The 72089-nt window shown below is 39.6% G+C and overlaps 1 long non-coding RNA gene and 1 pseudogene across 1 annotated transcript; one reads left to right on the top strand and one right to left on the bottom strand.

The window, feature by feature from the left end:
* Positions 1-20599: 20599 nt before the first annotated feature.
* On the bottom strand, positions 20600-43935 carry LOC113938638. The gene is made up of 5 exons (XR_003524932.1): positions 43801-43935; positions 30196-30254; positions 24611-24821; positions 22118-22222; positions 20600-21380 (listed from the first exon to the last, which is right to left on the bottom strand). It is a non-coding gene; the product is annotated as an uncharacterized LOC113938638 (long non-coding RNA).
* A 13805-nt stretch (positions 43936-57740) lies between these two features.
* On the top strand, positions 57741-58294 carry LOC113925830 (annotated as a pseudogene).
* The last annotated feature ends 13795 nt before the right edge of the window (positions 58295-72089 follow it).

Genomic DNA, 72089 nt, shown 5'->3' on the forward strand with positions numbered 1-72089 from the left:
GCACACTTTTCAAATCTAAATATTTGATGGATTCTTAGCATGTGTTTCAAACTTGTGTCTGACACAGTCCTTTCTGAATACTTTTTCCTCCTCTTTCATGAGGGGTAATGGAGAAGGCAACAGATCCTATTTCTATCATATTCTATCTTTCCTTTATATTGTCTTTTTTCCTCCTAAATACAAATGTATACAGCTTTTCCTTCTAAATTGAGCATTTCATTTATTATATTACTTTTCTATCCTCTGGCAGAATCCTGCAAATAAAGGGTAATGATGGTATTTATAGACATCTAGTTTAAAATGGAACCATGCCTGAACATTTCTGCTCAAATTGCCATTAAAATGCCCATGAAGATATCAAAAAAGATGAAAACTGGCAATTGCATCAGACACTAGCTACAAGAGAAGGTGACATGTCAAAGTCCAGGTGGAATGTGCACTAATTGCAATGTTGATTAACATGACTTTATCAACACAGTCCTGGATGGTAGACCATCACATACTCTAGCCTCTGAATCAAGCAGAACAGTTCACCTTGAAGGAGTTGGGGAAAACCATTTTGACATTTCTCCACAGCTGAATCAAAAGATCCAAACTCAATCCAAGAGACTTGCATTAGAAGAATGCCAACTAGCCATTGTAAATTCTACCAACTTGGAATTTTAGGTTTAAATCTGGGATAGAAAATATTCTAGCCCAAGTTTTAGAAAAGGAATTTAGATTATTCCACTCTGTTGGAAACTCCAGGAATAAAAAAGATCTTCCTTTTCAATGTGTATAAACAGAAAAGAAAAATTATCCACTTTGTAGAGACTTAAGTCAAAGGAGTCATTGCTCTGAAGGTTAAGAGAATCATATTTCTGATTCTTATTTTCTTTTAAAAGAGATGAAAATTTTAGAAGATATCTGATTAATGTCCTCCAAAAACTACAGAAAAATATGAACCATGTAGAAGAAAACACACACACACAAAAAAACCAATGAAAAAGAGATTTTAAGTGAGGTGGCTAAAGTATTAATGAAGATTTTAAAATATGATAGCAGAGGGGCACCTGGGTGGCTCAGTTGGTTGGGCAGTGGACTCTTGATTTCTGCTCAGGTCATGATCTCCGCGTCCTGGGATCTAGCCCTGAGTCGGGGCTCCATGCTCAGTGGGGAGTCTGCTTGAGGATTCTCTCTCTCCCTCTCCTGCCCCTCCCCCTGTTTGCATACATGTGCATGCACAAGTGCTCTCTCTCTCTCTCTCTCTCTCTCTCTCATAAAAAAAAATGCATATAATAGCAGAAAAGGACTTAGGGTACATAAAAATATAATACATAGGCTTTGGTTCATAAAGCTTTTTAGATAATTGGGAAGGATTAGATGGGGAATGCCTGTGGGTGGGCCATGATACACATCTGACAGGAAAGCAAGGGCAGAAGGAGGCAGAATAGAGTGGGAGGGCCTCAGATTGTGACACAGATCTGACGGTGTCAGCCAATCCAGTGGATGAGCTCATTCAGGAGTCCCATACTGGGCAGAAATGGCAGGCCCTCATGCTTCTGTTGTGCTCACTCACTGGCTGGAGGCTGCCCTGGAGGAGAAGGATCCTGGCTTGGATGTTTGGCAAATCCCAGAAGTGCTACCTCTGGAGATTCGGCTAGCTGCTCACAGCTGAAGCCCAAGTTCCTTCTTGATGAGAGGTCCAAGCAGCTCACCTCCCTGGCTACATCACCAGGACACAAGTCAGTACACATTACTGTGCTATGCTTTTTGTTAATATTTTGGAAATTTTCATTTAAAATGTTCAAAAGCAATAGCAGGATTAAATATACTTTGGAGGCAAGACAGCGTAGAATCAAGGCTGCAGAAAAATGAAATCAACGAAAGAAGACAAATATGGGAGACTCACCCAGAATATAGAAGAAAACAATGAAACGAAAGGAACCTCTGAGAGAAGACAATTGCTCTAAAGGACAGAAAACCACCAGAGAAAGGATATAAAAAATCAGCCCAGAAATGATCATCATGGATATTTATGGATGGCATATTTCATTGGAAAAATATACAAGCCAAAGAGCAATTGAGCCCCCCAAAAAATGAATGAAAAAAGCACACTCTGAATATAGTGAAACTTGTCTTTTGATGTTGTTTTTACAAAGACAGAGCTCATTTCTTTAAAAGTATCTTCCCTTTCTTACAATTTGCTGTGCAGCAAATTTAGCCCAATCTGGTGAAAAACCGAACCTGATTCACTAAGCTGAACAGTCTTTTAGGTTTAATTCAGTTACTTTGGAACAAATTCTTTTCAGATTCCTCCCCTACCCACCCCTCCACCTGCTACCTCAACAAGGGCTTCCTCTGTTCCCAGGGCTGAGAAGGGCTTTTGGGATCCACTTTGTTTCCTGTGATTCCTTCAAGCTCTGGAGTGATAGCTTTTGTCTGCTTGGTTGCTTTTAACCTCCCGGTACCATGGCTGAAGTTAGGGGCCAAAGAATACACGGGACCCTTGGTTCTCTCTGGCTGCCTTCTGTCAGAGAATGTCCCAAATTCCCCAGTCTGCTGCTAGGACCAATCCCTTCTGCACACCCCCTCACCCATTGCCACAGCAGGCCCCAACGCCTCAGTTCAGTCACACGGCCCCTTGACCCGGCCCAAGGACCTGCGGGAACCCTAGTTTCCACTAATGCTTTACCCAAACTGTGCCACTGACTTCTCAGTGATGCTGAGGTGCCAAGTTTGGACTGACGGCCTATGAAGCAGCGTCCTGCCTGAGTCCCCAGGGATGTCCTTGTCTTTCGCATGCTCCTCACTCAGTCCAGCACACCCCCTGTGGCGGACAACTGTGTGTCTCCCTCCTTGCTGCCTTACTTCCCTTTTTTTCGAACAAGGAGGACTCCTAAGGGCATAATGTTGGGTAATTTACAAAAGAAGCAAAATAAGGCTCTCCTCAGACTTCTCCTTCTCAACACAAATAGAAGCAAACTTTTGATCAAAAAATTAAATATCAAACCAAGCTATCACATGTGCAAAAACAACGTGGACATGTACAGTTGAGGGAAGACTTAGAAAATGAACCTCTCTCAGACAACCAGCAGAAGAAATATACCCGCACATCCAAAAGATGTCTATCAATCAAGAATGACAAAACCATATTATGTAAGAGGTGAATGAATTAAAAGTACACTATAAATTATAAATAGCTATTGTAAATATATACACAATAAAATACAAATATCAGTCTCTCTTCAAGGTAAGATTATTAAATTGTATAATAATGTGATGAAACTATAATCCCAGGTAAACTTTTAAAAGCTTGTGAAGGGTTAGGGAGAAGATGAGCCAAATTGCCTCATAACCTATGAGGAAAGTTTTTATTCCTATCAAAAGAAATTTGGGCAACTTACATTCTCAAGAAAGAAATCAAATTAAGAAGCGAGTGGTTAAGGTTATTGGAACAGTACATTGGAATATCTTAAGTAGATATATTTATATATATTTATAGGGTGGCTTGCACAAGTCTATTCACTAATGTAAGTTGGTGTTGAATTGAGTGAACAGTTTTCAAACTGATTTTGGTGGCTACTTGTTGCTGTGACTACAGAACAGTCTTTTCCAAAGTTTGCAGGAACTGTTTTATTTTGCTTCCCTCTTGGTCTTCATTCAGGTAAAACTGCGTGAGAGATTATCAGTGACCGGTCAGGGCTTCACCACAGATGAAGAGTTCTTCTTAAAGATAAATCTTTGTTTACAGACAGCTGGTTTTTGGTTTGAGAGTTGATAAGTGTGCATTTATTTTGTTTTTGCTTGAATCACTTGTAGAATCATCTGTTAGGACAATGCCCAGAAGCATTTATAAAATTCTATGTAACAGGCATTGAACATAATGAGACAAATGTAGAAGTTTTATATTTAAAGTGGGGGGAAGATCAGTCCCAACAATTCTGTGTCTTTGTGAAATAGCCAAACTGTCTTCTCTTCAGGTGAACTACAATTTTTTTTTTTTTTTAACTTATGGGTGGTATTAATTCAGGCAACAATGGTACAAATTCTTCCCTGGTTGACCAAAAGAAAATCTGTGAATATTTTGTTACCCATGACTACTTTAGTTAAGGAATTTAAACTGGTCTGTTTTATCTTCAGGCTACACTATTTACTATATCATCCAATATGAGGGAACAAATTTTTGATGGCCACCTCGAATTATCTGATTTCTAAGGAAAGAGTCACTATTATTAGGAATCTTTCCAAAAAAAAGGGGGGAGCGGAGGGAAGGTTTCCTATCTGTCTTGGTTTTCTGTGAAGAGATACAGCCTTTTAGTGGTGTTATATAATCACATCTCTGGAATGACTTAACCCAAAGGGTTGACAAAGCATAACCTGCAGGCCAAATCCAGACTACAAGCTAAGAATGGTTTTTACATTTTTAAAAGAGTAAAAAAGAAGAAGAATATATGACAGAGACTGTATATAGCTCAGAATGCTTAAAATACTTACTGTTCTCCCTTTACAGAAAACATTTGCCAACTCCTGGCTTAACAAGAGCCATATTAATGGAAAAACATTTTATCTAAAGCCTACGCTTAAGCAAATCATTGTTATCAGTAAGGGGAATATGGTAGACTAAGTCAGAAGTGCAGTAACTTTAAACTAGTAAAGAAATATAACAAAAATAATAGTAGACAAGAGTATGCAAGATGAGTATGACATATAGAACAATCTTGTTCTGATAGTCTTGGGCAGAAGCTTCCTACTTCATGTGATCATCAGCTTCTTCTGAGGTTGTGTCAGCCGTCAACCTCTGAGGATCATCTACTTCTTGAGACTCTGGAGAACTTCTGTTTAGACTCTGTCATGGTTGTAACTTCCCATATCTGCTAAATTCCTTTCATTTTCAAGAGGATTGATAGTAGTAGAGACAGATTTCTGAGTAAAGAGCAAAGCCTTGCATCAGTTATATACAAGAATAACTCTATTTCATGTTTCACGTTAGATGTGTCCCATCTAAATGGACCATACATTAGAATGTCTAAGTAGGAAATGCAAAAGCCAATAGCATTTTAGCCATGGTGAATGTCATGGTTTCCAACAGAAAGATGCTTGGATTCATTCAGGAAAAAAATCAAGTCTACTATTATTAGTACATATTCAGAACCCATAGAGGAAAGCAACTGCATAAAATCTGTTTGGAAGTATCTAAAGAGTGCTTTAGGCATGGGCCCGGTCCATATTCTACCTCTACAGCTTTTCCAGATTAATTTAGCCACAGATATAACAAACTGGCTATGTCCCCCTCCTGTCGTGCAGTGTGATCCCAGTGTTTAATACTGAGGCATGGAAGATTTTTTTCAAGTGTATATTTGGGATTTTATTTGGTGCTTCTGGTGGCCATTTAGATTTTGCCATATCTTATTCTCATAAATAATACAACATGATCATTTCTAGAGTGTCTTTTCAGAATTTGTTTGGCTTATGGTTATTAACATGTTTATATGATATTTTTAAGGTATTAATATATTATTTCTGAAGTAATTAAATAGCATTTTAAAAGTATTTTATGAGAACTACAGTATAGCATACTACTTTCTATAGTACATTTTTTCTCTTTACTTTTAAAAAACAGCTTTCCTGAGATATAATTCATATAAAACTCATCCATTTTAAGTTATACAATTCAACAGCTTTAAGTACTTTTATTGAATTGTGCAACTATTACCACAATCTGGTTTGAGAACATTTCCGATAAGTCACTTTCCTTTAATCCTTTATTTGACAGACAGAGAGAGAGCACAAGAAGGGGGAGCAGGAGAGGGAGAAGCAGACTCCCTGCTGAGCAAACTCCCCACCTCCCATGTGGGGTTTGATCCCAGAACCCTGGGATCATGACCTGAGCTGAAGGCAGACACCTAACCAACTGAGCCACCCAGGTGCCCCTAATAAGTCACTTTTGACAGCAAATATTTTAGGCAGCATCATGGTATCTATTCATTATTCATTAATAGACTTGTTGTTTTTATTAAAAAGGACCTAAGGAAATTTTTTAAAACTATTTTTCTGCTGCATTTTAAAATAAGGGGATTATTTTAAAATATACCAGCTACTAGTTTTACATTTACTAATTTATTTTAGTAATTTCATATGCCATTAGAGAAGACCAGACAGGTTCAGACATTTGAATAAGTTGGCTTCTGGTAAGGAATTAAATTTTACAAGAGAAACTAGACTACTTCTTAAAAATCAAGCCTAATAGTGTCCTTCTTTTATTATAAATAAAAGACCCATCAAGTCACCATTTGGTGTTGGTGTGTCCAAAAATTGTGTTTCTTCTTGAATTGAAGAAATATGATGGATTCCTCTGTATCGAGTAAGGGTTAAGGTATTTCTGTATTAAGAGTATTATACCAGTAGATAGTGATACAGGAGATGGTAACAATAATTCATAATTAGTTAATCAACTACTATAAATATGTTAGATAGTTCCCAGTAAAAGTAAGAATTTCCTATATGTGACTGCATTAGATTTAAAGGCCTAGTCTAAGTTCTAAAGGTGTTTTCACCAATTTAGTTGATACCTGTATTTGTCCTCAGGCAAGGAACCTAAGCACTGGCTACAGAATTAAGGATAGTTGAGGATACTTCGATGTGTAACATGTTATTGAATAAATTACCTTAGAGCTTGGCTTAATCTTTTTATGTTTGTATGGAAAGAAAGGCTTATATAAGCCAGGAAGAATCGATTTGAATTCTTAAAAACTCATGCAATTGTCCTATGGTGTCTTTTACCCATAGGGATTCAGAGACCGTGACTATTTCTTTCTTAATTTCTTTTTTTTTTAAAGATTTTATTTATTTATTTGAGAGAGAGAGAATGAGAGATAGAGAGCACAAGAGGGAAGAAGTTCAGAGGGAGAAGCAGACTCCCTGCTGAGCAGGAAGCCCGATGCGAGACTCGATCCCAGGACTCCAGGATCATGACCTGAGCCGAAGGCAGTTGCTTAACCAACTGAGCCACCCAGGTGCCCTGGAACCCCAGAATTCTTGAAGAGGTCTATGGTCAATCTTTTCAGTAAGATAGAAATTACAGTGGGAACTTCTACTTGAAATGAGAACCCTAAATGCAATGGAGATAATGGGGTCCCAGGATGGCAGGGGCTAGGTGGTGGCACTTAATCATGACAGACAAGGTGGGCAGAATAGTCTGACTTGCATAGACTTATGGTGTTGACTAGCTGATCAAGGTATTCCCTGAAAAATATATAGTTGACAGCCTACGAATTTCTAACTTGATCTATATAAACAGAAGAGTTCTGGGTTTAGTGCACAAAAATCTAACTTGAATCACCAAAACAGAGTCCTGGCCCCTCAGTCAATTCCCAGACTTAACCCAGCTTACAGACCCAGGTACAAAGCCACCAAGGTAAAAAAATATTGCAGGGCTGGGGCAAGGTTCCCCAGGAGTCTATATATGCTCTAAATCAGTGTCCAATACCTGGTGCTGGTTCTCCCATAACCAGGATCCATGGGTGCAGGAATCAAGGGGTGGAAATGGGATTTGCTCTCCTACTAATCCCATTGATCCACCAGCAAAATTTTTGCTTGCTGGCACCACAACTTCAGGCTCTGGTTGTCTGGAGAGGCCTTAATTCCACAGGGAAGAATGCTTCCACTAGGAGATACAACAATGATTTTATTGAACTGAAAACTGAACCTGCCACCTAGCTATTTTAGGCTATTCATGCCTTTGAATGAATGGGCCAAGAAGGAGGTTACTGTACTGATTTGGATGACTAATCCTGATCAGCAAGGGAAAATTGAGTTGCTACTACACAACAGAGGTAAGGAAGACTATGTCTGGGATATATGAGATTCCTTAGGGTGTCTCTTAGTACTACTAGGTCTTATCATTAAAGTCAATGGAAAACTATGACAACCCAATTCAGGCAGAACTAATAATGACCCAGAGTGTTCAGGAATGAAGGTCTGGGTCACCTCACCATGCAAAGAACTTATGGCCAGCTGAGTTGCTTCCTAAAGGCAAAGGGAATACATAATGGGTAATAGAAGAAGGTAGTTATAAATACCAGCTACAACTGTCTGGTGGCAGAAATAAGAACTATAAGAGTTATGAACATCTCTTCCTTACTTTGTATAAATATATTTGTGCATATATATGTATATATACTAAATATTTTTGTTTTCTTTCCTCTCTTATCCCCTTATCATCTAACGTAAGATGGAATAATAACAGTTAACTTTATGTCACAGTGTTTAAGTTATAGGATATCAAAGAAGAATGAAGTACTTTACATCCTCTTCTGAGTGAAGGGTTACCACATTTTCCGTTGGACAGGGGATAGTTGTGTTGTGTTAGGCAGAAGTATGACTTTGTTATTGTCTTTACTGGGAGAGTAAGTATGGCTTAAAGAGATGTGTATGGATGCCAGTTGACAAGGGATAAAATGTTTTAAATGTCAACTTGGCTAGGTTACAGTCTCCAGTTATCCAATCAAACACCGGTCTGGGTGTTGCGATGAAAGTGTTTTGTAGATGCAATTAAAGTCCATAATCAGTTGACTTTAATAAGGAAAGTTAGCCTAGTAATCTGTAGGGGCATGACTCGCTCAATTGAAAGGTCTTTTTTTTTTTAAAGATTTTATTTATTTATTTCAGAGAGAGAGAGAATGAGAGACAGAAAGCACGAGGGGGAAGGGGGTCAGAGGGAGAAGCAGACTCCCCGCCGAGCAGGGAGCCCGATGTGGGACTCGATCCCGGGACTCCAGGATCATGACCTGAGCCGAAGGCAGTCGCTTAACCTACTGAGCCACCCAGGCGCCCCTCAATTGAAAGGTCTTAAGAGCTGGAGGCTTCCCTGAAGAAGAAGAGATTCTGCCTATGATGGTAACTATAGACCATGCCTAATGGTTCCATCCTGCCTCTCTGAGAGCCTGCTCTCTGGATTGTGGACTTCCTTAGCCCAACACCACATTATGTGAGCCAACATTTCACAACAAATCTCTTAGTGTATATCTCTTATCGGTCTATTTCTCTGGTTAAACTCTGACTGATACACCTATCTTATTCTCAGTATCAAAGCACTAAGCCTAAGGCCCAACATGTAGTAAGGGGGGACTTCAAAAACTACTTTATTTAAATAGCTTTATTTTATATTTAAGTAAAAGAGTTTAACAAAAGTCCCTTTAATTATTTTCTCTTTGTAACCCACTACCTAGGTACAGTGCTTGGTGAATTAATGAGTATTTAATAGATGTTTACCAAAAAACAAATAAATGAGGGAATTAATTAATAAATTATGATTACAGCTGCAGGGGTTTATAAACAGTGCATCATGGTGGAAAATTTTTACAAATCACCACATTTTGTAGATTTGAAACAATTAAACAGATGCTAGCATTTAGTTAACTGCAATTTCACTTTGTTTCTCTGAAAATGATGCTCTTAAGAACTATAACGAAATGACTTGGGGATAAGGATAATTTACTTCTTAATAAACATCTCTGTGAAAGGGTAGCCTATTACATTTTTGAGTATTACACAACCTCCCTATGACTCTTGACTCACAGGGCTAGGAAAGCTTCTGGGAGGCCATCAGTCCAGCCATTTGCTTCCCAAATGCCTCCCTGGTCTCACTCTAATAAATGAAGGAAATCCCGGGGAGAACACACTGCTAAAAATTGGCCCAGACATAAGATGGCACATATTTAATTGTGGTGTAGGATAAATGATGTAGAATCGTTCGTTTACAATAAGGAGAACAAGGCAAGAAAAAAAGGAAGATGCAAGGAGAAGGCAAAGGAGCACAAAGGGGCTTTGGACCTTTAAAAGTAAGTTGGGAGGTGTTGATGATGATGCTGTCAGTGACTATGTACCTACAATATTGGAAAAGAAGAAATAAAAGGGGAAAGGAGAAACCAAAGGAGGTTGAAGTTCTAGTAACTTCTTTCTCAGGAAAACTACTATCATTAGACTAGCTTTAATGCTATGACCAGTACTGAGAGAGAAAATAGATTTGTACAGTGCAATGAGGTGGGGAATCAATCAGGGTAGATGCTACTGAATTTCATCTGCCCAAATCGGGCATAATGTTGAGAAATGATTCAGAAAAATATTTAAAAGATTATTTTGAACTCTGAGGGCTGTGAAATCTCGCTCTAAGGGATACAGAGTTGGAGGCTCCCTATTTTCGGAGCAACTATAAAATGGTCCTAATATTCCCATTTGAGTGGGAGGATGTTGTTCTAGATATCTGCAGTCCAAGGTCCCATATTTCCATCAAAAAGATCTGACACAATGGAGAATTTTTTTTTTTAAATGGCTACAAATTCTTTGATATTTCTACCATTAAGAGATAGGGTTCTATCACCCTTTCCCTGGGCTGCTATGCCATGCTTGAAAGAAGCCCAAGCTACATGGAGGAGCCATGTGTAGGTACTCTGATCAACCATCACAGCTGAACCCAGCCTGAGAGTGACCCCAGAGCCGACTCAGATATGAAAGTGAACATACCCAGGTGATTCCTGCTTCTGGCCCTTCCTGTCCTCAGAACTGAGGCCTCAGACATCATGACACCGTGCAGTAGAGATAAGCCATCCCCTGACCAAAAGAATCAGGGAGCATAATAAAATGGCTGTTTCCTGTCACTAAGTTGGGGTAGTTTGTTACCCAGCATAGGTAACTGAAATCCAGAAAAACAAGCTCTACTCATTTTGCAGATGTACCTATTTCTGTTAGGATGGTAACTCTCCCAGTTTGGGGATATATTTAAATGTTTTGAAAAGATAAAACTATTATTACCTCAGTATATATGTCCAACCTAGAAAAAGTTTAGAAGTAAATAGTTGATGAAATTAAACCAACCAATAGTATTACAATTCTGTATTAAATTGAGCATATTAATCCATTCAAAATTAATTAAATTTTTGCATATTGAGATTCTGACAGATTTACCTTGCAAATTCCATTTTAAAGTAGGTAATTGAATAATTGATCTTAAATGTGTAATCTTAAAGTAAAAAGTACTTAGTTTAAATGTTTCAGGGAATTTAAGCAACTAAATAGTAAATTAGACTCTGTTTAAGGGGATTTAATCTCAATTAACTATTGTTCATTGAATTTTTTAAATCTTAATTTATGTAATACAAAAATAATGACTTTTAAGAAATGAGAAAAACACATGACAGGAAACTTCCTTGCAATCCACTGTAAGTAGGTCAACGTGATTGCCTCATTAGAAGACTCGGGCAGAAAGGCAATGAAGATGCTCAAGTCAGAACCCAAAACATCTCATCTGGGCTTAGCTTGTATGGCCCAACATAAGTCGGGTGACTATATAATTTATCATGCAAAATAGGACTTTTTTTTCAGAATGACAAGGGAATTATTAAAATGTAAACAAGAATAAGAGCATGATACGGGACTTCCTGGTAAACAGGACTTTTATCTAAATCATTCCCCTGCAGCCTTCATGAGTGGCACCTCATCTGGGTGAGCCCTGAAGCCAATGAAGCATAAGCTTCAGGTCCCTCCATTGAATGGGGGGTCCCTCCATTGAATGGGGGGTCCCTCCATTGAATGGTGGGTCCCTGTTGTTCATTGAATTTTAATCGCCTAAAAAGTATAGGTGACTGTTCTCAGTTTAGTATTAAAATCTAAATATTAATTTTATAAACACTGAATATTAATTTAAAATGGGAGCATTCTAAATAAAATAAATAATTCTAAATAATCTTTATATTGACAAAAATATACACCCTTCTCATAGACATTAAAAAATGCACATTGATATGAGGAAACAGCTTACAAAAGTAGAAAGAGAAATAGAAAAAGGACAGAAACCTAATAATTTTTTCCACAGGACAAACACTGGAGTTAGAGCAGCAGGGTAAGATCAGTTTTCTGCCACATGCAAGAAGTCATTTGCAGCTTCTAAGAAATACCATAAATGGCTCACACTGATTTCTTCCAGGAAGATGATGACCCCATTCTAATACTGAACAAACATATCTATTAGTAATTCCACACTGTATAAAACCGAAGTACATTAGGCTGCAGTTTGGGGCAACTTCCTCTTATTTATTTATGAGTACAAACTAAAAACATCTGGTTATCAGCCTTTTCTCAATATAAAAATATTTGAGCCATTATTTATTCATTTGTTTAGGTAAGCCACATAGTCTGTATCCAACACAAATAGAATATTGGATACGTATGTTCTAGTGTTATAGAGATTTTAAAAGAGGTTCTGAGAATAGTTCTAACCAGAATTCTAAGAATTATTCCAAATTCAGATGAATTTCTTGAGAGTGGAGACCAAAATGTGAGGCACAATGGATTAAACAAAACTTTATCCTGTATTTTACTATTTTTTGATGACATGATCTCACCTCCTATACTCTTTCAGTATCATTCTTACTTCCTCACCCCATAATCATTTTTACATTTTTCTGGATTAAAAAAAAAAGTTCTCCAAATTCATCTTAAGTTGTGGAGCCCCAAACTGAACACTACGGAGCAATCACCAAAGTTTTGAACTTCCACATAAAAGTTAAATAAGGAAAACTTCCGGATAGTAAAGGAAGAGACAGAACAAAGTGACATGCAAACAAACCATTCTGAAATTAGAACCAGTTCCAAAACAAAATGTTCAGTGAGGGGGGAAGAATTAGAAAGAACCACGATAGAAATCTTAAGGTGATAGCAAAATTGTAAATAGAATTTTAAGATACGATTACTCTTTTCTAAAAAATTAACCTAATGCTGGAAAGTCTAACAGAGATAAACGTCCCCCAATGCCCGGAGATGAACAGATAGCATGTGAACAACTTTGTCTAAGCTCACTGTGGGCACCCGCAGCCTGGAGTGGGGTGTGACCTAGCTGTGTGCCTCCCCTCGATGCAGCTTACTCAACCTCCCCTTCTCAAGGCCACTGGAGTGCAGACGTCAGTCCTGCCCAGGCTGTCCACGGAAACGTAATCTCAGGCAGCATTTCATTTTCATTTCTTTGGACTAAAAGAGGATGTTTGGTGTATAAGAAGGGATCGCATCTCACACCATCCAGCACGTGACCTCCGTCCAAGCCCAAATTGCCATGACATTTTCCTGCCCAGCTTTCTTCCCATCCTTTTCTCACAATGTGCCCTGTTCCAGAGGGAGCACTCTTGCAGTAACTTACTTCAAATCATATGTAGCAGTTTTTTCTCCTTCCTATCGGTGGAAGTTCTCCATCAAAGAACATAAGCTAAAAGCTTTGATATATATTGCAAATTGACTTCTAGAATAATGGTGTTGGTTTTAAATCTCACCTACATTATATAAGTAAACATTTTTTTCCACACCTTTGCCTTTGAAAAATAAACATGGAAAAGACAGAAATAACAATAGCCACCATGTTAGAATAACACATCAATGTTTTGTTGTTTTCGAAATTGTCTGGGCTGTTATATTATTTCAGTAAAAATTTTAAAATAAATATAGGTATGTGTTTTAAGGGAACATGCTCCTAAGACACTGAGGTTATCTTCAGAAAAGCAGATGGATTAATTCAGAGGAGGAATAATGATGGTGGTGATGGAGGAGTGAGTTATGAGAAATGATTAAAGATAAAGATTATGTCTGGTGTTGCTAAGTAATGGCTGAGGGGGGACCAATAATTGACGACAAAAATCTGACAGGGAGAAATACTGAACAGGCAGACAGAATTATTCAGTCAGGTTTAGGACAGGTTAGCTAGAACTGTAGGAAGGAAAGAAAAATTTACCCTGAGTGGGAGAGAAAACTTTCTGACAGTGAAAATTATTATTTAAGAAAATATTGCAAGAAAAGTGATGAAAGCCATCCCTAGGGATCTTTAAAATAAGGCTGGATGGAAACCAAGAGAATGTATATGACCAGAGAATAGCCACAGGGCTATGATTTGGGGCTAGTTTCCATCTCTGATTTTATAAGAGCCTTGGGGAAAAAAAAATTGGTCAGTCAGTCCATGGTGGAGGATTAAAACATGGCTGAGGCAACGTTTACACAGTTCTGGGTAACATTGTGTTTACACGGTTCTGGGTGTCCTGCTTCCATGCTCGCCACTAAACTAACCTGAGCCAGTGTCTTTGTCTGTAACATGACCTGCTGTGTGTGACTGGGAACTCCTACTCGGGTATGGCTGCTACATATGTGATGGGGATGGGGTGTCAGCAGATTACCTGAGCCAAAATGTGGATGCCAGGAACCAGTTCCTGGATCACAGAATACTACAGCTCATGGAGAATGGATCTAACCACTTCCTTTGAAAATAATGAAGAGCTCTACCTACCGGGTATGTGTCATGGACCAAACACTGTGTTAGATGTTTTACCAATGTAATCTCATTGGATTCTCCCAACAACCTTGGAGTGTAACTGTTGAGAGCCACGTTTAAAAAATGAGCTGAAATGAGGATTTCAATCCAGGTATATGTATTTCTCTACACGCTGCTATCTCAATAGACAAAGAGGGGAGTGACTCCCACAAGACTGGACAGTCCAATTTAGAGCCCAGTCTAGAACTTACAATTCTTATTCTTGGTCTTTGTCCTTTACCAAAATTAGTTCTCATCTCCATTTTCTTGGGTCCCCCCTCCACCCTCTTATCCTCTCCTCATGATAAGGAGCAGAGGAAGAAAGAAAACTATATTTTTGATGTTTTAAACTGGAGATTGGTGGGGAAAATGTGCATATGTAAATTTAGTCTTTTGATTCTTATTTTATATGATTCCAAAATTCATTGTATTATTCAACTGGTTAGTTTGATACTCTACCTTTTTAAATTGTCTGAATCAGAAAAGTAATTTAGTCCTATAATAACAAAGCAATGCTCATTGTGTATATGGTTCAAATACATATTTTTCAGTCTAAAAATCTAAAGTAAGTTGAATAATTAAAATAGGAGTAATATATATCAGTGAGATGCTTCATTTTTTATTTCCTTATATTTATAATATTGCTTCATTATTGTTTGCAAGACAAAAGAAATCTATTAAGAACATAAAAGTTGTAACATAGTATATACACTATGAATTTATTAAGGCCATTATCTACTTTGTTTTAATATTTATCTTAATAGATTGCATTCTTTCTGGTGCATATTCCTCATTCTAATAAAGTTAGTTAATAGACAAACATTGTGAAATGAACGCATTAAGTAATTTTGAGCAATCAGGAGCTAACCAAATAGCAGTAAGAATGAAGATCACCTAGAAACATTCGGCCTATCCTCAACTCACTAGAAACATTTGGGCTTCCTCAACTCACTAGAAATGACTCATCACAAATATTCAAACTTTCCGTCTTTGTACTGTCCTCCTATCTATGAAGTTAATTATATCTGGAAAAGGAAAGCTGTATGCCTTACAGCCTTCAGACATCCATTCCTCCAACCCCGAGAAACATCTTGAATAAAGCAAAATCTAATGAAACAAGTTAGTTTCTAATAGTGCTTAACGTGTTGAAAGAGGAAATGGAGTGACATTGGGGAGGATGGAGGTTGGAGAAAATAGTGTTTCGAATCCTCTTTATGCTGCTCTGTTGCTTGGTTTACCCCTGGAGACAAGGGGAAATGGCCATCTGGATGATGTGCCCACAAAAGGCTGCTCTGCTGGGGAAAAAGCCTTTTATTATACAAAGAGGTATTTCTTCTCTGCCACACAGTGGCTGAGGTTCACAGGACTCAACCGTCCCCACCTGCAAGGGCCGCTGGAAGAAACTGTAGAAACAGTAGAACCCTATTCAGAAGAGCTGAATATGACACAAACCTGAATACTTTAAATAATTTAGGAGCACACTGTTGCTTTTCTGACAGCCTTTTACAAATTTTAATTGTGTGCCTAGAGATTGTCACATACAGCCACAACCTACATAGGAAAAGCATTTGGAGGCCAGGATACCTGCAGTCCCTTCCCTAAGGCTCTGGGTCTGCTGGGCAGAGAAAGCCTAACTGAGAAATCCTTTCTAAAAATTGACTCTGAAATGTTGAATTCTGGACCTGGTGGCTTCCTCTCCTATGTTTGTGTATATTCTCATTTTTCTCATTATTTTGCAAAATAATTGACTCTATATCTAAGGTCTCCATAAACACACTCCTTATATTTTCTACTTCCACAGCATATCTTCTGATATTGAAGTCTCCTAACAATTATGGAAATTATACCCTTTTAATAAAATACTTATTGGGCACAGTTTTGTTTCAACAAAGCAATCAGAATAAATAAAATTTAAGTTATATCTTGAAGCACTTTGGTCATCCATGAAACAGAGTCTAGATCAGTAATTTTTTAGAAATTATTGTCAAATTTAAGAAATGGAAAGCAAAAACAAATGTGAAATAATGTAAAATAGCCAAAATACAGGTCTCACTTTGTTCATCTAATTCAGCCCTTAACTGTTCCTGTACATTTTTCAGAGTTTCAAATCCTTTGTGTGTTTGACAGCATCTTACCGGTAATGGTTCACTTTAAACTTGAATTGTCAGAATAACATGTAATGTAAAATTGTGCCCGACCACCACCCACATGCAAATCCATTATTCCAGTAGTCTTGTGAGATCATAATTCCTTATGTTAAATAATTTCCCCGTCTTTTCATGGTAAAAATAATCAATAAGCTAGCAATGAATTCAAACCTGCATTCCTGGGTGTTTGATCCTTAATTAGCTTCTAAGTTGGTTAAGAGTTGCAGTAGAACCAACACTTCCTATATTATAGAACTGGCGATACTACTATTAACTGGGAAGGAAACCAAAGCCCACAGAGAAATTACTTGGCCAGAGAATTAGCTAGGAAAGGTTCTGGAGGTGCATTTTCTTCATTTTTTTGTGTAGTGATTTTTTCTTTAGAGAGAGAGTGTGTGCGGGGGAGGGAGAGGGCAGAGGAGAGAGAGAGATTCTTAAGCAGGCTTCATGCCCAGCACTGAGCCCAGACTCACAATCTGATCTCAACCACCCTGAGACCATAGACCTGAGCCAAAATCAAGAGTCAGAAGCTTAACCGATTGAGCCACCCAGGCGCCCCTGTGTAGTGATTTTTTTTTAAATGACCCACTGCTGTTTCCAGGATTCGAATAGATCATAGAACCAAAACTTAGTTCATTTTAAGTATGTTTTCACCTTTTCCCCAAAGCCTGTTAATTAATTTGAACTAGTGCGGATTTTTCTAGCATTCCCTTGTTGCTAGCCACCTCGAGAGGAAATCATCAAATGCTAAGCAGTGGGAGAAAACGGAGAAGGAGCCCTCAAAAACCGACAGCAAAGGTCTCCAGACTCTAGATGTTCCGGGATGGACTGCATTCACCATGCATGTAGTAGTAAACAAAGTGATTACCCTATAAATGATTCAAAGGGTTGCTTCTAAGTTTTTAAGAGAGAAAGAAAGAAAGAAAGAGAGAGAGAAAGAAAAAAGAAAAGGAAAAAAAGAAAAATACTATGACATAACCATATCTTATTGATTCAAATTTTCATCTTGGTAAAAACAAGACGATTTGATCACACACACAGAGGTGAGCCTGTTTGGCCTGTTGGCCCAGATCTTGGCTGTGGGGGCGGGGAGGAGGGTCAAAGTGGACCCACGCAAATGAACCCTCCCTTGGGAATAGCTTTTTGTGAGTGCAAGTTGTGTCTGCCTAATTTTGTGAAACAATGAATTCCCTCTAAATATTGTTTGTGGGGAAGTGCCGAACGGTGAAAATATCAGATACTTCTGATATGGCTCAGTTTTCTTTAGCCAATGTTATGATCGGCAAAAAGCATGAGAAATGCCCCGCAAGCAGCTCAACAGAAGTGACCACTGTGAAGTGCTGCCTACATGGGAGTAACCTGTTCTGGAGGAATCTAATGGAAGGTGGAGGAATCTAATGGGAAACAGGAACCATTTGCTCACTCACTGCTAGCCTGATGAAGATTAAAATGAGTGTCAAGCAACCAGTAGAACGAAACATGAATGTGTTCTGTAAAATGTTTATTAACCTTTCTAAACAAGACATCATACTATAACAGAAATATTTTGCTGAGAGATTTTTTTTTTTAAGTCACAAATCTGGTAGTAAAAAAAAATCACAAAAGCTGAACCAAAACACACCAGCAGCTTGAGAAGCATTGGATGTACTGGGTGGCATCGTCATTCACTGTCATTCTTGTTCAGAGATGCAGGGACAGAAAAAATACAGACATTGAAGGTTCAAGTTGGAATCTGACCAAAAAATGCAGTAGCCCCCAAATACCCAATTTAGAGCTGATGTGAGCTCATATGATGACATCCTACACACACAAAATGGTATTCCATGTCTTTGTTCCAAAATCAATAGAGCTATGGCTGAGCTGTTTTACCAATAGTGAGCCATCCACTCGCTCTTTTGACATAAGACAACACTGTCCTCTTGAGAAAAAGTCCAAAGGGCTTGGTGCACAGAGAGCTTGGAAAATTAACATTCATTTATTAGTGTTATCACAAGGTCACTTCAGCCCAGGGGCATGCTTTGGAATGCCGAGTTTTTAGTAGATGGCCTATCTTTTTGCATGCGTGTTTTAAAATTTCTGTGTAATCTCTCCTTTCAGCATTGTATCAATCTTTCAAAAAATAAAAATAAAAAGCACTCTTCCTGATTAAAAATTACTCAGTCCATGTTGGAGCTACTGTCCATATTATGACCACGAGTCATCCTCCTTCTGGGTTTCAGAGCTGCTGGGATCCGGAGAGCTGCACATCCTCCTACCTGCCGCACCCGTGGGGAGATACAGGGCAAGTGCATAAAGATAAAGCTCTGCTGAGAGACCTATGTTTTCAAATTACCACAAGAAACCTTCTCTAAGCAATCTGTTATTTAGGAATGACAGGACACAAAAGGGAGTAATGATATATGGTTGCCCAATTTGCATATGATCAGGTGACACTCCACGCCAGAGAGGACTAGAACAGAATGATTTGAATTTAGGCCAAGCTCTGATGACTAAATTTCATGCTGGATGTAGGTCTCTGAACATGCATCTTCCAGTGTAAGTTACTTTAACCTTCTGGGCCCTGCTCAATTTCCCCGTACAATCTTTTTCCTTAAGGAAAGGGTTAGACCCACTTGACTTTCTGAAGCATTAGTCCGCGCCCGCAACCGGAGTCCGGGGGAAGACACTGCTACCAAAAGACAGAAATGACCCGTCCTGCCACCCCTCCTTGTGGCCGTGTGGATGAACATGTCAATTACAGAAACGTCATCCCAAGAGCCCAAGGCCAGGAAGGAGAATACACAAACGTCCCCTGGGACAGGGCAGCGCGCTCCCACCCGCTCGCACCTCTGGGCCCTGCACTCCACAAGAGCTGTTATTGATGAGAATGCAAAGCCTGCTCACCAGGGAGCCAGCCCGAGGGGAGAAGGGGTAGGTAGAGCACAGTGCCTATAAAAGAGCTGTTTGCTACCTACTTTTCTTCTCAGCTCCTAACACAGACTCTACCTAGTAGGTGTCGGTTCAGGGTAGATATTTCCTGAATAAATTGAGTCCTCTGCTCCTGGGAGACCACATATCACTGTGATACATAACAAGTCAGCTACCCGTATGTGAAAAGACAGTCCCTAGGCAAAGTTCTTGCTATTCCTGATTACTCAAAATGTGAGCCCTTTCTCGTAGTTTCTCTGGTTTTGTGTACACAGATTCGGGAGGATGAAGCCCTCTGGTTGTGTTTGTAAATCTCTAGAGCAGGACATTAGCATTCGGAAGCACTTATGAGAGGAGCAAAGCCCTTATGAGAACCCAGGACTCCACAATAAGATATTTCTCAGCTGTCAAACAAATAATTTACAACATGGATGATGGAGTCAGGGGCAGGGGCAGGATTTGGATTTTAAATAAAGCAAGTATGCAGAACTAGATTATAGTTTCGAGCAGGAAAATCAATGGGATGTTGGAAATTTGAGATCTCCTCACAGGCTTAATAATATAAAACACCAGGATCAGATAACAGATATTGGGTTCTTGGGAAACCACAAGGTTGAGTAAGTCGACTTTTGCTTGAAATGTACATTTCCTGGAGCTTGGGAGGAAGAACAACAGTGGAACTCTGCCAAGGGAGGAGGCGGGAGAGGGAGGGGGGGAGTCCTTTCATTCAGATCCATCATCTTTGACCCAAAATCAGTGCCCTTACCTCTCAAAAGACAGTATTGTATTTTTCTCCCACTACAGGTAACTTTTACTCATTCCCCTCTAGTTTCATGAGCAGTTGGAGCGTTCAAAAATGTTTCATTTGCGGAGGCGGGTCCAAAACAGAAATTTGTCTGGACTTGCTGACCCCTACAAATCCCATACAATTTGTTCAGGACAAAATAATACATCTGTATTTCATTGACCTTAAGTCCACGGCTTCAAGTTCACAGAAAACTATATTTGAGAAACATGCAGAGAAAAGGAAACAGATACCAAATCCATCATCAAGGCAGCCTGCTGTTAAAATACATGGTACCAACGACATCGAGACTTCTGAGACTTCGTTTCTTTCCTTCCTTCCTTCCTTCCTTCCTTCCTTCCTTCCTTCCTTCCTTCCTTCCTTCCTTCCTTCCTTCCTCCTTCCTTCCTTCCTCCTTCCTTCCTTCCTCCTTCCTTCCTTCCTTCCTTCCTTCCTTCCTCTTTTCAAGCATGTGTTTATTCAACACACATTTATTGGACACCTAATACCCTTTACATATCCGTTGCCAGCTGATCTTTTCAGGCCAGGCACACATTTGCATTTTATTTTCATATCCAAAAATCTGCCTAAAGTTGAGCGAACTTGGGCCAAAGACACAGGGACCCACTCTCAGCGCTTGGGTGTCCCAGCACCTGCCAGCCGCGCGTCCCCGGAATTGAGGACATCGTGTTTTCAATTTTCTTCAATAAAGCAATGAATCTGGCAATTTGCTGGCCTGCTTCAGCTAAACAGAAAGGACAATTTGAGAAAGATCATAGTTCAGGCCCAGTCAGACGGAAACGATTGAAAACAGAGAGCTGGCCGCTATGTTTCCCCAATGCAGCCTGCTGCCGCAGTTTGACTGACAAACTGACTTTTTTGAGGTGCTCATGCCCATTTCAGTCAGAGTTTATTGAAGGTGATTTTGATCTTCTCCATGAGGCCACAGCAGTGGCCATGCCATCTGTCACCTTGATTGCATCGTGGATTCTCTGGAGAGAGCGCCGTGGCTCCTGATCATTTACAGATTGCGCTGCTTTCCCCTCCATAAGGACCACATGCACAGAGCCAGATGGTGAACATGCACGCTTATTATAAGTCTTTATCTCCGTGCAGGAAGGAGAGGAACCATTAGGTCTCCCTCAGGAGCTCTGCTCCTCTCTACCATCATGCTGCTCCTCAGCAAATACAGTCTTCTTCAGCTGTCATCAGCCTACCTCTGAAAATTAAAAAAATAAACAATAATTCCATCAGCCAAGGCCAGGAAAACCAAGACCAGAAGGCAAAGCAATCCCCCCTTGCCTTGCCTTCCTTTCTTTTCTCTAACCTCCCACTGGCCTGACTGTCAGCACAAGGTAAAAACAAGTTTGTTTGCAAATGCATCATTCATGTGTTGATTTTTTTTTTTTTAAGAGGTCAGGAGGGCCTGCCACTTGGAAATCAAGAGACATGATCCTATTTTCTGTTATTGGGCTCATGGCTTCCACTGCACTGGCTTCTTTTGGTTCCATTTAAGGAGTCGGGGTTCATTTGACAAATTTTAAAATTCTACGTGGTTTTTCTACAATAATCCCAGTAAGGGGACCACCTGTGAGCCAAACGTAGGGGATTGTCGGTGCTGGTGACCGAGCAAGAATGGAAAACCCCAAGTACAGTGGAACTCTAGAAAAAGTCCTTTTAGTAACCTCTCCACGGGGAAAGAGATAGAACGTGGGAGGCTGGGGGCGCGTCTGGAGAGCGGAGCGAGCTCAGCTCAGAGATCCAAGTGACAGCTGGTCAAAATGTGTGTCTTCTCTCAAACCACCACTGTCACTGACTGTTAGGGATTCCAAGAGGGTCCAAAAGAACCCGAAGTGGAACTGAAACACGTGCAAAAATAAATACTGACAAAGTAAGTACACATTAGTTGTAAACGAAGTGATCCTCAACTTTTTCATTTTTATAGGTATAACTTACATATAGTAAAGCACAGACTTCTTAAAGGTAGATTTTGGTTTTTGCATATAAATACTCCACCGAGGTCCGGATGTAGGACATGTCCAGAACTCCAGCAGCAGCAGGCTTGTGATAAATAAATAAATAAAATAAATGTTCATAGGCAGATTCAGTAAGAAGCCCACATCCTCTGTCTGCACTGCTTTTTCCATAAAAAATACACTCAAGCTGAGAAGTCTCTTCTCGTGTGCTCGCTCTCTCCCGCTCAACCCCCACTCTCTCTTTCTCCCTCCCTTTCTCTCCCTCTCTCTCTCTCTCTCACACACACACACACACACACATAGAGAAGAGTGAAGGAAAGAGAGTGGGGCTTAGCCTTTGCCACTGGGAGACCCCAGCTCTGTGGGAAAGCCTCCACCAGTGAGCAGCTGTATGCAGAAACCAGGGAAAGGTTTCCAGTGACCCATAACCTTGAAGTCTCACCTACATGGGTCATTCATTTCAAATAGCTGCCATGTTAACCCAATGGTTGCAATTACTGAAATCCAATATCTTTGCTCAGACACTAAATCTAAGTGATCCCAGAGCCCACTAAGACAGTCACATAATCTCGTTTGTTTAGGTTAAAATGGCATAGGATTTCTCCGTGAAATGCTAAGTTGAGACCATCTCCTACACATTTCTCAAGGACCTGTCTCTTCCAGAAGTATCAGCCTTTGGTGGGAATTCAGGATAAACTACAACAGAGTAAGTGTAAAAAAAAAAAAAATGACTGAGAAATCCCACTGGAGAGTGAAAGCGTGCACACACGCATACACACACACACACACACACACACACACACACACACCCCAAGCTGCTTACACATCCACGTCTCCTCAAAAAGTAATTGAATCCAAATCACTTCCTAAACCAAGTCCAAAAGTTATTTCACATGTTTAGGTGACGAATCAGGGACCCTCCAGTATATATTTGAATAGAAGATAATTATCAAACAAACCAATTTCATTTTTGTAAGCCCATCATTTATAAACCCATCAACTTCCATGATGGTACTGCTTTATTTACATTTTCTGTGAAATAAAACAACTGCTCTTAACATCATAAAGTCACTACCAAATATTTTTAGAGGAAGAAATTTAGTGTGGTTTTAATCCAATGCAAATGTTTTTTCAGAGGAGAGGTTTATGATACACTCCTATTCTTAAACCAGCTTTTTTTTTCCACTTTGGGGCATTAGGAAATGTGTGCCCATAATGCTCTCTGAGAATGAGGGTGTGTGCAGGAAATGTGTGGATTTGATAGGCTTGTGTGCTCACTATACTTGAGATAGTTTGCAAACGGTAGTTAAAAACATGAACAAGAAAAAACTAGTCATGCCTATCTAAAATAATTCCTGGTCCCTGAACATAGCCTCAAATATCTAAGCACATGGATTTTTTTAAAATATCATCATTGTCCCCAGTGTTTATCATTTTTCTACCCAGCATAGATAGGAATAAGTGTGGAATTAGCTCTACCTAGTTAAACAGATGATCTTGATCTTTGTAACATCACACTGTTCTGTACTTTTGGCATATGTTAAGAGAAAAAAGAAAAAGAAGAAACTAGCAGGAGGGGAAGAATGAGGGGGAGTAAGTCAGAGGGGGAGACGAACCATGAGAGATGATGGACTCTGAAAAACAAACTGAGGGTTCTAGAGGGGAGGGGGGTGGGGGGATGGGTTAGCCTGGTGATGGGTATTAAAGAGGGCACGTTCTGCACGGAGCACTGGGTGTTATGCACAAACAATGAATCATGGAACACTACATCAAAAACTAATGATGTAATATATGGTGATTAACATAACAATAAAAAGTTAAAAAAAGCCATTTATAGAGATGCACATTGAAAACCAAATCACCAAGTACAGTTCACCCTCTCCAAAAGGAAGTAAGATAATCAGAAATAATATGGTATATTTGATTAAAAGTAAAAATGTGGTTTCATAAAGTGAAAAAAAGATGACTAAGGCCCAGGAAAAGGAAAGGGAAACTGGGTTTGATTACTTAGTGTTAACAAAATGTGCTAAGAGAGAGGAAGACGTCCTGGCCCCCACGTGGAGAGAAGATACTCCTGCAAATCTGAAATATGGACTGTTCTATTTTGTGTTCTGGTTATGTCACTTCTAGTAAGGCTAGGATCAGAAGCTCAGTACACTGCCCGCTGGCTATGGCCTCGTGTTCAGGTGCAGGGAGAGGCCAAGAGGCCATGGAATCAGGCTGGGGTTGAATTGCAGCCTTTTTACTTGGCCTTGCACTTGGACAGGTTGCTCCCTTTCTCCCAGTTGCATATTCTCTCTCTGCCAATGAGAAAAACAATTCCAGTCTCTCAGGTGAGGATTCACTGAGATGAATGAGAAAACCTCTCGCATGTTATCTGGCTTGTACTGAGCCCTGAAAGCACACTACGACTGAAATGAAGCTAGCACAAATGTCACCATTTCTCGTAAAAGATGGGGCTGCAAACACATACCCGGTGCAATAATGAAGATTATTAGGTGTCAGCGTAGAAGTCATATTTTGTAAAGCAGCCAGAACTGTAAATGCATATCTGATGGCAGGGAAGTGGGCAGGGTGTGATGAAGAATAGACGTCCTACATCCAGCTCTAGGCTCCACCTGCCATTTGGTTACCCTGTGACCTTGTGCACCTCACTGAAGTTCTCCGTGTTCTGCTTTCTTCACCTGAAAAAGGGGGTGACAATGAGGAACCTACCTCAGGGTTAGAGGAGCTCATGGAGGTAACGTGCCTGGCAAATCAGAACCATTATAAAAGTTAGCCAGCGCTCCGAGAGCTCCGAAGGCTGTGAAATAGTAGCTCATGATTTCATCCGTTGCTAACTTTTGGCTGTGGTGCAGCCGTAAAACCTTATTGCAGCTCAAAAGCCCAGGAAACTGACCAAAATTCATTGTTCAATTTTATTGGTTGCTTTTGGTTTCCAGTGTTCGCTAAGTTGGAACTCTTGTTTATTTTATTTCATTGCTACAAACCATACCTATAAACTTTCTAAGCTGTTTTGCATCTCACACGCACATGGACACACAGACACACATATTCTTTGGACAGGGTGGGGGTAGCCCACCGCCAAAGTACAACAGAAGAGTGGCATTATTTTGGACTCACAAGATTTGGGTCTTGGTCCTCATTCTATTACTTCACCTTGGATAAAGCACTTAATCTCTCTCTATCTATAAAATAGGTCTTGGAATGCCTTTTTACTTCATGGGGTTGCTGTAATCTGTGAAAGGACTTTGAAACATCTGAAGCACCATACAAGCTTAAATATCAGGCATTGGTATTCTGTATGAAAGACAGCATCACCACCAAACATTAATGAGTAGTATACAGATTAATGAAGATTTTGTAATAATTGTATAACTGTCAGAAATAAGATTCTAGTTGAGAAGCAAAAGCATCAAAATCTACTGCCTTCTGAACCACAAGGCTGATACGGAGGTCCATCTAAATTCTGCTCCCAGGGGCCTCAGGGCTTCCCGGATCAAGTGATTTTGATTAATAGAGTGGACAAATAGGGCTCACATTTTAATTTTGCTTCTTCCCATCTTTGAGAATATTTCCAATATTACATTGTCTATCCCCCAAATAGCATAATACCCAAATGAAAGTAAATCCAACAAAATCTGCTTAACTCAGGCTGCTTTAAAATAAGAGTTCCTACAATGGGACAGTTGGTCCCAATCCTGGTTTAATATGTCTGCAGTACAAAGGGTCTTTGCTGCCTCCTGTTACTGCAGAAAAAGGAGCTTATTAAAATAAATGTAGAATAGAATTTAAGCTCCTAATAGGAATGGAAAAACAATAATTATTATTGTAGATTAGTATTAATAATAAACAATAGACCTGTTTTTCAGGATAGTTCTTATTCTTGCACTGTAATTTAATTCAGTAATATTCAGATTTCAAGGGTTACTTCATATGAATGGAAAAAAAATGGAAATAATTATTTTTCCTTAAAAAGTTCCAGAGATTCTTTTAAAGAATGATATGACAATAAAAAGGCAGTTCTAAAAATAATTTCAAACAACCCATAATGAATAAAGTAATTCAAATCAAAATAGCGTTAGAAAACATACAGGCACATAACCTTTTCTTTTTTTCTTTCTGTCATTCTGTAAGCCTCAGAAGCTAATTGATTATGATTTAAAAAATAAGTATTTTTAAATAATAATATCATAATGTGTAAAATAAAAATCAGTGTGTGCGTATGTCTATGTGTTTGTGTGTACATGAGTGTATGTGTGTGTGCATGAGCGTGTATCTGCTCAAGCCAGGTTCAACTAGCAGGCAGTGATCACGAGTCTCATCTTGTGAATGGCATTAGATATCTTGTTCAAAATCTCTGATTAATCTGATTAAGCTAGTGAGTGAATAATCCTTTAATCCTCTCAAGAATACAGTTTATGTCTGCTGAGTGTCAAATTTAAGACTAGTAAGCTGTAAATACTAAAATTTAAGTGAAAGAAAGGCAAGAAAGGCAGCCACCCAAAGTCAAACTGTGTCGCCTCTTTTCTGGATTCTGTCTTTTGTGGGTGACCTTCTCAGCTGAAATGAGAATGAGAAACATTAGGAAAAATAATAAATCATCCTGCAGCAGTGGTTCTGCAGCAGGGAGCGTATCAGTCACCGAGGACCAATCTCCTAGCATGTGCTTCCCTTTTCCCAACCAGTTTAATTATAAATTAATGGATACTGCCTTTCGCTTCTCATTTCATTCTGAAGCAGAAATGTTTAAAAACCAGATATTTATTTTATAGTTGGAAAACTATCTCAGAAGCTGACAATGGCTAAATATTTGTGGAATCACACAATTAAAAAAAAAAAACCAGGAAAAGGAACATCCTTTCATTAAAATCCCAGAGGATGACACTTTAGAAACTGTTACTGCATTTAGAATCACAGGGAGTTTTAGGTCAAATGAATTGAGGCGCCTTAATGCTGCTTTATCATCACGCACCAAATTTTAAAAAGAACAATAAGGTAAGACAGTGGGGTGAGGTGGTTAGAGGGGGATGGTGGTGATTCTTTTGCTGCCCAAGAAAAATAAAAAGTAAACAAAAAAAATTATTTTGAACCAATTGGCTTATCTGCTTCCTTGTTAAGGGCATTTGACCACCTACTTTTTTTTTTTCCTTAAATATGGTTGAATACTCTTCTCCATTTCTGGGGCTCCTGGGGGGCTCAGTCAGTTAAGTGTCTGCCTTCAGCTCAAGTCATGATCCCAGGGTCCTGGGATGGAGCCCAGTGCTCAGCATGGAGTTTGCTTCTCCCTCTGCCCCGCCCAGCCCCTCCGCGCGCGCGCGCGCGCGTGTGTGTGTGTGTGTGTGTGTGTGTGTGTGTGTGTGTGTGTGTGTGTGTGGTGTGTGTGTCTCAAATAAATAAATAAAATCTTTTTAAAAAATACTCTTCTCCATTTCTGTACAAAACAACACCAAGATTTTGCTGCTTAAGATCTCTCTGTAGAAGCTATAGAGAATGCACAGGGTACAGTTTCCAACCCGTGCCCCCACCCACTCTTATTTATGTGTTTGTATGTGTAATATGTTATCAGTAATATTGATACACACATCAATACATAATGCAATATATTGACTGCCTACTTTTAACTGGAATACAGACATATCATCCCAATCAGAAGTTTATTATGTCTGTAGCCTGAAATGTGCTGTCAATTCGTTTCCCTGAAACATTTTTTGGGTCAGCTGTTTATGAAAATCATCCCCTGCCCCTAAAAACCTTAATTAATATCTGCTAGAAGGGCAAAGGGCAAGACTGCTACATGCAATTAATTTGCCCTCAACTACTTTTTTCATTTACTAATTTAACAAGAGTCAAAGGGATCTGATCTAATTAAAGTATTGGCTCACCCTTAAAAGCAGAAAGTCCATATTATTCCTTCATTCCTCATGATGTGAGGGAATGAGGCAAAGGAAGACTCCCTCCCAGCCTGTGTAGCTCCAGAATCAGAGCCGCAGTCTGGGAAGTGAGGTTGAGCCAAGATAAGCTCATTCTGCTCTTTGCTGTTTGGGCTCTGGTGTAGCCTCTACTGCTTGTCAACTTTTCCAATGAAGACTGGAAAACCTGGAGAAACTGGGTGCTCAGTAACCAGACAATGGAGGGAAGCAGGTGGAGGAACCTTCTCCTGACTTTATGTTTGCCTGCATGGAGGTGCTGTACGTCTAGGTTTGCCCCAAACATATGGGGGTGAGACAAGCGGCGAGAAGCATCTGGCCCAGCACAACTAGCCACACCCTCAGCCAACTGTATCTCTCACCCCAGAATCTGCCAACCTCTGTGAGTAAAGCTTTCAGTGCTGCTAACTTCAGCATCTTTCTGTAATGTCAAACATCTGGTACCATCTAGTAGTTTTGGTCCTTTGTCTTTATTAAGGGAGGTAAATGTCTCATATCTCTGGCCCATGTGTTTAGCTCTAACTTTCTTCCTGAATACTCAGTGGTAATGACTTCTGTAATTTGACTTGCTACATTATTTGTGATCCCCATGGATATTTAGACTCTTATTAGCTTTAACCAATCTACCTTTGACTGTGAAATTTTCCCCAGCACCCTAAGCTGGTTACGAGCTAATGCCTGATTTTGAAGAGCACAACCGATGCTCAGGCTTTGAGGACCATACACCCCATTACAGCTTCTAGACTGAGACAGACCCAAAGTCGGAAGGCGAGGTTTAGAATTTTCTGCAAACTCTCTTGTAAGGGGTTAAAGAATGGACTGGAAGACTGAGAAGAGTTTTCAGCCACCTCTGTCAATGAATTGTGCAGTTGAGGAGTGAGTGCATGAAGATGAATCCCATACTGGTAACAAATCATAGAATGACCTTGTGCTTTTGTTCAGATAGTAAAGGCTTTCTTAAAACTCCAAAGAATAGTGTTTACTAACTATGTAAAATCATTTCTGAAATTATTTTATAATGAACCTAATTATGCATAAATATCTAAGAGAATATGTGTATTAATTGTGCTATATGTATTTTTTTCATTTTCTACAGATCCTCTAATTTACTGTCTTTAGATCCTGTTCTCACCTTCTCATAATCACTGTTACTCATATTACAGAATAACAGACATATTCTTTTGCCTTTACATGGCATGCAAATTAATATAGCCCTCTCTTTTGCTGTTCATTTAATCATTTATTCACTCAACAAATGTTTACTGAAAGTTTGTTAAGTGCATGGACATAAGGAAGCTATTTAAAATGATGAATGGGAAGTGGGATTGAAGATGGCAGTGAGAAGATTCTGAACTCCCTTCCTCCCATGGACACATCAAATCTACAGCTACATACTGATCATTTCCCTCTGAAAACTAGTTGAACTGCTTCTCCACAACAAAGGATAAAAGGACTACATTGACCTGAGTAGGAGAGGTAGAGACAAAGTCTCACCAAAAATCCCACCCCTCTGCCTCCATACAGAGTAAAGAGGGATCTCACAAGTCTGGCACTTATCCCAGAGAGATGAGGGTTTGCTCCCACGAATCTGGCACCAGAACCTAGGGATCGACACCAGAGAAATAAGCCCCCAGAATGTCTGGCTTAGAAAATCAATGGGGCTGATGTCCAAGACACCCAAAGTGCTCTAAGAAACTGAGATTCTCTTATTAAAATGCTCGTGGGCAGTCTCACTAGCCCTAGGATCTGGTGAAAAAGCACTGACTTGAAAAATGCCTCAACTGTATGTAAAGGAGACTCATTTGTGGGTCTGCAGCAATCTGCTGCAGGGGCAGGGGACAGTTGGAGCGCTCTCCAGAGATGGAAGCACTGGCGGATGCCATTTGTGTCCTCTCCACCTACCCTACTAGTGCTGGTGGTGTACTCATGCCCAGCACCCTCCCAGAGCCTCGCTGAGTCAGGAAGGGTGAGTGGTTGTGACAGTGTCTTGATGCCTTGCCAAGGCCAGAGAGCGGAGGCAGTTGCAGTGATGCCCTGCTCCCGGCCTAGGGCAAGTGAACACCAGTGATCATAGCATTCTCCCAGTCCCTTACCAAAGTCAGTGAGCATGGGCAGTTGCAACACTTACCCTGCATCCTGGCTGGGGCTGGCAAACAGGATCCGTCATGGCATTCTTCAGGCTCTGTCCTGAGGCAAGCATACACCCACAGTCAAGGCACTCTCCTGCAGCATTGCTGAAGCCCCCAGGCCAGCCAGTCAAGACATTTTCCCATGGCCTTTTCTGAAACTAGCGAGTGTGTCCCACCCCTGCACTTTTCAGCTGCCCTACTAAAGCCAGCAGGTCCACATAAACCACACAGGAGATGTTATTGTTTGCCTGGCCCAGGTGGCCAAGGGGGCTGGAGTTTCTGAGCTCCAAGAGATTTTAACAATCAGAAAGATAGTCTTGGCAGGCCACCACTCCCAGGGCACTGCATAGACAGCAGACTGAAACACAACCTCAATCTTCCTGTGAAAAGACCTATTTATTTATCCTGTACCTTCAGCCTAAGAGGCAGGATTCAGTTTTCCCACACATCTAGAAGCTATGGAGGCACTCCTAGGGAATGTGAATAAAGTGACACCATCTTGGCACACTCCCTTGGCCAATTCCTCCCAGAAAGGAGCTTACACACACATCTGGAGCCCCAGTTTTTGCAACAGTCACCCAGGGGTAGCCTCCAGATCTCCTGGTCAGGAGGCCAACAGGGTTTACAATTTGATCCCCAGGACTGTATATATTTGCATATTTTAAAAGCTGCTGCCTAAGGGTCTGGCTTCTCATCAGCCTGAAACTAGGTGCTAAATGGGATTCCTCCCCTTGGAACACTGACAGGTCTTGGCACACCCTCAGCAACAGGAACATATCAAGAACAAACCAGGCTGTTGATTAAGAGGTAAAATGTGACATCAAAAACAAAATATGAGGGGGGAGTAAAAATGTAGATTTTTGGAATGTGTTCAAATTTAAGTTGCTATCAACCTAAATAGACTGTTATATACATAGGATGTTATATGTGAACTTCACAGTTACCACAAATCGAAAACTTACAGTAAATACACAAAAGAAAATGAGAAGGAAATGTAAATATAACACTGGAGAAACTCATCATACCACAAGGGATGAAAGAAAAAGAAGACAGGAACAGAAAGGAACTACAAAAACAGCCAGAAAATAATTTCTAAAATGTCAGTAAGTACATACCTATCACTACTTTAAATGTAAATGGACTAAATTCTCCAGTCAAAGGCTATGGCTGAATGCATAAAAAAAAAGACTCACCTGTAAACTGCCTACAACAGACTCACTTCAGATCCAAAGACACACACAGGTGGAAAGTGAAAGGATGGAAAAATATACTCCATGCAAAGGAAATGAAAACTAATGTAACTATACTTATATCAGACAAAATAAACTTTAAAACAAAGACTATAATACAAGACAAAGAATGGCATTACTTAATGATAAAGGCATCAATCTAGCAAGAAGGTACAATATTTATAAATATATATGCACCCAGCATAGGAGCATCAAAATATATAAAGCAAATATTAACAGACCTAAATGGGGAAAGAAGAAAACTGGAAAAAAACACAAAAACCTGAGGATTAAACAACATGCTATTGCACAGTCACCGGGTCAACAAAGAAATTAAAGGAGAAATTTAAAAATATTTAGAAACAAGTGAAAATAGAAATATGACATACCAAAACCTATGGGATATAGCAAAAGTGGTTCTAAGAGGGAAGTTCATAGCAGTAAAAGCTTAGCTCAAGAAATAAGAGAAATCTAAAATAATCTAAATTTACACCTAAAGGCATTAGAAAAAGAAGAATAAGTGAAGCCCAAAGTTGGTAGAAGGAAGGAAATGATAAAAAATCAGAATGGAAATAAAGAGACTAAAAAGACAATAAGAAAAGATCAATGAAACGAAAAGCTGGTTCTTTGAAAAGGTAAACTAAACTGACAAACCTTTAGATAGACTCACCAAGAAAAAAAGACAGAGGGCTCAAATAAACAAAATCAAAATGAAAGAGGAGAAATTACAATCGATATCGCAAAAATACAAAGAATCATAAGCAAACAATTATATGCCAACAAATTGGACAATCTAAAAGAAATGGACAAATTCCTAAAAACATAATCTTCTTACACCGAGTGAGGAAGAACTAAAAAAAAATTGAATAGGCTGATTACTAGTAAGAATATTGAACTGGTAATCAAAAGCCTCTCGACAAACAAAAGTCCAGGATCAGACTAGTGAATTCTACCAAACATTCAAAGATTTAAAACCTACCCTTTTCAAAATCTGCCAAAAAAATGGACGAGGAGGGAAAACTTCCAAACTCATTTTATGAGACCAGCATTACCCTGATACCAAAACCAGACAAAAACACCACAAAAATTATAGGCCAATATCCCTGATGAACCCAGATGCAAAAATCCTTAACAAAATATTAGCAAACTGAATTCAACAATACATTAAAATGATTATATGGCATGATCAAGTGGAACTTAATTCAGGGATCCAAGGATGGTTCGGCATTTGCAAATCAATCAGCATGATACAGCACATTAACAAAAGGAAAGATTAAAATCATATGATCATCTCAATAGATGCAGAAAAAAAAAACATTTGACAAAATTCAGTATCTATTTATGATTAAAAACTCTTGGGGCACCTGGGTGGCTCAGTTCATAAGCATCTGCCTTCAGCTCAGGTCATGATCCCAGGGTCCTGGGATGGAGCCCTGCAACAGGCTCCCTGCTCCACGGGAAGCCTTCTTCTCCCTCCCCCACTCCCCCTGCTTGTGTTCCCTTTCTCACTGTGTCTCTTTCTGTCAAATAAATAAATAAAATCTTAAAAAAAAAATACTCTCAACAAAGTGGGTATAGAGAAAATGTACCTCAACATAATAAAGCCCATTTATGACAAACCCACAGCTAATATCATACTCAACGGTGAAAAGCTTAAAGCTTTTCCTCTAAGATCAGGAACAAAACAAGGATGTCCACTCTCCCCACTTTTATTAAACATAGTATTGGAAGTGACTTTATTGCCTCTAGTCCTGTAGCAACCAGCATGTAGTCAAACGTTTTCAAAAGGAACAGAAAACTAGATTTTATCACCTAGTTTTGATTCCCAATTTTATGTTTTACCATACACTTTGACAAAATAGCATTAAAAATTTCAAGAAATTCATTAGATTGATTAAAATTGCAAAACTGAATAATGCCATTGTTCTTGGGCATATGGATGTATCAAAACCTTCATATGCCTGCTGGCTTAAGTGTAGACTGGTACAAACCTTCTGGAAACAACTTGGTAGTGGTACTTAGGTAAATTAAATGCTCCCTATGGCAAATAGTACTCTTCTTTGGGTACAATTCTCAAAAATATTCTCATACAGTGGAGGGCATCTTCCATGATATTTATCACAGTGTTGTCGGTAGTGGTGGGAGGCAATCATGGAGTTTATCACTGGTGGACAGGTAAAACATAGTAGATGCCAATTATAAAGTATTCTGCAGCAATTAGAAACAAATAGCTGGATGTTTACACAGCTATATGGATAGGTCTTAGAAACAATAGGCCATAATGATAAAAAGAAAATAGAATGATCTAACAATGATATTTGTATAAACTAGAATGCAGGAACAAATGTCTTATAAAAATACATGAAAACAAAAAGATATCACCAAACACATTAATATGACTGCTTGTGATAGGAGGAAGAACAAGAGTGGCAGTGAGAAATCGAGAACTGGGAATTAAATGAAATAGATTGATAAAAAGATGGATGGATAGATGATAGAGAGATAGACAGATGACCTATAAGTGAATCAGCCAGTTGGTTGAGAGAAGCTGATGCAAACTAATGATACGGTGTCATGAACTAAGATATATAATTAACAACTTTTTGAACGTGGAATCCAGAAATAAACTAAAACAGTCCAAGAAAGCTGGTAAGTTTCTAGGGCAATAATATATTATTGATGTGGCACACTCCAGATAGAGATTAAGTGTAAACACTGAGTTGTGGTGTTGCTCAACCTTCACCCTGCCTATAAGACTTACATTTGCCGTGAACATCACATCTGGCTCCTTGAGATGTCTGTCAGACAGTTACCAGCCAACAGTGAGAGCCTAGAATGGGACCGGTCTACTGGCTCAGCATCTTTGGCAGAAGAGGCATAAGCAGCTGCTAGATAGCAAGCTGGAGTGAGACAGCCACCAGCAGAGAGTAAAGACATCTTAAAATAGTCCAGTCATCCAGCAGAGCCATAGCACATTGCAAACTGCAGTGTCTGACAGCCTGACCTAGTAGTAAATGCAGCAACTGGACAAGTGATAGTTCTGGAGAAGCTCAGCCTCTGCAGCCTGGGCAAACCCAAGAGTAGCCTTCACATATAGGAACGGAAAGCAGACTTCCCCACTCTCACTCCTTCTAGCCATTCACCCACATATACTTATAGTTTCAAGTCTCAAGATCACATAGAAATGACAACATTTTACAGCCTTTGAAATAATTCATCCTTCAAAAGAGTCCCTCTTAGAGAACTCATATGCGGATGGAGGATTCACAGCCCGGGGCTAAATTGTCCAATATGGCAGCCACTACCCACATGCGGCCATTGAACCTTTGAAATATGGCTAATTCACATTGAGATGTGGAGATCTAGTCTGATAAAAGAATGTCAAATATCTTAATAATTTTTACATTCATTAAATGTTAAAATGATGTTCTGGAAATAATGGGTTAAGTAAAATATGTTATTAAATTACTTTCACCTGTTTCTCTCCGCTTTTTTTGAAGTAGCTAGTAGTAAGTTTTAAATTACATCTGTGGCTCACCTTCTATTTCTATTAGACAGGGTTGGTCTGGGGACTTATATGTTGATTTACAGCTTCTCTCTCAGTTTAGTAATGTGAAATTGAAGCCTAACTATTTTCCCACAAAGGTGTTAGATTCTCTCTTCCAGATGTTACTGTCCAAAATTGTGTTTGGCCCCCTAACATTTCTTATCGGTGGTGATTCCCGCTAGAAGTTTCTGGCCTTTTCTATGTTTTTAATTCTATCTTTTAGTCTAAATAGAGCATGATCAAATCACAATAGAACAAGAGATCCATGTAGGTTGGGGATAGCCTGCAAATACCCTGATGATCATCTAAATTACATTAGAGTTGCTCAGGTCTTTTGTGCCAAGATATCTTGTAGCATACAGAAGGTCTCTTCTAGGCTTCTACTTGCCATCCTGGCATGAAATCTCACTGACAATCTAAGATGGAAAAGAATGAAAACAGTTCATACCCAAATATGTCACTTTCCACCATAAAGGAAAGTCGGGAAATGGAATCCATTCACCTCTTATTCCCAAGAGTCAATGTGATAGAAATTCAAGATTTTTAAAAACAAGATCCTTCTTTGAAATTAGCGGGTGGGGGAAGCTTTAGTAAAAATACGGCTTGTGGAATTGAAATCCTGAAATGTCACTAAAGACCTTTAGTAACTTGGGAATAGAGCACATTTTCTAGTTTGATTATTACCACATAAATATATGACCATTCTTTTATTATTATTTTTTTTCCTTCATTTGAGCCTGATCCCTGGAGTCAACCCCTAGTTGTCAGGGGACTTGTTGTAAGTAATGGTCATTTGTGTTTCATAATTATCTTGAATCAACACAATTAGTTCCACATTCTGCTGTTTTCTTCCTAAGGCATCTGTAAACATTTTTTATACAATTCTAGCAAATAGCTTTTGGTAATAATTAAATTTTTCTAATTAAAAAAAAAAAGTAGAGTGATCCAGGATAGATATTTTAAATGTGCTTTACAGACCCCTCCAAGAATATTAGAAAATATTCTTCAAGATGCCAGGAGATTTGCTCTTTCAATTATCAACCACAGTTCCACAATTTAGAATGTCTTTGGTCACAGTTTTAACATGGTTAAATCAACCTAAAGCCTGAAAGACATTTAATTTTTTTAAAAGTACTCTATTTGAATAGTTTTTTAAATTTCCTTAGAACATTTTTATTCATTTCACAAAAAATGTATTGAACACCAACTATGTACAAGACAATAGATGTGATGGTGTCAGATTTTTCATGTGTGTCAAAATGACCTACGGAGTACCTTAGCAGCTCTGATCCAGCGAGTAAAAGCAAATCCCAGTAATGTGCACCTATAACATCTACCCAAGATGGTTCTGAAATAGGTGGGACTCAAACCCCCACTTTTGAGAAGTACTGAGACAGAGCTTCAGATTCTGTCCCTTAACCTTGAGAGAGGTGTGGAATGCAAATGCTCACCCCTGAAAATCAGAGGTGGTTATGTGTCTCATATAATTTCAGTAAAACTAAAATGATCTAAGTGCAGTGGTCCTGACACCTGCAGCTGGGAAAGCATGTTTAAGAAGAAGGCGGAAAGGTGGGTGTCATTTCCAAAAAGTCTACTTTGTATTTCTAAGAAGGCTCTCTTCAAGAACTGCTCCAAAAATAATATTTTCTAATCGGTTCTTCATAAATAGGCAAATCGTCTACTGAGTGATAAAATCTATAGACAGGGACTAAGCATGGAAAATGCATTCTCTTCAGGCCACTTACCCAAAAGCATTTAGAGCCATCTGGAGGGTGTGGCCACCAAAACAGGGTCACTGAGCGCAGCCATCGTGCTGTGCTCTCTCCTAAGCCCCGAGTCCCTTCATCAATGCCATATTCAGATACGTGTTTTGTTTTGTCTTGTCTTGTTGTGCTGTTTTCCCCAAGGAAAAGGTTTGGCAAATTTTAAATAGTGTAATTACAGGCTGACAACGGAGGCTTTTCCGGTGTTCTGAGGCCTGAAAACGTAAATGGTACTGCCTGCCCGTAGCCTATAGGCCCAGGGAGGGAGAGAACCTGGCCTCCTCCCACAGAGTGAGGGCAAAGGGCTGAAGCATTGAAGACTCATCCTTGTGACATGAAAGTATGGATTGAAAGTCCTATATCTGTCACTCTGAGTTCTAACAGGATCCTAACCAGAGAGAGATGAAAACTGGAGTGTATCAATAAAATACTAGAGTATATCGATATCCATAATGGGGTATCACTAAGTATTGTATATCACTAAAGTGTATCGACAAAACGTGAAAGATTAAAATTAGCGACCCCCACCCTTGCCATAATGAAGAACAGCACCAATCCCACCTCAGGAATAGAAATCGGTGGCCTCAGCCTATCAGGATGCATTTCCCACAGTGGATTCAGCATCCTGTTTTAAATGATAGTATTGTTTTCTTTACTTTCCCCCAAATTAATTTCCAGTAATAAAAGCTAATTTCCCCATCCACATTTGACAATTGTGAGAACATTTAGCCACTTTAAAGTCAGGTGTTGGCACTGTACGGAAAAGACACGAGGTAGTTAAAAATTTGAAGAATATGTCAATTGGTAAAATTAGATAAAAAGTTACGCTGTGTTCTGCCCTACATTTGGACTATCGCAAGTGAGGCAAACTTTTCTAGGCAAACTGCTGAGGACTGCCAATTTAACAAGCTGTTCCATGCTGCAAGGGACATATTTATGGACATACTTTCAACAAGACGTACCTAGTGCTACCAAGCTGTGCTGTACTAAAGAGCAGAAAGAATCAGAACGATAGATGAAAAAAAAATAAAGGATTTCACACATGGGTCCTATTAAAATCAGATCAAGTATTCTGAAATTTACAGGCAAAAATATTTAAAATAATGACAGGGTTGTTGCAGGATCTCAGAAGAAAACACCCAGGAAATGTAAAAGATAAGATTGACACAGCATGTTTAGCTCAGGCTGTTGTACAACAAGGCTCTTGGAGAGAGAGAGAGGAAAAGCCAAAATACATTGTGAATCTTCTCATTTTTAATTAGTTGGGTCAACATGACTCTAGCGCTTTCCTCATGGATGGTTTTCAATATAAAAATTACCGTTCACAAAAATCTTTCAAAAAAGATTGATTTCCTGTCTCTTTATCTTTTGACGGTCCAAAAGTCACCTGAAATAACTACTAGTACTACGAGTACTAGCACTTACATATTTTGAGAAGCCATTGGCTGTTCCCTATGATAGCACTTCCTCATCCTTGGGAGTGTGTTTGGGATACTGATGAATCAGACTGTGCTCTATTTAAAACTTGCTACCTATTTCTATTTCTGGAAGTGAGGCTATCAAATCAACTCAGAACTCATCTTCTTTGTTCTAGGGGAAACAAATCATTGCTCTGGGGAAAGAGTATGAAAGAATTGTTGGTGGTAGTTTGACAAGAACCTGGCGTGTAGTTGCTTTGATGATTGGCGCTACCCCTCACACATGCATTCATTTACATCCATCCATTTATTTGACTCCAGAACCTTATAGGAGAAAAATAAACAGGACCAAGAACATTTTACTTAGATAATCAATGTCCCTCTAACATTCTGGACGGTCACGGGTGTGTGAACACATTTTTCCCATAAAGGGCCCGGTAGGCTCTGTAGGCCACAGGGTGTCACCACAGGTCCTCAACTCCGCTGTGTGAAAGCAGCCATAGAAGCTATGTAAACAAATGAGCACGGCTGTGTTCCAATTAAACTTTATTTACAAAAACAGTAGCAGGCTGGATGTGGCCCCATGGGCTGTAGTTTGATGAACCCTGCACTAAGGTGAATCCAACAATCCAACCCTGCAGGAGAACCAAAAGGACCCCTGAGGAGGAAAGGAGAGGCCAAAACTGGTGACCCAACTCTAGGATCAGGATCGCTGGAGAGGAGGACTGTCCCTAGGCCCCGAAGCGGTCAAGGCTCAATTCCCTTCTGAGGGTCACTCTGGAACTGCTGCATGCCCAGGGCAGGGCTGGGGGGGGTGACTGCTGCCTGCACTGGGCTTCAACCCTGGAAGTTTCGGCCTCCTTGGGCAAGCTGTCCCCCTCCCTTCCCTGATCCTTGTGCTGAGAAACCACCAGTGACCCCATGACAATCTTGACAGAGCAACCCGTCTACAGGCAGGACATCAGCTCCGAAACTGTGGGGCTTGCTGTTGATGGCAGCAACGGCAGCAGAGAAGGGGCTCTTCTGCAATTGGACCAGATGTTCTAATTGCTTCCTTTGTAAAGTGATGTCTCTATAGAGACTAAGCTCTTTGGACTGAGCAAGTTCCTAGGGGTCTTGGTTTTTTTCATGGAACCCCAAAGGGAAAGAGGAAATTGGATGAAATACAGTTAATTTCATTTGAATAACAAAATAAATGTGACCTCGTCCTCTCTCCTAACCTGGTGAGGAAGTGACATTGACTATAGTTATCAATTAACGCTACAAACCAGGAGAGTGTCTCCTCTTTGTTCTTTGGACAAAGGTGTTAAGCTGGCAAGACCTGTGGGTTCAGATTCTCTCCTAAGACAAGGACTGTGATGCAATCATTAAAAGTCTACTTAGGTGGGAGTGAGAATAACTCAATGGATTAAAAAAACCAAGGTGGGTTAAAAGAAAGTTGGTGTCCAGCAACCTAATCTGGTTCAGTTATAGAAACAAATTATTTCCACTAGTCACGCTAGACAAGGAGACAAATCAGGATTTTATTTGATATTAAAAATAATTTGCTTCATATTTATATAAGTCTTTGCATTGCATATTCATGCACTGCTTTATTTTATCCTGAGAACAATGTGTGAGGCAGGTAGAAACAAGTGCTCATATTACTCCCAGTATTTTTTCAGACGTAACAATTATGACGCCCCTCAAAATGTCAATGATTTGTTTAAGGTTCCAGAAGAGCAAGTGTCCATGGCTGCACTGGTCTTCAGCCCAGTCTGTTTATTTCGAATCCCATGTTTTCCCCACTCTAGCCGCCCCAGGACCTTTACTTGTGTGGCATCTCAACCAAGTCGAGGTCAAAGGGAGCCCCGAAGGTGGGCAACAGAGCAACTCAGATACTCATTGCCCTTGTCTCTTTGCTGAGGTAAGCTGCCTGGTGTTGCAAACACCTACTGATGACCTGTTCACCTCAGGCTCGTTCTATTCTTATTGGAATAAGGTAGAAGGATCACAGAAGAGAAACTGGAGGTCACAGAGCACACAACCAGGAGATGCACAATTTCACGGGAATAGTACCAAGCAGAGGTCCAGCACACGTTGTGAAACCTTGGCCAAGTTACTTACCTTCTCTGTCCTCAATTCCTTTATCTGTAGGATAATGAAAGTACCTACTTCAAAGACATGCAGTACAGGTGAATTGAATTAAAATGTATAATGTGCTTAAAGCACTGTTAAGTGCTAGGCAAAGTAAGAGACATAGACATAGAATGGTCTCAAGGAAAGAAGTCTTGAGCAAGAATCAGAAAAAGGAAGGAATCTGGTCTGGCTAGATGGGACCAAAACCAAGTTATTTTACCTCTTGGCCTCCTATTTTCTCCTCTATGAATAGGAGACAACACTATCTAAACTATTGTAGAGAAGGGCTGAGAGTGCTTTGTAAAGTTCTGGTCAAATGGTGAACTATCTTGGTAATTACCTTCTTTTCAAGGGACTCATACCACACAGTGCAATTTTAGGACTATGAAGCAGAAAATGTCAGAAAGTGATTTATATAAAATGTAAATACAACCTGCTTACCCCTTCTTAAAATTCCTTCCATCACACTTAGAAAAAAAAAAGAAAAGAAAAGAAAAGAAAGAAATGTCATCATCTGCCCCATCTTGAGCTGTCAAAATCCTAAGCATGCAGAGAGTATTCCAATAATTGCCACCATTTATTGAGTCCTCGCTCTGTGCTCGGCCCAGGGAGTTGCATGGACTACCTCATTTAATCCCCATGGAAATGCGGTAAGTATAATAAACCTAGTTTTGAGGAATCTAAAACTTACAGAGGTTAAATAATCTGTCCCATGTCAACAGCCAGCAAATACTGAAGCTGATTCAGTCCAGGTCCCTCTGGTACCAAGGACCATGACTTTAACCAACCACTCTACATGTTCCCTCCATTAAAAGGAATCTCTCCCTACTCAGAAATGATAATAGTACTCTGCTCATATTTTTTTCAGAGGCGTACAATTCTCTCTTGAATTACGATTTTTTGATATTACGATATCACAGCTTAACTGCTGGTTTACAGGCTTCCCAGGAACAGAGGATAAGCTTTGTGCACCTGTAAACATACCCTAGTTGAGGCAGGTGCCTGGGTACGGTGGGCCAGCTGCACGACCAAGGCCAAGAGCAAGGTCTGAACTTGCTTGAGCTTTAGCTACCTTACCTGAGAATGAGGTGGAAAATCCCTACTTCACAGGATTGCTGTGAAGGTTGTCAAATGACAAAAGCAGTGAGATTTAATAACAAGTCTGATACCCTTTATTCAAGGGAAGACAACGCACCACCGATTAGAGGAGTCTATTGCTTCACAACCAGCGGGGCATTCTTCTCGAGAGATTTCGGGCAAGAGCAATCATAGAGTGTTAGAAGCAGCAACAAGGATGCAAGTCATGACTGACGAGAAGGCCATGGATTTCCTTATATATAGGGCTAGCAGGGCCTATTTTCTAGGGTAATTTAAGCTAGCTAGAGCTGAGTTGGAGGATTGCGATTGGTGGGTGGTAGGTTTCCCTGACAGTGAAATGTTTCCCTTAAATGCAGGCCGACTTGGGTTTAGATTTGTGACATGTGATGTGCTACTGGGGTGGCCTCCATTTTGTGGGTCCAGATATACAAATTACCTTTGTCAGGGCCTATTTAAGAGAACCATGTTAAAAGCACTGTGCAAACCACAGAGCGCGACCAGTGTGGTCACAATTCAAGTTGATTAAGTCGTACTAAAATCAGAGTAGTTTGTGGGATAGATTGGCTCTTAACCAAGAAGAGGTAGAGTCAATAGGGATATAAACACAGGTGGAGAATGACCCAGGACTACTTGCCCAATTTCCCTGGCAGGCAGAATTTTAAGGAAAGTAATGAACAAATAAGTAATAGTGAAGAGAAAAATGTGTAAAAGGAAGACAAAAGTACAGAGAAGGGGTTACGTGCTATCAGTACTTGAAACCCTCAGGGGGCAGCAGGTGATTGGTCTACCTATAACTTCCTGTGCCCCACCTGATCTGCACATGCTGCTGGGTTACGGGGGAGCGAGTTTGGTAGTTCACCTGAAGTCTCTCAAACCAGAAAGTGCTACACAGGTGTGAGGTGCTGGTGGTCTTGTTCTTAACTGCAGAGCAGTACAATGGCCTCCTCAGTGGAAAAGCCCATCCTGGGTGGTCAGCCCCTTCCACCAGGCCTGTCAGAACACCAAGGTCATTCACCGGAGCTGGGATTCACTCTCAGGGATTCAGGCTGTCCTGTGGCATATTTTAGCTCTAGAAACAACTCTAGGTGAATTTTGTGAGAGACTGACTATATCCATCAATTCTTAATAAAGTTTCCGCCAGGTTTACCAAGGGAGCCTTAAATGGGGAGAACAGCTTGTTTCCTTGACAGCAAAAATCGACAGTTTTTTTTTTTAATCTTTTGTTGTCTGTCAAGAATTCCATAGAAATAATAGATGCCTAAAAACACAAGGAAACAGCATGCGGGTTTTTCTTTTTTTCTCCCAACTTCGAGGTTTGCTTCCAAGGAGACTGACAAGAGGAAAGACGAGGGTTTCTGAAATGTGAGCAGTGGGCTACAAAGACCTTCGGAGCCAGTGGGGGGTGGGGGAGCAAGTTGCGACTCAAAACTTGCCTTTCCCCAAGTCAAGGAAGTCTTTGCAGCCTTAGGACCAGCAGGCTGCTGAGGAAGCAGGAAGGCAGCATTTCAAAACAAAAACAAACTACAAACAAACACTGCAGAAAGGGACGACGCCGTTTGCATAGCTAAACCCGGGCACAGGCAGGCAGCTCGGAACCCGGCCTTGCTTCCAGCCGGTCTGCGGGGCTCCGCGCAGCCTCCAGAGCAGCGCCCAGCCGCGCGGGCCTTGGGCCCAGGGGCTTCCTCCGGGCCGGGGTTTCTATCCTGGGCGCGGGCTCTGCGGCTGCCTCGCCCCGGAGCTGTGAACCCCTGCGTTCGCCAGGCCCATCGATTATTAATGAGCCATCGTTAAAAGACTTGCTGGGGGGAGGCTCCGATTGACTTGCCTACTCTATAGAGAAAACAAAGAGGATAGAGGGGGGAGTGGGGGGAGGGATGGGGGGCACTGGGGAACTAGGCGAAAATGCAGCTTTCAAGTTCAAAAAGCTTATTTTGCATGAGAAAACACATGGGGACGTGGGGATTGGTGGTAGGCATCCCCCCTCCCCCATCTTTAATATCTGCTCAGCTAAAAGTCAGGATTAAAACCATCGGCCTCTGGGACATCTTTAAAAAAAAAAAAAAAAAAACCTTTCTTCTGCGTCCTTATGTACAAGGGTAAAGACCAGCTTTCTCTGTCCAAGTCGGGACTGCTGAAGGGAGAGCTAGCAGTGGGGCGCCCAGCCGGAGCCTCTGTCCTCTGCCTGTTCCCGATTCCATGGCCTGAGGCGATGGTTTGCATTTTTAGGACAACAGCCGGCTATCGGGAAGCAGGAGACCTCTCGTCAGGCTTCATTACTGCACACAAAATGACACGAGCGAGCCTGTGGTCACAACTGCGCTTATGAAGTGCTGCGAAGCAATTGCCTCTCCTTGCAAACCCAACCCTCTTCTGCCCGCACACACCCCGACTGCCCCAAACCTGAGCTCTGTTTCTGTGTGCCGCGCCTTACCTTGGGACCCATTGTTCCCGCTGGAAATCAGGCTCTACCACCTTGCTTGCTGGTTGGCTTATACATTTCGAGAGAGACAGAGAAGAGCTGTATTTGCCAACTGAACTCTGCAGTTCAACCCGCTCTCTCCCTTCCTTCCCCTCTGATATGCTTCCCGAGGCAGAGGCTCTGTTGTACCATCTCCTGATCTAGACGGGAGGCTTTAGCCAGCATTGGGAGCACTGCTGGGAATACAGACCCCTCTCTTTACAAGGTCATTTAAGGCTTTTTAGTTACCTCCCCAACTGCAATAGTCTTATGTGTCTGGCGTAAATCATAACTGCCCTCTTAAAAAGAAATCCCACAGCCGACAGCTGCAGATATCACCATTAAATCCTGTCTGTTAAGAGTTAACACCACTTCCTGTATTTTTTCCAACAAGGGTGAATTTGTTTGTATCAGCCAGAGAAGGGGTCATGCTGGTTTGTTCAATGCTGACACACCAAGCATCCTAAACCAATATATCAGAATAAGGATATGTAAGTACACAATTGCTGATTATGAGGTTACAGATTATTCTGAAGAAATTATTTCAGCGGAAAACATTTGTGTCATCAGCCAGGTAGATTGAACTTGACCTTGAATTTTTCTGAAGCCTCTGGGACTCAAGTTATATGGAAGATTGCTAGGTGAACCCAACATCTGAACCCTTAAAGAGAGCCACCAGGAGAGATGTGATGTGGGACACTAATAGCAAATAGCAGACCCACTGGCTAACAGTGAGGTGTGGAAAGGGAGATCATCATATTACCTAGCAGCTTCTTCTTACCTGTTCCATTAGTTAGGGTATGGGCTCACCCACTGTAGGAATGAGACACCACATACATATGGCTTACGTATGATGGAGCTTATTTTTCCTTTGCTAAGCGGTCCTGAGATGAGCTAGCCAAAGTGACAGAGTAAGTGTGCGCCACAAAATTATTCAAATCCGGGCGCCTGGGTGGCTCAGTTGGTTAGGCGGCTGTCTTCAGCTCAGGTCGTGATCCTGGAGTCCTGGGATTGAGTCCCACATTGGGCTCCCTGCTCGGCGGGGAGTCTGCTTCTCCCTCTGACCCTCTTCCCTCTCGTGCTCTCTATCTCTCATTAATGCTCTCTCTCTCTCAAATAAATAAATAAAATCTTTAAAAAAAGTATTCAAATCCAAGTTTCTTCTATCTCATTGATTTAGCAGGCCCTGTGGCAAGAGTTCTCAAACTTCAATGCAGAGGTTGGTTAAGTTTTTCTGTAAAGGACCATATAACAAATATCTTCGTCTTTGCAGCCCACAGAGAATGTCAATTAAATATTCTTTGTTTTTATTTGTTGTGGTGGTGGTGGCAACTCTTTAAAAATATGGAAACCATTCTTGGCTCACCAGCTGTACAAAATCAGGCCTCCCAGTGATTTTGGTCCATGGCCATAGTTTGTCAGTCCCTGCTTTAGGGCATCAGAATCACCTGGAGGGCTTTCTGAGCCCACTCCAGAGTTTCTGATTCATTAGGTCAGTGTGAGATCCAAGAATCTGCATTTCTAACAAGTTCTTATGAGATACTGATGCTGACATTTTAGAGACCATACATTGGGAACCACAGCCCTAAAGGGTTGCCTTTGCCTTTATGGACAAAGCTGAATCTTTTGCACATGCAGGTTCCAGCACAAAAGAAAAGGAAGAAAGAGTCAAGAAAAAGTCTCTTTTTAAGTATGTAACCAGGAAATTCTACACATCACTTTCACTCACATCCCACTGGCCTAATCTTAGTCATATATGGCCATGATTGGCTGCAAAGGAAGTTGGGAAATGTGGACTATAAATGGATGTTCATGAGTCCTGCCACAATTCAAGAGGTTTTATTATTAAGAGGAAGAAGGGGAGAGTTTGCTTTGCAGAACAGTTAGCAGATTCTGCCACACTAGGAAAGGAGGGACCAGTGGAAGTTCTTCCACACTGTGTCACATTGACCTCAGAGTGTTTACCCTGGGATTTATTGCAGCATCTCTTTGCTACATTCACAGACAAAAAGTAAACTCATGGTGTACCAGAGGGACCTTAAAGTATATATAGCAGACAGCTACCACAGGAGTAATTTAAGCTCCCATTTTCTAAATAAATATCTGTTCTAGGTGCCCCTCAGGATGCTAAAAATTCTTTAAGCTTAAGGTCCTTCAGGATTTTTAGTCTAATGAGTTTCTAGAAATTTACCAACCACTTGTGGTAAATAATAATAATAATAGTAACAAATCTATTTCATATTATATAACAAACCAATATTAGATGAATTAAATGTAAATGAAAAATAATCATGAGATTACCTTATTAAATGTTTTTTAAAAATATTTTTAGAATATTTATGTAATCCTGGTGCAGGAAAACAGTCTTCATGGTGGTAATGAGAATACCAAGAAGGTAAAGAATATCTGACTTGACTATAATAAGATAAAATAAGTCATATTCCTAAATATTCCCTCCAAAAAAATAAGTAAATAGCACAAAGATCAACAGACATATGGGAGAAAAATGTTTGAAACAAGTGTAACAATAAATAATGCTAATACTCTACCCAGGGGACATGGAAGGCAATTCTCAAAAGAGAAATGTATACATAACCAAGGAACATGGGAATATACACTTACTTTCAAATACAAAAAATATATTCAAATAAAAATTTATCATTCTCTATCAAATTGGTAATTTATTTTTTCAAATTGGTCAATGTTATAGGAAAAAGGTCATACTAATTCTGTGCTAACAGAGATACATTTGCAGTTTGGTTATATTCATCAAAAGTTTTAAACATGTATTATAGTGGACAGATAGTTAGGATGGCCCCCATGACCCTGCTTCTGGGTGTTCATGCCCTTATATCATGCCCTCCCCTGCAGTATCATGGGACCTGTAACTTATGCCAGCCAATAGAATGAATACAGGGGAAAAAAAAAGGTTACGCGTGATTACATGAGTATGTTACATAAGATTTTAACACTTGTCTTGCTGAAGTATATTTTTCTTGTTGGCTTGAAGAAGCAAACTGCCATGTTGGGGGCTACCTCTGTTAGGAGGCCACATGGCAGTGAACTTTCAGCTATCTCTAGGAGGTGAAGACACCCTCTAGCCTATAGCAAACAAGGGCTTTTGGTCCTACGGAAGCAAGGAAATGGATTCTTCCAACAACCTGAGTGAATTTGCAAGTAGATGCTTCCCAGTACAGCCTCAAGTGAGACCACAATCCCCATTGATGACTGACACCTTGATGGGTGCCTTAAAGAGGGACCAGCTAAATCGCATCCATACTCTTGACCTACAACAGTTGCAATCATAAAAGTGTGTTGTTTTAAGCTAAGTTTGAGATAATTTGTTATGCAGCAATAGATACTAATATGTTTGTATTAACCCAAAAGTCCTACTTCTAAGAATTTATCTAAAGAAACTTAGCCACAAGGATACTACTCATGATGGTATCTTATATTTATGAAAAATTAGAAACAACCAATATATGCAAAAATAGAAAATTTGTCAAATTATGGAAAATCCACACAAAGAAATATGATTTAGCTAACAAAGACTGTGATGAAAATACGTACATATTTTTAAAGAAAACTTTTAAATACAACTATAAATGAAAATGTAGTTTCTAAACCAGCTTGCATAATCAATTCCCACTTTAACTTTTTAAAGGTTTATGCATGTATAGAATATAGTGCTTACAGTTGCATACCCGTGTTAATAATAGTTTTCTCTGAGAGGTAGAATTATAGATTTTTTATTATAAGACATATGTTTTTACAGTTTTCTATACTAAACATTTCATGTCTTTGCAAAACAACCAGAACCTAAAAATGAATTTTAAATGCAAAATGAAGGGAAGAAAAAAGTCCCAGCTCCATGAAAAAGAAAAGGTTAAAGTCCAATGCAAATGTTAGTTATTTATGGTTATTAAATATAAGATGCAAATGTCCCCAGAGGCTTATAAACTGCTAACAATAATGACTACCCTTTTTTGAGCATTTACAATGAGCTAGGCACATGCTAAAACTTTGGAGTGCATTTGTTTGTTAAATCATGGATAAAAGGTTAGATTTGTCCCCTGTGTTCACAGAGAAGGGCAGCCCATACCCCTGGGCATTCTGCTAGTCATACCTCTACTTTACCCCTTGCTGTAAGGCAGTTAACTAGTGAGGCACATCATGACCAAGAGCAAAGGGATCACTGGTCACCCAGGACCTGAGTCAACTCCCTTAAATGTGGTCTGGGCACTGGTCCCAAATCAATCAACTAGTTTTGCCATTGCACAGCAGTTCTCAAAACCTTGCAGTTTGGGTTCCAAGGAGCCAGAGAGACGTTCTTTATTTGTTGTGGAGTCTACCACAAAAATAGAAGAGGCCCTTACCGCACACTTTCCCGTTGAATGACTGAAAACAACAGTTGCTCTTACAGATGCATGGAAAGAGCAAAGATATTTCAGTAGGCTTGAGGACAAGCTAAAAATTACCAGCTCCTCAGGAATTACTCATTCTGCTAGAGAACAATTGAAGGTTAGCCCTTCCTAAAAATCTATCTCACTTTGCAAACTGAGGTTAATCTTGGTTTAATGGACCTAGGCAAATCATGTAATGTCTAGGATCTCAGTTGTCCTCTCTGTAAAATGAATCTCTGTTACTTTCCCTAATTAGAGGCTAGTCAGGGTGATCTCTTGGTTCCTATCAAATTGATGGTATGTGATTCTGAAACAGAGTCCCTCATCCAGGTGTTTTATTAGTCAAAACTTTTTTAAAAAAGAAGTCTACAAGACATATCTATAACACTGACTCAATGAATGAGTAAAGCTTTCAGAAAGATTAATATATAGTGACTTTGGGCTTACCAAAAACCCTTATACAGGATTTCCTCTTAATGAACTCTACATGCTTCTAGTATAGTGCCTTCAACGGACCTTCCAGTAGAGTTCTATTGTCCTGCGGCTTGAAGGGAAGTTCCCTGCTCTTCCATGAGAGCAAGAGAACCAAAAACACCTGCTCTTTGATAGATTGACCACAGACAATCACTTCTTAGAAGGTCACTTTTATTGCTTTAAGTCAGTCTAAAGATTTTCTGTCTGAGAAAGTACAGCAATGACATCTGTTCATTCTTCAACATAGACCAGCCTTTTACCCACGATTTTTCAATATTTAAACAAACAGCGAAAACAAAGCTGTGCATCAGTGTTAACCTTGTAAACTTAAAAGTCTGCACCTGTACAATTACTAATTAGCATGTTCAGTAACAAAGCTGGTAGGTAACGGGTGACATTCACACCTCTTAATTGGTGCGATTAGCGGTCCTTTTGTTGTCAACCATTAGCCGCTCTCCTCAAGTGTAAAATGCCACAGGTAAAGGGACATTGGCAATGGGTGGAGTGAAGGGGGGAAGGTGAGAGTGAATAAAAGTTTGTAAAACAGATTAGGCTGATTTAGAGGGAAGGAAAAATATGGTCACTACAAGAAACTGGCTAAAACTGCCAAATGAATAGGAACATCAGCGATTGTATCTCCTTTTATTCTTTACTGACGGTGTAAATCCTGACTTTGTAAAAAAATCGACTCCCCCATTACGTTGCAAAATGGGAAGGCCCCACTTTCAGTAAATTTAATCATGAACAGGAAAATCAAATCAATTTTGTTTTTAAATGAAGGCAGGTATGTCTAGGGAGCTTTTGCTCTCCTAGCAATACACTATAATATTTACCAGGAGATTCTTGACAACAAATATCCATAGGTTTTTAAAATAGAGCCCAATTATACAAGACTCTTCAGGAATACAGGAAGCAAAATATATTTCTGCATTTCTTGTTTAATCCTCTCTTCTCTTTTTCAAAATAATAGTAGCAAGCTCCTCTCCAGCTCCTTGAGTAACTTCTTTATCTATCCAGGGTTGAACCCTCATCATCCATGACCAACAAACTTTTACTTAGGTTTCCTAGAAGGCATGGCCCTGTATTAGCGTCAGTCCTGTTTTCAGGTTTTAGCTTCCAGGCTTGGCTTTTCTATAGTTTCCTCATAGGTTTGTCTTCTTTTCTTCAGGATATGGCTTCATATGAAACATGCAGAAATGTTACTGTTCTCCTACTGACTAGAGTTTCCAATATTTCTTCAAAATAGGAGGGGTTACTGTGTTGCCATTCTGGGACCAAAATTTGATGTATGTTTGTGTGCTCCATGAGGGCAAGAATTATGTCTCCTCCACCTATAAACCACCAACTTCTAGCCCCTATACACCTTCAATAAATAGACATTACTTATAGAATGTGAACGCTGATGTCAAGGAGATTTTTCTTTCTCCTAGCTTCCCTTTCACGTTACACAATTTTGACTTTTACACATTTCTTCTGGGGTGAGTATGAGCAGATTATTTACGATGCAAGTCGGATTTAACACAAATATGTACTTCATCCTTGTTTATAGACTCATCTTCCTTAGTTATAGACTCTCCAATTATCAGTCTTCCTTAGTTATAGACTCTTTTTCCTTAGTTATACACTCTCCAGTTATTAGTCAGAATAATGTGATCTGGGATAATGATTATATTTTTCAGCTACCTTGCTGCCATGTAAATATATTCTGTCTGATTGTATGTAAGCAGGAGTGTCATGCATGAAATCTGAGAAGTCCCTAAATAAGTACAACTGTCTGCAAAGGGAAAAATGATGCTTGGAGCTCTAGCAGCCATCTTGAATCATGTAGTGGACATCATGGACTAAGGATGGCAAAGCAATAAAATAGAAAGGGCCTCAGATTCTGATGACTGCTTTACCTACTCCTAGCTCTGTGCTACATATCATATTTATTTATCCATGAGACAAACTTCTACCTTTTTTAGACCTTGTTACTTGATTTTCTGTCACTTGTAGTGAAACCTGGTTCTAATACATCCTTCTGCTGGTAAGGTCAGTTGGGTAATTTAGTCAGGTTAAAACAGCAACTTAATTTAAACTATTCTTCCAACAGACACGTATATAAACTTGCAAAGGCTGATTAAATTTCACTAGGGCAGATCTTTATAAAAAGAATAAGTAACATATGTAAATATCACTTCCGAATTTAAATACAGTATTTAACTGCCCTAGATTTCACAATGTATTCATAGCCTTGAGAGGGGATAAGAAACCACTTTATAAGTCATTGATCCTTGTAAATTCTGTTTACATGTGTTTTTTAAATATGGCATGTCTGTGCTCTGTTGATGGTCAAGAGCTCTGTATTGTTAAATATCCTTCATGAACACTCTGGAGAATAAACCAGGAAGTGGTCTGTGACCTGGAAGCCCCTGCTGGGGTAGAGGGCAGTGCTTTGGGAAAGAATACCCATTTATAAAAGCCAATGAATTCTTTTTCTGAAGTGGCTGCCAGACACCACCACTCTAATTCAATGTTCACTAGCTCTTGAAGCTTCCTCTCCCCTTTCCTTCTACAAAGCCTTCCACACTCAGTCTACACGTTCCCAATACCTGCTAGAATTAACCCTTTAAAAATAACATCTGATCATGTCATTTCACCATGAAGACACTTGTGATTCCTTGTTGCCTCTAGCTTGGTTATAAAATGGCTTGCACTTTTTCTGTCTTATCTTCCATGAACTTGCCCAGTCCTTTATCACACTTGCTCTATAAACATGATGAAAATTTCACCTTGTTCCAAATATGCCATGCCTTTCACACCCCTGCATTTGGAATTGGCCATTTTCTGTGCCTGAAATAACACCCCAAACCCCAAACTTGCTTTTTAGGACGTTCAGGATGCATCTCATGGATCTAAAAGCCTTTGTTCAAAAAGATTCAAAAGCCTTTGTCACTACTACAGACGAGGTGAACCACTTCCTCCCTCGCCCATATTCTGCCTTTTGTTCTACCCCCTGTCAGAGCACTTAACAGGTGATATTATAATTGATCTGTCTTCAAGTCTGATTCCTCCTGTGTGAGATGCTGGAGCTTTTCTAGTATGCAGCTCAATGTCCATAACAGAGTAGCAACTTGCTATGTCTTGCAGAATAGGCTAGATCCATGGCTGAGACAAGGTCATCCCAACAGAAAGGCATTTGTGTCTAAATGAAGATTTTAGGTTTGTGTGATAAGGGGAGAAATGAGATAAATTATAGGACTTATGCAGATGTTTTCAACTTCTTGGAAAAGATATTCATAGGAGTATACAGGAACATGCATGATATACTACAACCTACAGTATCTTTCTTCCTACCTTGAAGAGAAATTCAGCATTCCTAAGAGCTGAATTTTCCTAGAGTTAAAATTATGGAGTCATAGGATTCTATAGCTTAAAAGGACCTTAAAAATTATTGACTCCAACTTTATAATTTATAAATGAGAAAACTAAGGCCCAGAGAGATTAAAAGATTTGTCAAAGGACACCCAGCTAGTTAGTGTCAATCAGATCTGAAATCCTGGTCTCTTGACTCCAGTGTTCTTCAAACATTTCAGTTGTAAGTCCCTGGTTAAGGGCAGCCAGCAGCTGTGAAGCACACGGACTTTAATTTCAAGCTAAATCAGAGCTAAAGCACGGATAAACCCAAGGGTTTCAGCTACAAATTAAACAGGTGAGAGAAGATAAGTGAGATTATTTGATGAAAATTTTTAAATCATACACTGTTAGAGTGTAAAAGTCCGAGCCCCTAGTTTTCATAAATGAAAATAAGAAGGAAATGAATTGACTTCCTCCACCTCAATCATAAAGTCAGAGACAGAGACAAAACAAGAACTTTGAATGCAATTGTGATATGGACTTCACAAAACTCCTGTAGATAAAAGGAGATACTACATAGAATAATAGTCCTCTCTTCCAAAACACCGGAGCCTGTAGCTGGTCAATTAATTGAAAGTTAGGTAAATTGGAAATTGGTAAAAAAAAAAAAAAGATACATACATACAACAATAATGACAATAATTTTATTTTAATTTTAAGTATGAATGTACACTTATTCTCCATATGTGGATAAACAAACTTCAAAAAAATATGTGAATTAATTTCTTATTGCTGCTGTAACAAGTTACCACAAGCACAGTGGCTTAAAATGATACATTATTATCCTATAATTCTGGAGGTCAGAAGTCCAAAATGGATCTCACTGGGCTAAAGCAAGGTGTCTGTAGGGCTGCAGGGCTACAGGGCAGCCTCCCATGGAGGCTCCAGGGAAGAATCTGTTCCTTGCCTTCTCCAGCTTCTAGACTTCCCCCACATTCGTTGGCTTATGGTTCCTTCCTATCTTCAAAGCCAGCAATCACCCCTCCAGCCTCTGTGTCTCTCATTACATCTCCTCCTCTCACTGTGACTCTACTACCTTTCTTTCAGTTGGGATTACATTGGATCCAACTGGATAAACCACGATAATCTCTCCATCTCAAGATCCTTAATTTAATCACATCTGTAAGGCCCCTTTGGCCATATGAGGTAACATACTCACAGGGTCTGAGGATTGGGATGTGATATCTTTGAGGATGGGGATGCGGGCATTATTCTGCCAAACACAACATGGCTGTGTGATTGACGACGAGTTTTCTTTCCTTCATCAGTCGTTCATAAAGTGTATTGTCTACGATTTCTAGTGTGTGTCTTTATATTTTTTTAAGATTTATTTATTTATTTGAGAGAGAGAAAGAGCGCATGAGCAGGGGGAGTGGCAGTGGAGAGGGAGAAGGATGAAGAAAAGCCCAAGCAGATTCCCCATTGAGCATGGAGCCCAACACAGGGGGCCCGATCCCACAACCCAGAGATCATGACCTGAGCCAAAATCAAGAGTCAGACACTCAACCAACTGAGCCACCTAGGGCAACCCTCTACTGTGTATCTGTAAAGTTAAAGTAATAATTTAGAGCATTTGGAAAGAAACCTGGTTAGAATTCTTCAGGTTGTCTCTCAATTTTTTTTATGATGTCTGTCCCACAACCAATTTCAAATTGATTTTTGAGGTGATTTGTCTTTTTTGGTCCTTCTGAAGTATTGATTTAGATGTTATAGATACAATTCTCTTTTTTGCACTCCTATGACACTGGTTGATATACTAATATACACACAATTACAGTAACAAGTACTCCTCACTTAAACAGTTTTGAAGACAAACAGCACTTGGTACAAATTGCTTCACTGTGGGGCATAAAGGTGACCAGGTTGTTGACAAGGGGCCAACTAGTTCCTGGTCCTCAGTGTGCCAGAAATAAATGAAAAGTTTTCTTCACCTAGTAGACTGTATAAATGAAATTGGTTTAAGAAAACTTCTGTTATATAAAGTGCCTTGTACATTATAAGGTATTCTATAAATATAAACTATCATTATTATTTCTGCTTTTAATTCAAGATCTGGTATTAAAAATTATACAAATAAACATTTATGATTGAATATGGATGATGCATGCCAGGTGGAGAAAAGCAGTCTAGGGAGACCTGGGTGGCTCAGTTGGGTAGGTGTCTGCCTTCAGCTCAGGTTGTGATCTCAGGGTCCTAGGATCTAATCCCACATCTGGCTCCTTGCTCAGTGAGGAGCCTGCTTCTCCCTATGCCTGCTTGTGCGTGCTCTCTCTCTGACAAATAAATAAATAAAATCTTTAAAAAAAGGAAAGAAAGAAAGAAAAAAGTAGGCTAGAAATTAGCCTGATGACTAGGGAAAGTCAGAACAACTTGAAAAAACATTCTGTTCAAGCCAAGATAAAATCTAGAATTAAATTAAGTTAGTTAAGAATATAGTCAAGTTTCAATCAATGAAGTCTTTAATTATAATTAATGGTTTATTTCCTTTATTAATCTGCTTTTAAGCCTACCCACTATCTCTCTGAAAATTTAGGTTTAACTGCCTAACTAAAGAGCTATTTTCAAAATATTTAATTGGCTGGAAAGAGTGTACTGAACTCTTCTTTCAGTTGACCTATCTTTTAAAAACTCAGCTATTTGGCTCATTAAACTATAAATGTATCCAGGCATCCTCGTGAAAGCATATTTTAACTCAGACTGAGTACTGCAGGGTAAAGCGACACGTACTAATATCTTGAGACAGTAAACACAGATAGTAAAATGTGACAGTATATGGATCAAAAAATCAGTGCTAAATCTAGAGCTGAAGGGTCTTCCCATAGATGTGTTCTTTTGCCCTCAAACTCTATTATTTTTGACTGCTGAGTCAGGAACTGTCTCCATCTACTAGGTTGCTAAGGAGGACAAGAGAGATTCTAAGTGACCGTAAGAGGATCGGCTCCTAAGCACAAGGTATACTCACCCAAAGACATGGGTTTCTTTATCCCTACCCAAAACACAAGCAAAACACACCTTCTGTATCATTTCCTGAAGCTGCCACAACAAAGAACCAGAAACTAGATGACTTAAACAATAGAAACTTATTGTCTCACAGTTTGAGAAGCTAGACTTCTGAGATCAAAGTGTTGGCAGGGTCATGCTCTCTCTGAAAGTTCTAGCAAAGGCCTCTCTCCTAGCTTCTGATAGTTCCTTGCTTGTGTTACCATAAACGCCAACCATTTCATGAGATTCTCCCTGTGTGCATTATCTATGTTCAAATTTCCCCTTTTTATAAGGGCATCAGTCACATTGTATTAGGGGCCCATCCTATTCCAGTATAACCTCATCTTAACTAATTACATCTACAATAACCCTATTTCCAAATAAGTTAATATTCTGAGGAACTGGGGGTTGGAATTTCAGCATGTGAAATTTTGGTGGACACAGTTCCACCCATAACACTCTCAATGGAGAAGCCATCATAATCATATGCTTCATACTAATTCTCCAAATAATTTTTAACTTTAATAAACAGCACCTGGTCAAATTTAACCAGCTACTTCAGTAACAATCGTAATCATAAAAATTATAGTGAGAGCCAGTAGAAACAATGAACAAATAAACAGATTAATAAAATAAAAGTTGATAAAAATTGGTGGGATCTGTTATTAGCTAGGAATAAGAACAACATCACCAGTAAGAAAGAAGAAACTAACTGAGAACATGGAAGTATGAGAAGCAGAGAAAAGATTTAAAAAAGAAAAAGCAGAGGGAAAAGATCAAGTATAGGGGAGATCAGGAACAAGAAAAGGATGTCCACTCTCACCACTATTACTCAACATAGTATTAGAAGTTCTATCCACAGCAATCAGAAAAGAAAAAGAAATAAAAGTCACCCTAATTGGTAAGGAAGAAGTAAAACATTCACTATTTGGGGCACCTGGGTGGCTCAGTCGTTAAGCGTCTGCCTTCGGCTCAGGTCATAATCCCAGGGTCCTGGGATGGAGTCCCACATCGGGCTCCCCACTCAGCGGGAAGCCTGCTTCTCCTTCTCCCTCTCCCCCTGCTTGTGTTCCCTCTCTCTCTGTGTCTCTCTCTGTCAAATAAATAAATAAAATCTTTAAAAAATAAAAAATAAATTCACTATTTGCAGATGACATGATACTATATATAGAAAACCCTAAAGACTCCACCAAGAAACTGGTAGAACTGATAAATGAATTCAGTAATGTCACAAGATACAAAATCAATATACAGAAACCCACTGCATTGTTTTTAAGATTTTATATACTTAATTTATAAAGAGAGCATGAAGGGGGAGGGGAGGAGTGAAGGGGGAGGGAGACAGAGGTGGAAAGAATCCCTTAGAGCAGACTCACATTGAACATGGAGCCCAACATGAGGTTCAATCTCAGGACCCCAAGATTATGACCTGAGCCAAAGAGTCAGAGGCTTAATTGACTGAGCCACCCAGCCACCCCAAATGCACTGCATTCCTATACACTAAAAATGAAGTAGCAGAAAGAGAAATTAAGAAAATAATCCCATTTATAATTGCACTAAAAATACCTAGGAATAAACTTAACCAAGGAAATGAAAGACCTATACTTTGAAAACTATAAAACATTAATGAAAGAAATTGAAGATAACACAAACAAATGGAAAGATATTCCATGCTCATGGATTGGGAGAACAAATATTGTTAAAATGCCCATAATACCTAAAGAAATCTGCAGATTTAATGCAATCCTTATCAAAATACCAACAGCAGTTTTCATAGAACTAGAACAAATAATCCTAAAATTTGTATGGAACCACAAAGACCTGAAAGAGCCAAGCAGTCTTGAAAAAGAAGAACAAAACTGGAGTTATCACAATCCCAGCTTCAAGATATACGTCAAAGCTGTAGTAATCAAAATAGCATGTACGGGGTGCCTGGGTGGCTCAGTCATTAAGCGTCTGCCTTCAACTCAGGTCATGATCCCAGGGTCCTGGGATCGAGCCCCACATCAGGCTCCCTGCTAGGCGGAGAGGAGTGCCTCTCCCACTCCCTCTGCTTGTGTTCCTCTCTTGTTGTGTCTCTCTCTGTCAAATAAATAAATAAAATCTTTTAAAAAAATAGCATGGTACTGGCACAAAATAGACACATAGGTCAATGGAACAGAATGGAGACCCCAGAAATAAACCCATAATTATATGGTCAATCTTCAACAAAGGAGGAAAGAATGCGCAATGGGAAAAAGACAGTCTCTTCAACATGGTGTTGGGAAAACTGGACAGCTACACACAAAAGAATGAAACTGGACCACTTTCTTGCAACCCACACAAAAATAAACTCAAAATGGATCAAGGACTTAAATGTGAGACCTGAAACCATAAAGAATCCCAGAAGAGGACACAGGCAGTAATTTCTCTGACGTTCACGGTGTAAACATTTTTCTAGATATGTCTCCTGAGGCAAGGGAAACAAAAGCAAAAATGAACTATTGGGACTACATCAAAATAAAAAGCTTCTGCACAGCAAAGGAAACAATCAACAAACCAAAATAACAACCTACTGAATGGGAGAAGATATTTGCAAATGACATGTCCAATACAGGGTTAGTATTTAAAATATATAAAGATTCGCCTCTGCACCTCAGCCCAGCCTTGCCTGGGTCCATGGCCACCTACCCCTATGGTCCTCCCTGCCGGCCCCGCCAGAGGTGTGGTGCTGTCATACCAGAGCTTTTGGGTAGCATTTTCCAGAGGGATGATAAAGACAGGAGCCAAGTGATAGCGGACAACGAGCTTCAGCAAGTACTGTCCAATGGCACATGGACTCCATTGAATCCAGTGACTGTCAGGTCAAACATATCTATGTTTGACTGAGAACAAGGCTGGCATGAACTTCAGCAAGTTCAATGGCACCTGGAAATACATCACAGACTGCAGAACCTCTTCTACATTTATGACAGGGCCAACTCTGAGATGACTGACAAGAGCAAGCTAAAGCAAGCTCTCTCAGGGCACCGGCTCTCTGACCAGTTTCACGACATCCTCATTAGAAAGTATGACAGACAAGTACGGGGGCAGATCACATTTGATGATGTCATCTGAAATGCATCCTCTTGCAGAGGTTGACAGATATATGCAGGCATCATGATAGGGATCAGGATGGCTGAATTCAGGTGTCATATGAACAGTATCTGTCCATGGTCTTCAGCATCATATAACATTGGCCTTTGCAAATAGCTCTGTGACTTAGAGGAGAAAGACTAAAAATGTCAAATCTCTCTTTAAAGAAATGGAATGCGTATGCAGCTAGATACTGTTCTTCCTTTAGATTTTATATAATTAATATTTGAGGAACTGACTGTACATATGAAGATAAGCTGATTAAGGTTTTTGCAAATGTAAAAATAGTTATAATCATAATTCACATACAAACATTTGATTTCAAACTGTTCAGCTGTGCCATGACATAAGGTATAATAATATTTCAGGTATCCTTCTTGCAAAAAATTCATCATGTGGATTTCTAGATAGCTCCAGTTCTATAATGGAAAGCCACTTTTATTAGCCAATAGGAATTTAAAAATAATACAGAATTTGCACAGAGGCTTTTACGTGTCTCACATTTTTAAAATGGGGTTTACTGTATTTGTTTGAATATGCAACATAAGCAATGAAGCAAATGTAACCCCCTGTCAAACAAAATATATATACACATATATAAAGAACTAATATAACTCAACACCAAAAAAAATCTTTTTAAATGGGCAGAAGACATGAACAGACATATCTCCAAAGAAAATATCCAGATGACCAACAGACACATGAAAAGATGCCCATCATCACTCATCATCAGGGAAATGCAAATCAAAACCACAATGAGATATCCCCTCACACCAGTCAGAAGAGCTAAAATCAAAAACACAAGAAACAACAAGCATTGGTAAGGATGTGGAGAAAAAGGAACCCTCGTACACTGTTGATGGGAATGCAAACTGGTACAGTACTATGGAAAACCATATGGAGGTTCTTCAAAAAGTTAAAAATAGAACTACCATATGATCCAGCAATTCTACTACTGGATATTTACTCAAAGAATACAAAAACACTAATTCAAAGGAATTATGTATCCCTATGCTTATTGCAGCATTATTTACAATAGCGAAAATTATAGAAACAACCTATGTATCCATTGATAGATGAATGGATAAAGAAGATGTTGTATGTATATACAATGGAATATTATTCAGCCATAAAAAAAGAATGAAATCTTGTCATTTTCAACAACATGGATAGGTCTAAAGGGTAAAATGCAAAGTGAAATAAGTCAGAGAAAGACAAATATGATTCACCCATACGTGGAACTTAAGAAACAAAACAAATGAACAACAAAAAAAAGAGACAACGAAACCATACTCTTAACTATAGAGAACCAACCGATAGTCATGGGAAAGGAGGTAGGCAGACGGATTCGTGAAAGAGGTGAAGGGGATGAAGAGTACACATCGTGATGAGCTCTGAGTAATGTATAGAATTGCTGAATCACTGTATTGTACACCGGAAACTAAAATAACATGGATGTTAATTACACTGACATGTAAAAAGAAAAAGAAAAAAATCAGAAGAAAAAGGTCAAAAAGAACATGAAGTCTCCTATAGGAAAGCATGCTTATCGGATAAGAAGAAATTGTCCAAAGACTGAGTGCTGGGATACACAGGTGGCTCCCTATCCTATCTCAAACATCGGAGCACCTTTTATTTTATCGTTGATGCCACGATTAATCTACGGTGGTGATGGTTTAGAAGTGAAGGTTTAGAGGTGAAGTTGGCTATGGAAAACAAAGTCCATTTATCCAGTAAGGTACAAAGTAGTATGTGTTGTTTATAGTAAACATTTAAATGAAGTACAAGTACAAACTTTATTTTTAATTTATTTATTTGAGAGAGGGAGAATGCGTGAGCAGAAGAAGGGGCAGAGGGAAAGGGAGAGAGAGAATCCTCAAGCATATTTCCCTGCTGAGTGTGGAGCCCAATACAGGGCTCTATCCCAGGACCCTGAGATCATGACCTGAGCTGAAACCAAAAGTTGGCTGCTTAACCAACTGAGCCACCCAGGCACCAACCCCCACACCTTTTTTTTTTTTTAATACAAACTTCCATTCAATGAGACAGGTGTCAGGAAACAAACACTGGACTAAAATGTTGAATGCATTTGCCTCAAGGATACAATAGACACTAAACCAGAAGAAAATATCTCTTTCAAAACTTCCAGCGTTCTACAAGCCTTCTTACATACCAAGTGTTTTTTTCTTGCTTAAGAATCATTAAAATCTGTCATCTTTCTGCAAGGCCTCAGTTACCTAGGGTCATTCAATAATTTTATGGATAGTTTACCGCTCACAATTTTTAAATTTCCTTCTTTTTCTAGCAACATTCCCCAGATGTATAATATATAGTTCTATGGGTTAGTAAACGGAACTTACTGAACGTACGAGCATCTGTGTTAGAGAAGCAGATGGTTTGGGACATCAGGTTGACTCTTTTAAACACAATAAACCATAATACATCTTAGAGTCAGTTCTCCTCATTTGTTTTTTCTTCTAAAAGGGTTTGCAGAATGTGCTGTCTCAGAGCCTCCTATACCATGTAATTCCAAAGTAATTATTAAATTAAAGGCATAAAAACTTTATCTTTGTTATTTTGCCTTCAATAAAACTGTTATCAGCTCTAACCCACTTTGTAACTGAGTATCTTTCAATTTATAAGGAAATATCATTTTATCAAAACTTACAATATTTGTGGGGCCCCTGGGTGGCTCAGTCGTTAAGTGTCTGCCTTCGGTTTGGGTCATGATCCCGGAATCCTGGGATCCAGCCCCACATCAGGCTCCCTGCTCAGTGGGAAGCCTGCTTCTCCCTCTCCCACTCCTCCTGCTTGTGTTCCTTCTCTTGCTGTGTCTCTCTCTGTCAAATAAATAAATAAAATCTTTAAAAAAAACACAATATTTGCTACTAAAGATCATGACTGTACAATAAATAACATTGGGTTCTATTTTCACTCTGTCATAACCACAAATAGAACTTTGCACTATTTTTTTTTAACACCTGATATATTAGTTGGGACTTTTGGCTACAATTGCCAGAAACCAAGTATAATGTAACATAAGTTTTAAAGAAGAAATGTATTGGCTCATAAATGTGGAAAGTCTGAAGTTGCATGTAGCATGGCTGGATCTAGGAATTCAAATGATGTCGTCAGGTCTCTGTGTCTCCATCCTGTAATTATCTCTTCTTTTGCTCATTGTCTGTCCTCTGCTGCCTGACAAATAGCACACCATCTGAAACCCTGAAATACCCAGTACTCATAAGTGGACAATTGTTTTGTTTTTTGTTTTTTTTTTTACTTTTTTTCCCATGGATTTCCCATAAGCTTTGCATCTTATTATGCTGATACTGCAATCTCTGAGCCAAATATTACTCAAAAGATTGTTATGTAATTGCCCACAAGTATACTGATTATAGTCATCTTTATCTACTCTATGTAATAAGGAAGAGAAACATGTTCATTTTCTGAGAATGTATTTTCCATGGCTATATCTTCATGCTATAAAACATCTGGAAGAAAATCAAAAAAATCAAACCAACAGCAACAACAACAGCATCATCAACAAAAGCCCCAGCAGTCTCAGTATTTCTAAATGCTGAGGCTATAAAATTAAAACACTGATCTCTTGATTGCATTTTTAATTTTCCTGAAGATATTTCAGTTTTACAACTGAGGCAAAACTCAAAGCGTACTTATGAAAAACTAGCAACTAATGGCCATTGGGATCTTTCTCCAAAGACACAAAATCAGTCTAGTGACAAGCATTTTAGAATGAGCAGGGATCTTAAGTTATATTTTCAAGATGCCAGGAAATCGGGAGCGCCCTGAGTCCTCCTCCTCCTGCCGCCAGGCTCCGCCACTGACCTTCGGACTCGTCCTTCTGCCGCTCATGGTGGGGAGCTTCCCAGACAACAAGGGCCAAGCTCTGTCTGGGCAAAGCCAGCTCAACAGCGGCTTCCAGAGCCCACGGGGCGGCAGACTGGGTTGCGGTGCAGTTCTCTGTGGTCGCCATCCTCCAAATTGCCCACTAAGGATTGTTGCCTCTTCGTTCCCTTTCACATTGACCAAATGACATTATGTGACTTCTAAGAGTAGGTCATAAAAGACATTTTGGCGAGGGGAGGAGCAAGATGGCGGAGAAGTAAGAGACCTAAATTTCCTCTGATCCCAGGAATTCAGCTAGATAAGGATCAAACCATTCTGAACACCTAAGAACTCAACAGGAGATAGAAGAAAAGAATATCAGCAACTCTCTGACAGAAAAGTGACCACTTTCTGGAAGGTAGGACGTGCAGAGAGGTGAATGAATCCCAGGTGATATTCCGGAAGAGAGATGGTGGGGGAGGGGGCCTCTGTCAGCCGATACCGTCAAGTGATAGAGCAGTGGAGCACAAAATCGGAACTTTTAGAAGTCGGCTCCACTGAGGGACGTCGCTCCAGTGGCTAAGCGGGGGGTGGAACCCTCGCGGGACAGTGTGGTCTCAGAACCCCCAGGGTCACAGAAAAACCAGGGGTGCCTGAGTGCAGCAGAGCTCCCAGGTATTGAAGGGGGGAAGCCAGCTGCAGAGACGGAGCTGAGGAATGGGCTCTCAGCTTGGGGTGGCCATAAACCGTGATCCAGGGCACAGTCGGGACACTACTCCTCCAGCAGGGACCCAACAAGCGGCAGATCCGGGGAGACTCCCCTTCCTCCCCCAGGAGGAGCGGCGCAGGAGTGCACCTCAGGGATCTGCTGGGTTTGGAGACTCCACACGGGGTCGTGTGCCAGAGACAGAAACGCTCCATCACAGGCCAGGTGAGCACGGAGTGTGGCCAGAGACCAGGGAGACAGGAGTGATTGACTGCTTTTCTCTGGGGGCTCACTGAGGAGCGGGGCCCCAAGTTCTCGGCTCCTCCAGGGTGGAGATTGGGAGGCCACCATTTTCACTCTCGTCCTCCAAAGCTGTACGGAAAGCTTGCAGGGAACAAAAACTCCCAAGAGCAAACCCGAGCAGATTACTTAGCCCAGACCAGCAAGGGAAAGGCAGTTCCACCCCCGGTAAAGACATTTGAGAACCACGGCAACAAGCCCCTCCCCCAGAAGATCAGCAAGAACAGCTAGCCAAGACCAAGTTTACCGATCAATGAGAACGGCAGAACTCCAGCGCTAGGGGAATACTGCACATAGAATTCGTGGCTTTTTTCCCATGATTCTTTAGTCTTTCAAAGTTAATTTTTTTAACTTTCTTTTTCTTTTTTAATTTTTCTTTTTCCCTTTTTCAACCAACAACTTATCAATCCCTTTTTTAAAAATCTTTTTTACCTTTCATTTTTAGACTTATATTCTATCCCTTCATATTAGTTAATCATATTTTTGGTATATATATATATATATATATATATATATATATATGATTGTTCTCTCTTTAAAATTTTGGGATACAGCTTCTTCTAACAGACCAAAACTGACCCTAAATCTCTAGTGTATGGCTTTGTTCTAGTCTCCCACCTGATCACATTCTCTCCCTTTTTTTTTAAATCCGCTTTCTTTTTTCAACCAACTTCTTATCTTATCAATTCTTTTTATGAAATCTTTTATAATTTAATCTTTAGAGTCACATTTCATCCCTTCATTGTATTTACCCTTATTTTTGTACATATATAAGTTTTTCTTTCTTTAAAATTTTGGGAGGCACTTTCTTCTAACAGACCAAAATACACACAAAATCTAGTGTGTGGCACTGATCTGTACACCAGCCTGATCATATTTGATCATATTCTGTTTTTGTTTGTTTGTTTGTTTTTATCTTTTTCTTTCTTTTTTTTTTCTTTTTTCTTTCTTTCCTTTTCTTTTCCCCCGGTTTCAGGTCTCTCCTGATTTGTTTAGTATATATTTTTCTGGGGTCATTGTTACCCTGTTAGCATTTTGTTCTCTCATTCATCTATTCACCACTGGACAAAATGAAAGATGGAAAAAAAATCACCTCAAAAAAAAGAACAAAAGGCAGTACCGACTATCAGGGACCTAATCAATATGGACATTAGTAAGATGTCGGAACTAGAGTTCAGAATGACAATGTTAAAGATACTACCTGGGCTTGAAAAAATCATGGAAGATATTAGAGAAACGGTTTCTGGAGAAATAAAAGAACTAAAATCTAATCAAGTCAAAATCGAAAAGGCTATTAATGAGGTGCAATAAAAAATGGAGGCTCTAACTGCTAGGATAAAGGAGGCAGAAGAGAGAATTAGTGATATAGAAGACCAAATGATGGAAAATAAAGAAGCTGAGAAAAAGAGAGATAAACACTACTGGATCACAAGGGCAGAATTCCAGATATAAGTGATACCATAAGATGAAACAATATTAGAATAATTGGGATCCCAGAAGAAGAAGAAAGAGAGACAGGGGCAGAAGGTATATTGGAGCAAACTATAGCAGAGAACTTCCCTAATTTGGGGAAGGAAACAGGCATCAAAATCCAGGAGGCACAGAGAACCCCTCTCAAAATCAATAAAAATAGGTCAATACCCCAACATCTAATAGTAAAACTTATGAGTCTCAGAGACAAAGAGAAAATCCTGAAAGTAGCTCAGGAGAAGAGATCTGTAACCTACAATGGTAGAAACATTAGGTTGGCAACAGACCTATCCACAGAGACCTGGCAGGCCAGAAAGGACTGGCATGATATATCCAGAGCACTAAACGAGAAAAATATGCACCTAGGCTGCCATTGAAAATAGAAGGAGAGATAAAAAGCTTCCAGGACAAACAAAAACTGAAGGAATTTGCAAACATGAAACCAGCCCTACAAGAAATATTGAAAGGGGTCCTCTAAGCAAAGAGAGAGTCTAAAAGCAACACAGACCAAAAAGTAACATAGACAATATACAGTAACAATCACCTTACAGGCAATGCAATGGCACTAAATTCATATCTTTTGATAGTTACCCTGAATGTAAATGGATAACCCTGAATGTAAATGCCCCAATCAAAAGACACAGGCTATCAGATTGGATAAAAAAAAAGACCCATCAATATGCTGTCTGCAAGAGACTCATTTTAGACCCAAAGACACCCCGAGATTGAAAATGAGGGGGTGGAAAATCATTTACCATGCTAATGGACACCAAAAGAAAGCTGGGGTGGCAATCCTTACATCAGACAAATTAGATTTTAAACCAAAGACTGTAATAAGAGATGAGGAAGGACACTATATCTTACTTAAAGGGTCTATCCAACAAGAATATCTAACAATTATAAATATGCCCTAACATGGGAACAGCCAATTATATAAGCCAATTAATAACAAAAGCAAAGAAACACATTGATAACAATACAATAATAGTGGGGGACTCTAACACCCCCTCACTGAAATGGACAGATCATCTAAACAAAAGATCAACAAGGAAATGAAGACTTTAAATGACACACTAGACAAATGGATTTCACAGATATATTCAGAACATTCCATCCTAAAGCAACAGAATACACAGTTTTCTAGTGCCTATGGAACATTCCCCAGAATAGATCACATCCTAGGTCACAAATCAGGTCTCAACCAGTACCAAAAGATTGGGATCATTCCCTGCATATTTTCAGACCACAATGCTTTGAAACTAGAACTCAATGACAAGAGGAAAGTCAAAAAGAACTCAAATACATGGAAGCTAAAGAGCATCCTACTAAAGAATGAATGGGTCAACCAGGAAATTAAAGAAGAATTAAAAAAATTCATGGAAACCAATGAAAATGAAAACACAACTGTTCAAAATCTTTGGGATGTAGCAAGGGCAGTCCTAAGAGGAAAGTATATGGCAATACAAGCCTTTCTCAAGAAACAAGAAAGGTCTCAAATACACAACCTAACCCTACACCTAAAGGAGCTGGAGAAAGAACAGCAAATAAAGCCTAAGCCCAGCAGGAGAAGAGAAATAATAAAGATCAGAGCAGAAATCAATGGAATAGAAACCAAAAGAACAGTAGAACAGATCAACAAAACTAGGAGCCAGTTCTTTGAAAGAATTAATCAGATTGATATACCCCTGGCCAGACTTATCAAAAAGAAAAGAGAAATGACCCAAATAAATAAAATCATGAATGAAAGAGGAAAGATCACAGCCAACACCAAAGAAATACAAACAATTATAAGAACATATTATAAGCAACTCCATGCCAGCAAATTAGATAATCTGGAAGAAATAGATGCATTCCTAGAGATATATAAACTACCAAAACTGAACAAGGAAGAAATAGAAAACCTGAACAGACCTATAACCACTAAGGAAATTGAAGCAGTCATCAAAAATCTCCCAAAAACAGGAGCCCAGGGCCAGGTGCCTTCCCAGGGGAATTCTACCACACATTTAAAGAAGAATTAAGGGGGGCAGGGGGATGGGTTAGCCTGGTGATGGGTATTAAAGAGGGCACATTCTGCGTGGAGCACTGGGTGTTATGCACCAACAACGAATCATGGAACACTACATCAAAAACTAATGATGTAATGTATGGTGATTAACATAACAATAAAAAATTTAAAAAAATAAAATAAAGAAGAATTAATATGTATTCTTCTGAAACTGTTCCAAAAAATAGAAACGGAAGGAAAACTTCCAAACTCGTCCTATGAGGCCACCATTACCTTGATCCCAAAACCAGACAAAGACCCCATCAAAACGGAGAATTACAGAACAATATCCTTGATGAACATGGATGCAAAAATTCTCACCAAAATACTAGCCAAATAGGATCCAACAGGGATCTGGAATATTGAATAATCAAGGATTATTCACCACGACCAAGTGGGATTTATCCCTGGGCTGCAAGGTTGGTTCAACATCCACAAATGAATCAATGTGATACAATACATTAATAAAAGAAAGAACAGGAACCATATGATCCTCTCAATAGATGCAGAAAAAGCATGTGACAAAATACTGCATCCATTCTTGATTAAAACTCTTCAGAGTGTAGGGATAGAGTGTACATACCTCAATATCATAAAAGCCATCTATGCAGAACCTACAGCGAATATCATTCTCAATGGGGAAAAACTGAGACCTTTCCCACTAAGGTCAGGAACACGGCAGGGATGTCCATTATCACCACTGCTATTCAACATAGTATTAGAAGTCCTAGCCACAGCAATCAGACAACAAAAAGAAATAAAAGGCATCCAAATCAGCAAAGAAGTCAAACTCACTCTTTGCAGATGATATGATACTTTATGTAGAAAACCCAAAAGACTCCACCCCAAAACTGCTAGAACTCATTCAGGAATTCAGTAAAGTGGCAGGATATAAAATCAATGCACAGAAATCAGTGGCATTTCCATACACCAACAACAAGACAGAAGAAAGAGAAATTAGGGAGTCAATCCCATTTACCATTGCACCCAAAACCCTAAGATACCTAGGAATAAATCTAACCACAGAGGCAAAGAATCTGTACTCAGAAAACTAAAAAATACTCATGAAAGAAATTGAGGAAGACACCAAGAAATGGAAAAACGTTCCATGCTCGTGGATTGGACGAACAAATATTGTGAAGATGTCAGTGCTACCTAGAGCAGTCTACACATTCAGTGCAATCCTTATCAAAATACCATTCCACTTTTTTCAAAGAAATGGAACAAATAATCCTAAAATTTGTATGGAACCAGAGAAGACCCCAAATAGCCAGAGGAATGTTGAAAAAGAAAAGCAAAGCTGGCGGCATCACAATTCCAGACTTCAAGCTCTATTACAAAGCTGTCATCATCAAGACAGTATGGTACTGGCACAAAAACAGACAGATCAACGGAACAGAATAGAGAGCCCAGAAATGGACCCTCAACTCTATGGTCAACTCATCTTCAACAAAGCAGGAAAGAATGTCCAATGGAAAAAAGACAGTCTTTTCAACAAATGGTATTGGGAAAACTGGACAGCCACATGCAGAAGAATGAAACTGGACCATTTCCTTACACCAAACAGAAAAATATACTCCAAATGGTTGAAAAACCTCAGTGTGAGACAGGAGTCCATCAAAATCCTAAAGGAGAACACAGGCAGCAACCTCTTCGACCTCCGCCGCAGCAACTTCTTCCTAGAAACATCGCCAAAGGCAAGGGAAGCAAGGGCAAAAATGAACTATTGGGACTTCATCAAGATAAAAAGCTTTTGCACAGCAAAAGAAACAGTCACAAAACCAAAAGACAACCGACAGAACGGGAGAAGATATTTGCAAATGACATATCAGATAAAGGGCTAGTATCCAAAATCTATAAAGAAATTATTAAATTCAATACCCAAAGAACAAATGATCCGATCAAGAAATGGGCAGAAGACATGAACAGACATTTTTCCAAAGAAGACATCCAAATGGCCAACAGACACATGAAAAAGTGCTCAACATCACTCGGCATCAGGGAAATCCAAATCAAAACCTCAATGAGATACCACCTCACACCAGTCAGAATGGCTAAAATTAACGTCAGTAAATGACAGATGTTGGTGGGGATGCGGAGAAAGGGGAACCGTCCTACACTGTTGGTGGGAATGCAAGCTGGTGCAGCCACTCTGGAAAACAGTATGGAGGTTCCTCAAACAGTTGAAAATAGAGCTACCATACGACCCAGCAATTGCACTCCTATGTATTTACCCCAAAGATACAAATGTAGTGATCCAAAGGGGTACGTGCACCCCAATGTTTATAGCAGCAATGTCCACAATAGCCAAACTATGGAAAGAGCCAAGATGTCCATTGACAGATGAATGGTTAAGAAGAAATGGTATATATATACAATGGAATACTATGCAGCCATCAAAAGGAATGAAATCTTGCCATTTGCAACAACGTGGATGGACTGGAGGGTATTATGCTGAGCGAAATAAGTCTATCAGAGAAAGACATGTATCATATGATCTCACTGATATGAGGAATTCTTAATCTCAGGAAACAAACTGAGGGTTGCTGGAGTGGTGGGGGTTGGGAGGGATGGGGTGGCTGTGTGATAGACATTGGGGAGGGTATGTGCTATGGTGAGTGCCGGGAATTGTGTAAGACTGATGAATCACAGACCTGTACCTTTGAACCAAATAATACATTATATGTTAAAAGAAAAAAAAAAAAGATAGCAGGAGGAGAAGAATGAAGGGGGGGAAATCGGAGGGGGAGATGAACCATGAGAGACTATGGACTCTGAAAAAACAAACAGAGGGTTCTAGAGGGGAGGGGGGTGGGGGATGGGTTAGCCTGGTGATGGGTATATACTGAAGAGGGCACGTACCGAATGGAGCAATGGGTGTTATATGCAAAGAATGAATCATGGAACACTACATCAAAAACTAATGATGTAATGTATGGTGATTAACATAACATAATAAAAAAAAAAAGATGCCAGGAAATCACTGGGGATATTGACCAGTGTAATTCAGTCTCACAGCAGCAGTTTATAAATTTGATACTTTTTCAAAATCCTGTTTGAGTTAAACAGTACTTTATGTTACATAATAAACTACTTCAGAGGAAAACAAGAAGCTGGTTTACAATAAGGGTAACACTATCTTAAAATCCTGGGTGTAAGATGATAATTTTTCCGGGGTGCCTCGGTGGCTCAGTCATTAAGCATCTGCCTCGGCTCAAGTCATGATCCCGGGGTCCTGGGGTCAAGCCCCGCATTGGGCTCCCTGCTAAGCGGGAAGTCTGCTTCTCCCTCTCCCACTCCCCCTGCTTGTGTTCCCTCTCTCACTCTCTCTCTCTGTCAAATAAATAAATAAAATCTTTAAAAAAAGAGAGAATTTTTCCATATTGGACTATCAATCTGAAATTAAAACACCAGAACTGTTCATCCATGTGTTATAAAGAATCACCTGATTTTTTTTTAAAGATTTTATTTATTTATTTGACAGAGAGAGAGTTAGGGAGAGCAGGAAGAGAAGCAGGGGGAGTGGGAGAGGGAGAAGCAGGCTTCCCGCCGAGCAGGGAGCCCAATGTGGGGCTTGATCCCAGGACCCTGGGATCATGACCTGAGCCGAAGGCAGACACCTAACGGCTGAGCCACCTGGGCACCCTGAATCACCTGATATTTTTACTTTGCCTTACACATATTACTTCTACTAGACAGTATTTTAATCTCAACTTAGTAGAATTAATAGGATTCCAGTATCTATACCAACTTCAGAGCTGAAAATATATTCAGAATGTCAAAATATTCATTTCTACCCTGTTATTTGAATCAACAACCTTCAGGACTTTGGTATTTAAAATGAAAATTTGTGATGTACCCCACCAAATTCTCATTTACAAAAGAAGCATCATAATAGCACTGTTTTACATGTTAGTGAATCACCACCCTGAAAAGTAATAATAGAAAAGAAACAGAATAGAAAGTCATCTATTCTTGTGAATGCAAGTGACAAAACATCTTCTGATTTAATCTTTTATGATATTCAAATTTTATGTGAAAGAAACAGCAAAGGCAAGTTTGATCTATTTGATTAAACTGACCAAATTGCAAGGTCTGTTTCAAACACAGCACCAGCATTGTTATCTATATGCACGAGCTTGACATTTTCCATTGTAAATGCTGAAGGTCATAAAATCAGCAATCCCTTGGTTCTAGGGATTTGGTTTTTGAAATCAGAAAATAGCTTCAACTCTCAGTCTAAATAAACATTAGGGAGATGTATAAAGATAGGATAAATGCCAGTGATGGGGTGTTTCCCCAAGATCTCTTTCAATGATGTTCTTAAACTTATATGATGTAGGCCAGATTGCTTCCCTAGCCATGCTCCAGTGGAGTGTGATCTATATTGGACTTGTCCTAATGTTTGTCACCTACCACTGGAGACTCAATTGTATCACATACTTGGACAGACTAATGATAAGTAGTTAAGGATCTCCTGATGACACTAGGTCTCCTAATCATTCCTCTAGCAGCCTATAATTCTCCTTTGTAGTAATCAAATATCTATGAATTTCTTATTTATTAATCATACTCCCTTTAACACCATAAATTCTGTGAATCCAGAGGCTTTATCCGACTATTCTTCTCTATATTTACTGCCAAGAAGCATGGTATCTAGAACAGAATAAATGTAAAATAAGTATTTGCTGAATGAATAAATGAGGCAATTTCAAGCGGTGTCCTCCCTGTTGGATATAAATTTATCTGACTTTCACAGTAGAAGAACGGGAGATGTAGAGTAGGTTGATGTTTCACCAATTTGCTTATTTTTGAAAATACAGATTATTAGGCCCTTCCCCTGGAGCTACCAATTCAGAAAGTTTGGGGTGGAACGCCAGAATATGTGTTTTGAACAAGTTCCCCCAGTCAATACTTATAGTGGAGCAAGTTTGAAAGATACCATATTAAGGATTTCACCTTACCTTCATAATTCTAGAATATTCCTCTTTGTTCAGTGATCTGAGGACCTCTGGAATCCTCATAATTCCTGTGTTTTTTAAAAGGAATGTTGACATTATTATACTTCTTTGTTCTGCCCACTTGGAATTTCTTGATTTGACATTTGTAATTTTGACTACATATGAGTGAACCTGAACATCTCTGGGTAACTCTTTGTCTCAGGCATGAAATTTCATCTTATGAACTATGTGCCCCATCTTCAGGAAAAAAAAATTCAGCTAGTGTGTGAGTCTGGCGGACCACTCAACATGTACAGATAACATGATTTGACTGCTTTGCATTGCATGCTCTTTTACTCCAGGAAATTGTGTTTTGATGGTGTCCACAAACATAGAGGCTTATAGTAGACATTTGATGTTTTATTCTTTCCAGTATCCTTCCCATCTCCTAGTAACAGAACCCAAATTTTGCTTTGGAGGAACCATTTTTAATCACATGGCATGGCATAGATATGATTGACTTTACCCCAAATTTTATTTTTTTTAATATTTTATTTATTTGAGAGAGAGAGAGAGAGAGGGAA

This window comes from Zalophus californianus, chromosome 4, assembly GCF_009762305.2.
Source record: "Zalophus californianus isolate mZalCal1 chromosome 4, mZalCal1.pri.v2, whole genome shotgun sequence".
NCBI classification, from domain to species: Eukaryota; Metazoa; Chordata; class Mammalia; order Carnivora; family Otariidae; genus Zalophus; species Zalophus californianus.